The 72,089-nt window shown below is 44.4% G+C and overlaps 2 long non-coding RNA genes across 7 annotated transcripts; both read left to right on the forward strand.

Annotated features, from left to right (window-relative positions):
- Positions 1 to 1,476: 1,476 nt before the first annotated feature.
- On the forward strand, positions 1,477 to 43,548 carry LOC135374274 (uncharacterized). 6 transcript variants are annotated; one of them, XR_010416834.1, is made up of 6 exons: positions 1,600 to 1,787; positions 19,858 to 19,921; positions 19,984 to 20,052; positions 24,526 to 24,670; positions 41,100 to 41,201; positions 43,371 to 43,548. It is a non-coding gene; the product is annotated as an uncharacterized LOC135374274 (long non-coding RNA). The 6 variants fall into 6 exon arrangements; XR_010416835.1 differs by having other exon boundaries at positions 41,112 to 41,201; XR_010416833.1 differs by lacking the exons at positions 1,600 to 1,787; positions 41,100 to 41,201; positions 43,371 to 43,548 and adding an exon at positions 1,477 to 1,593 and having other exon boundaries at positions 19,861 to 19,921; positions 24,526 to 24,713.
- Positions 12,533 to 13,688, forward strand: LOC135374268 (uncharacterized). Its single transcript, XR_010416816.1, has 3 exons — positions 12,533 to 12,631; positions 12,744 to 12,962; positions 13,465 to 13,688. It is a non-coding gene; the product is annotated as an uncharacterized LOC135374268 (long non-coding RNA).
- Positions 43,549 to 72,089: the final 28,541 nt, after the last annotated feature.

Here is a 72,089-nt window from a genome sequence, read left to right on the forward strand (position 1 = left end):
GTAAGGTGGGACAAGATGAGACATTTTTTGCTCGACGTCGCCTGTCTCAGAGAGGTGGCTCTGCATGTCAGCTTTATTGCATGTGAGAGTTGCCCGGATTCGTGTTTGCGTTCAACAGCAAAAAAGAAAGAATCGGTTACTTCTGCCTGGAATGTAAAGACCCGCAAAACAGTTGCGTTTCTCTGTATCCCTTTTTCTTTTCAGCTGTGCAGCAGCGTGTCGCAGGTTTATTCTCTCAATGTAAGTGCACGTCATATATCTTTATTCATTCACCTAGACATATGCAAAATATGGGAATTCTTGGTTGTACGCTGTTTAACTGAATAATTAATGCATCCAATGATATGTACGGGGCAAGACGCCGCAACTTAATGCAATTTAAATTTAATATATTATAGAAACTAATAAGTCATATATTAGGTGGCTTTATGCTTGTTCCTCAGATATTCCTTTTTCTTCTTTTTTTTGTACATTGCCTAGAATTTTCCAGCAAGGCAGAAGCGCAGTCAAAGCGCCTGCGACTAGCGACACATCAGACTGGCGGTATGTTTGCAAATGACGGTGGAGAGTAAAAGCACAGGGTTTTGTGTGGTTTTATTGCACATCGTGTAGGCGGTGGGCTCAAGGGGCTGTGTAGGTGCTTGAATAGCAAAAACTAATTTGTATGGTTCATTACCACGGTGTGTCTCATCTAGCCCCACGCAATGTCTCGTCTTGCCCCGAGGGTTGGGGCAAAATGAGACAATTTGGATTTTTGAATTTCGTGTTCTGTGTTCATTTTAGAACCGGCTACGTCCATTCTGATTTACAGATCAGAAGCTCTGTACCTTTGAAAACATGCCTATGGCTAGTTTTTTTTTTACACGAAAAATAAAAATTCCATATTCAATTGCAAATTTATGTCTCATCTTGCACCACCTTCCCCTACTTCAAAGCTAATATACGACCCCGTTCTAATGATACCTTTCTTCAAATGTGTGTGTTGGCGTGCATGTTATGGGTTAGAAGGGTCTCTTCGTGACTTGGTGCGTATGTAGTGTATTCCATTGAAGCAGTATTCGATTCTTATTTTTGCTTCCGGAATTTGCTAATGCATCCGCATCCGTTCTGAAAACCCACCGTGCGATTACTTCTTCTGGAGCGTTTTCTTTTTTCGTTTCTTTTTCTAAGATCACGGTTAGCGTTATCTTAGACATATTGTTCGCACTGACCACGACGACTTGTTATACGTTTTCCTTCAAGCATGCCTCTTCTACGGTTAGTGGATAACCGCACATTCAGATGCTCAAAAGAGTGTGTTTCCTGTTGCCTACATCTCTCTCTTTCTCTCTCCAGCTGTCTGTTCCGTCATCGCAGGGACTCCTCCTCTCCATGTCGCTTCAGAGTAGATTCCGAACCCTGAGAAATAATCTCACTCTCTCCCTTCGTCGTGACCCTCTCTACAGTCTCGCAATACCGTCTTTTCGGATTTGCAGTTGAGCAGCCAATTAGGACGACGCGCATGTCGTGCGCTTGACGGGCGGAAGTCACGAGAGACGCCCTTATAAAAGCCACGAACGCTGTTCGATATTAGTTCTTCAGCATTGACGTCTGGTAAGATTATGCTCCTGTTTGCACTAGTGCTGACCAAAGCTTCCTTTACAAAAAAAATAAAACAAAGGAAAAAGCCAATTGTATAACATCATAGTGATGATCCTCATAACGTGACGTTGTTGGAAATCCAGTTTCTCCAACTCCCTTCTTACCCGAACGACGGACACTTTTCGGAAGATTCACGGATCTTAAAGGTCAGATATGACGATTTTGAAGTGTCGTAGAACTGAGCGATACTCGCGCTGTGTGTTCATTAGCGAACACTGAATAGGTGTGCGAAATATCTTGGTCCAACTGTTTGTAGTTTTTTAGAAAACATTTTTTTTAGTTTCCCCGCCCGCCCGTCAGACTGTCGGCAAACCCTGCGCACGGGCGTACCGACATCACTGCTCTAGGTTTATCTGTCTTTGGCTTTGTATGGACTCTTGGCTTGGCTTCTTTCGTTTCGTCTACTGTGCGTCGTACATAAGCGAACAGCTGTTATGTTATTGCTAAGAAGGAAACAAAGCATGTGAACATTTCTTTGGCACGTCCTCGTTTGGAAAGCGGACTTCCTTGTGCTGACCTTGCCTTTTATCGGCTGAAGCGATATGATACGTGATATGCCACGGCGAAGTTCAATTCATCTGAGCATTCAAGTGTTACCTATTATAAGTTGCCAAAAGAGCAAGCAGTGCGAAGCTCTTGGCTGACAGCAACAGCTGTGCGGACTGAGTCGAGCTCCACTCCAAAGATTTCGTCCACGAATGGTATCACAGGTTACGTGCGACTCCAGAGGCAATTTGGAATCTCGGCACGAAATCGTCTGAAGTGAGATGCCCGACACAGAGATTTTGAACATGCCACGGATGATCAAGGCAAAAAACGAGAGCAAAAGGTAAGTCGAGGTTCAGATATAAACATAGTAAGCCTCATGAATCGATTGTGCAGCTGTCCTACTGCGCTTCTTCTGATATAGTCACGATTAACAACGCAACAGTATTTATAATCTAACTTGTGAATTAACACAGGTGCACGCTGAAGGCGGAAATGCATAGCAGGGTCTGGCTTGCATCTGGTGCATGGATGAATTGCTGACACGTTAGTTGCAGTCTAGCTGCCACCAACAGGTATGACAATGTGGTGTTATACTTTGAGTATTCACCTATATTCCACTACTCATGGGCGCTCTCATGCAGACATCTTGGCACCACTCTTAAATCTGCCCTCAAGATACCGAACAGTCCAATTTTTAATCATTTTCGATGTTCTACCCTCAACATTACAGCCTCTGCTTTCAGGGTGCAAAACAAAGGTCGCCATTTCGATTAACTGCTATTGGAGCACTTTTGCTGTCGGAACACTGGTTCCTGTGGATGTGGGGGGGAGGGAGGGAGGGGGGTAGAAGCTTCACTGTCTGATATAGAAGGTACGTCGTTACATTAGTTCATTTGATTTGTCGTTTGTACATTTTTGTTACTGTTAGCTGGATTACCGTTGGACATACAATCCTCTCTGACACGCAGAAGCTGATGTCGTCTCTGATAACGTTTTAGAATTTTCACTGTCATCAACATCTATTGAGGAAGGTACCTTTACTAGCTGTGAATGTTTGATTGAAGAATAGCCCCCAATTCATGTGAACATTGTCTACTCATATTAATTCACTGTCGGCATTTTGAGAGCTAAGAAAAATTGGAACTATGTATTTGGTCACTACTTCACCCTGGATAGTGGTACTGGATTGGCACGTAAGCTAACATATCTGCATTCTACAATACTTGTGTTGCACTTGGTGCAATACTGTGGGCAATGCCACATACATTACATTCTAATGGGTTTACTGCACAAATACTGTGTGCATACTGCATGCATGCTGTTCACTAGGCAAAAATACCAGAGCAGTGCTGTGTAGCCTTTTTATCCAAAATCCATAATCTTACTGCAAAATGATGGTACCTAGAAGAGCAATGTGCAAGTATCCCGTGATAGATATGATTGACAACAGAAAGCAGACGGCTGAGAGCATCTGAATTTTAATGAGACGAGACTTTCATACACGTAACATGAAAAACGGTTAAAAGCAACTAAGATTTATTTGAACAAGAACTTTCGTGCAAGAGACTGCACTTCTTCATAGTGCACTTCTTCAAAATAAATATACAAACATATATAATAAAATACAACTCCATCTATTTCAAGCCGGCAAGGGATGAGTTGACAAGACACTGCAGCACTGTTTAACCCGAACGTGTCGCCCGTGAATGACTTTTGTGCCAAATACTGACCTAGCCACCGTGGCCATTCATGTATTGTTCCATACAACTCATCCCTTGTCTATTTGAGACTGATGGAGTCGTACCCCATTTTTATTTTATTATATATGTTTGTATTCTTATTTGCATGTTTGTACCAAGCCCCACTCTCAACCTTACAACATGTCTTATATATTCTGGAATTTTGTAACTTGATGTTAGACCTGAAGAAGTGCAGCCTTCTGCGCGAAAGTCTCGTCTGATTAAAATTTAGATGCTCTCAACCGTCTGCTTTCTGTTGTGCAAAATAATTATAAGGTAAACATGACTGTTCATTTCTTGTCATTAAATTTTTTTTTTCTGCATCGGTGAGCAACTGTAAGGATACTTGCAAGAGAGGGAGTCTCTTTGGGATGACGAACCCTCATCACCTCATAAGGATTCAGTGGTTGATGAATGGTCCATGTTCGCAGGCACATGGAAACTTTAACAGATAATTCATGAAAAAGCCAGTCGGTGCTAGCACCAGGGATTGAACATGGACCCTCCTGCTACCATTCAGGGTTGTTACATTTCAGGCACTCATTGCCTTTTCATGCATTACTTGTTGACTTTGTCCCGAGGCGGAGCTCGCCAGACCTCCTCTGCCTATCTGTTAATGTTGCGGCTTGTGTTGTGTTTTTCTGTATGTGTATTCCAGACTCAGAACAGTTACTTTGGATCAGGTCAGGTACATTTCATTTAGACATGGCAACCAGGAAGCGGTGTTTCTCAACACAACTTAGCAGTGGCCTTCATGCATTGCTGCTGCGGCCATTAAGCGTGAATGGAAAGCTTCACATTATGTTCACTGTATTTTTATCTTGTGCTATGTAATCTTGTTCAAGTTCTGTCAAACGAGCGTGTAATGCCACACAATGCAGTAATATAGTTCTGTACTCCCTTAAAATGGAAGGAATGGCTGTGCATGAATGCATGAAGGAAACTGTCATGTTATGACAAGTGTTTACGTATTGTACAGTTAACTACATGTTTTATTCCCTAGCTTTCACCAGCGTATCGTGTCGAGAAATGTAGTGTAAATTTAGAACATGTTCATTTTAGTGGCCAGAGCAGCTGTTACAGAGTGAGAACATAGCCCATGTGTGTTTGTCTATTCCCCTGTGCCACTTGGTTTTCCTCCCTGATGCTACACATTTTAGGGATAGGTTTTAGAACCGGTTGTTCCAGCCAAGTGAGGATTGCTTTTCAGGGGATTATCATGCTGTGAGATGAAACATAAGGTTTAAATTATTGGTGGACAGGAATTGCGTAGCTTCACACAAAAACTACTACTACTACAAAGTAAGACTGGTTACAAATCTAGTTTTCTTGTGTTACTGACATTGTCACACAAGATGTAATATCCACTATGATCCTTTATACGGGGGGAGGGGGGTACGTACAGTGCAATCAACAGATGCTATTTACAAATCTGTGTTTCCTACTGTGTTGAAATAGGGTAGTTTGTATCTGAGAGCCATAGTGGAACACAGGCAACCGAGGACAGACTTTCGATACCATCGAGAAATTTGGCAATACATTGTAGGGGCTCCCTAAATTTCCAGAACACAGAGATCGAGGCTGCGTTTAAACAACAAGTGGTTAGAGAAATCCAAGACAGATGAATGTGTAAGCAGTCCGCGGTTGGATCTGCTTCTGTCCGAGATACGTTACCTCAAACGGGACGCACGGGCATACTCAGTGTGATACAACGGCTGCCTATGAAATGAGGAGAGGGGGAATATATGTAACCCTTTTTGTCTTGTCTGTGATTCTGTTCGTTAAATTGCCATTTGTTTAGCAGCATGTGTGTGCATATTCCAGAGTATGCTAATAAATATAGCAGTTGAGAAATAGCAGTTGTGTTGTAGCTGTCTCATCCTGTCCTTGGCTGCTTGTGTTTCACTATGGTCATGTTTGCTATTGAAAAAAAAAAAAAAGACATTAGAAAAACACGAAAAGGGCGACCTGGAAAGCTGCCTGTTCTAGAGCTCACACGGAGGCAAAGCAATGAGGTACCATGTTCCATTCATGAACTGTACATAGTAGTACACATCACCATGGCAACCAATTATTCAGATTTTTCTGGAACTATTTTGTATTTGGGAACTTTGATTGTCCAGCCTATTATTGGAGCTTTATGTGATTCCCCTCTTGAGATATTTTAAGATTTCTGATCCTGTGCAGTTCGTTAATGTCGAAGCTTAGTGTGCTGAGGTACAAAAAGAGAATGAATTGTCATATCTGCATTTGAATATATAGGAATAGTTTGAAAGTACTTTCCTTGTTGACATTTATATTTGCACCAGGTCCCAGCATTGCTGATTGATGGAAAATGTAAATAAAGAGATTTGCTTGCCAAACAATACACAAGTGTCATCTTTTCTAGTGAGATATTCCGTGTTCACAAGACATAAGTTGCAAGGCAAGGGGTTGTAGGGGGACAATGATGGTAGAGTCTAGCATTGTTTTTTGCCACTTCACATATATATCACTGTTATTCGTGTGCACATGTATGACTAGGAATGTACAGCACCTGCATCAAAAATAATTTTGTGTGCAGCCACACATATGGCTCAGAAGATTAGATAATGCACTACACAATAGATGTCCAAGCATATATAATTGTACTTCCTGTCTAATGGTTATGCTAAAGCATAACTTCCATGAACATTCTAGTTACACAAGCCCTGTAAGACTGGCTTTTACGGATCGTTTGGTAGCGTGTCTCTAACTGTAAAGGTAAGAGGCAGTCGAGAAAGCTGCAGACATGGTAGCATCTTACAAATTGCTCATCATGTCCTACCAGTGGCGGATCCAAGGAGGGGGGGGGGGGGGAGTCGCCTCCAAAGACATCAGTTTATACACTGGATTTCCATCTACCCCTCCCCCACTACGCGCTCCGACAAAGAAACCGTCCCCCCCCCCCCCAAAACCGAGGGTCTGGATCCGCCCAGTCTCCTACATGATAAATATTAAATACAAAATGAACTGTGCAATAATTCCTGAGTACGGAATTAATTCAGAGGCTGGCCAGTGATGTCACCCATGACGACAGTCACATAAATTGCCTCTAATACTTTTACACCCCATGGGCTGAGTTGTGAGTTGAAATAGCAATGTGCACCCAGTGATTTGATTTCTAGGACCTATGCTATGCCCTAACTCTTCAGACCCCCGAAACAACATTTCTAAGTGGCAATATGTGCTCTCGTATTTCTTTTGCGTCTGATTGGTGTGCAACCACATGGCTTCTTGAGCTTTCGTGTGCATGTTTTTGTGCTACGGTGCGCATTAAAACAAAATCCAGACGTTAGACATGAAATACAGTAGTTTGTAGCGTGCTACATGACGCAGCATGACATGGAGTATGTGATTCAAAGAAAGCTTCCGGAAAATGCACAGAATCAAAAAGCTTAAAATGTAATTTGTATTGCGTTTTACGTCGCTCGTCGTTCCATAACATCATCGCAGGTGTTACACATTCATAAATTGTACGTAAAACTTGTCCCATGGCATTATGCGGTTTCTCAAATACCTAGCACACTTTTTTTTCGTGCAAAAATAAAACGTTGTCGGCATTTTTAATACTAAAACGGCTGTCGTTTGACTGACATTCCGTCAGTGAAGTTCCTAAGGTAACTAACCTTACACAATGCAAGTGCTGTAAAGGGGCTAACACAGACATGACTTTATATAAATTTTTGGAGGTCACAAAACACAAACAACGAATTCCAGTCACAACATCGCACAGAGCTTGGTGCACGAATGAGTTCGCAGCAGCTGTATTGTTTACTCTGCGCGGAACCATTGGAACCCGGCTGTCCGCATTCTTCAAGCACAATACGTGAAGCCACGAAAAGCCGTAGCTGGAATCCACTGACAAGTACGAAGGCGCGTATGTGTCACAATGCCCGTTCCTATGCACCTACGTCATAGACATGGCTGCGCCATGTACGTTTCGGAATGAATTATCTTTTTTTTTAAACATGGTACTCTACCAAACTGAGAGATTGAAGCTGCACCTTTGGTTGAGTTGGATGTGGACTTTCCGAATATCACGACAGTTTCGACTATTTAGGATATCGGCATAGCTGACCTTTAACGTTGGTTGATTGTACTATTGTACCGTCGAAAGATCAACCCTGTGGCTAGCCCTCCCCTGTGGCTATAAATGCGGTTTCTCTGACTCCGTGCCTGCTTGCAAGCACGCGGACCTTTCGGTAAATTTTGGGACGGACGATAAGATTTTTCGATTCTGTTCCTGCACGATGACGATCCGAACATCTATTAGTGTTTCCTTTTTGCGTCGTTGTTCAACCAGTGTCATTTCAGTACAGTTGATTTCAGTTTCAGTTTCAAACAGTATCATAATCATACTGCAAAATTGTTTCATAGCCGTCGTTCTTACGAGGTACCTTTCGCGCTTGCTAGACGTGGAGGATCGTGGCCTACCTGGATGATCCCAAAAACGTAGGAAGTTGGGGCTGTTGGCACTGCATGCGAACTTGCGAGAAAAGAAGGAAAATATATTGAGTAGGCGAGAGTCAAAACTGCCGAGGTATGCTCCAAAGTAGAAAAACAAAACGAAGGCCAGGTGATCTATCGGAAAACTTTCAAGTTGAAAGATTTGCGATCCATCACCCGGACTTCGTTTCAACATAGAAGGGTGGGATGGGGGTTCGTTGGCGAGGCATCGTAGGAACATGCCTGTTGCCTGAACAGTATGATGTGTCACACCACTAGAAGTACAGGGTAAAATATGAAGTAGTTGTAACCAGCGGTGACCTAACTACTGTGGTGAACCTCAGAAAAATTTCCCTTAACTACTAGTTTTAATTACATTCCCCTAGCTCGTTTCTAACAACATTTCAGCTACTATACAAATGTTTAACTAGTAGTCTAACTACATGTAGTTAACTACTCCCCATCGGTGGTTCTACGTACGTTCCACAGTACAGTACCGAACGTGCGTAGAGTGCGTTCCACGAGAGAATTGGTGTGGTATACAGTGCGTTCTACGTAAATTCCACAATACAGTTCAGTACGTACGGACAGTACCGTGCTATACAGCACTGTGCACTACTCTAAGAGTACTGTACACCACTGTACTGTGTTGTACATTACCCTACGTACTCAACAGTACAAAACTCAGTACAGTGTTGTACAGTACAGTACAGTTGTACAGTAACACAGTACTATACATACAGTACAGTATATCGTGTGTTTCCTAATGAACAAAGATCACCTTTGCTCGAGGTATACAAGCAAGGAACTTTGTTGCCGTTGCTCCATTTTTCTTCCAACCATTCCAATATGATAACAAGTGCACTTGCCAAAACATGCATGACTGCAGCTCTAAAAAGAGTCTGCCAGCACCAGATTTGGACCAGGTGAAGCCAATAGCTTGGCAGAGTCAGCAAGACCGGCTACCCAGAGGACCTCATAGTTGCCATTGCGAGTAGTTTGCTAAGTGAGAGGTTGGGAGCCACCCGTCGGACAAGAGACCATGAATGAAACTGTCACAGGGGAGCGGTTATTCCCTACGAACACCAGCTATCCCATGGGTTAAAGAAGATGGGGTCCCCGTACGGGTGCCGGTTGGTTTCTCCTCAGACGGCATACTGAACTGAAGCAGAGATCAAGAGGGTAAACAAAGAGACACTGGCAGAAGAGTGCTGCGTCGTAAACAAGGCCAAGTTTTGTCCATACTCGGATGTGTGGGGAATGATTGAATTAGGGTAGCTGTGGAAGCGAAGGGTTTTTCTAGACACCATTGGACTTCGATCATTCGTGTGATAGGGCTCGCTATTGTATTCCCCACATCCCCATCAGCAATGGGGTAGAGTATCGCCTCTGGCGATGAACCTCCCCACCCTCCAAAGTCAAATGAAGTTGTTGTTGGGTTTCTTGTAGCGAAAGTTCAGCATTTAATAATTTTTTCCCCTTCTCTATCTCACCCATGTACACCACACTGATTAGTTCAGTCGTTTGAGGCCGTTATAAAGCATGCTTTATTATTATGATGATTATCGGAAACGGAGCTGGAGAATACGCAAAAAGAAAAAAAAGTTTCCTGATATTCAGAAGTGTTGAACCCCGCGTGTTGACTCTCGAAGACGTACGACGCGCACTGAGAACAGCATCGGCATTATCTGAAGAAAACACCAAAGTGTTTCAAGTTAACGTCATAGATGGGAGTTTACAGGAGCTGATCGTCTGCAGCCAGGTGACCCTAAACTCTGCTATCTCGCGACACATCAAACATATGAGGGAACCTGTCCTGCACCGCGATGCCACAAGCGATTCCGAGCGCTTTTCGACTTCAATGCATGAACAGTAATACACGAAATTGGTGCTGAAATTTGATTTCACGCTGGACATGGTCAGAGGGAACCAGCCGTGCAAGAAACCTTCGCAAAAAGCATGTAACAAATCGCATGGCAGCAAAAATTGATGTTCCTATATTCACCAAACTGAACTTTTTTTTTAAATACGTTGTTAGCGCCACGAAGTAACTGTTGCTATGAGCGCGGTACAGACGAGGACAGATGGAGAGCGGACAGTAGGAAGGAGTGGGGGACAGAGGGGTTCATATGCGTCCTGGGCCGACTTCAGTGGGAACTGTGCCGATATTCGTCTGGGAAGTCTTCGGAAAACCCACGGTAAACCTCAGACAACACAGCCGGCGACAGGGTTCGAACCCGTGTCACCTCCAAGTCTGGGCGAGGAAAGCGGCCACCATAAGCACTATGCCACAGGAGCTGGTCAAACTGAGCTTGATTTCTATATATCGGTGTCTGCTACCATGAGCTTCCTTCAGACGGAGAACAGTCGGAGCGCATCACTTGCCTAAGGATATAGTTTGCTGTCCAGTTTTTCAAGTTCCCGAACCGTTTCTGACCCACACTCTGGGAAACACTGCGGTATCTGTACTGGTCTGCAGTACTAATTATGCAAATTATGACGGACCAGGTTCTTATTACCTCTGAAACAGACGCATTTCTTGCTAATGGATGACTCATCTCCTGTACAGTTTCATTTATGTTGATGCCCGGGCTTTTTATCTGGGAATGGGGGGGGGGACCACGGGATAAACGTGGATAGACCGTATACACTTAGATAATTGTAACTACAATAATAACATATTAATAACGAAGAGCTTGCTGAACTAAGAAACTTTGCCAAGAAGCTCGTTACGCTCAAGGAAATGATGAGCCGATCATTAAAATGCAAGCAGGGCCGGTGTATCGATGTGGGTGGTGCCAGTTCCTTGAGGTTGAGGAGTGTCGTAGGGGGGTCATTCCACGGAGAATGGTCCAAGGTTGTCAATCGACCATCACCAATATTTTTTTAAAAAATAGGGTGTGTGGGGACACTGTCAGATTAATCGTACCGAATGCCCCAACTCGAAATATTGATTCCATGTGTTTTTAGAGCACCTCAGAGTTTGCGCCAGGCGAGAAAACCATACCACAGATTTTCGTCCTCTTTTCGCGCGTGCTTGCTTCTGTATACGAACCAATGTGGTTTTATGTCATCCAAGGATTATGCAGCATAAGTTAAGCAGGGCATGCGAAATAACTATCTCCCTCGCCCTCTAAAGTCGGGCCCAAATGTCGCCGTTTGTGCAACTTTTGTGATTTTATTCCGCGTTCCCTGCTTACCTTGTTGGAAAAGTAGGTATGGCTCCCTGTTTACTGGCACATGGGGAACGCTAACAAAAATTTTCGCATGTCTGTGATATACACTTGTTCTGTGAGAACCGTTGGAAAGTGACACACATCAAAACGTTGCATTTTACAGAAGAAGATTTCGGAATGTGGCAGACCACTTAGAAATCGCCGACCTATGTCATTCGATAGCACAATGCTTCAGCTACACCATATCAAAAATCTGGAGAATTACTTTTTGACAAACGCGAGAAATGAATTTTTTTCTCGGCCATGGTTTGCCTGGCGTTGGGCGCGGAGAAGCACCCTTCCATGCACATTCTGGTCTGACGCGTTGTTAAAGGGACTCTGACCAGAAACTGTGGGAGCTCTTTCGTACTTGTAGTCGATAAAGCACCCAACAACGACTCTCCATGCGAAAATTCACGCATTAAAACCCCACGGTTTCTCTAAACTCGAATTTTAAACATTCGACTTCATCCGAGTGCAGCACGCCTAGCGTCAAACCGAGAAAACATACGTTTATATAGAATATCCACCCCGGCCCACCATCAAGATGACGTCAACACGGGGGCCACTCGCAACACCCACAATTGGCTCAAACGCGTCACGTGGTCACGCAATATCTGTCAATTTTCTTCGTGAAATGTCATTTCTACGTTAATATGTTTTTGTTACAGAGCCTCAAGAAGAAAAATATACCCTGCATTTATCACCTGCAACAGTTTCTACGATTTTCTTTTCAATCTGTACACGGCGTTCGATATATGCTTCCGTATCCGGTCAGCTGTAATGGATGCCGTATGCCGAGCTCTCTAACTGCGAACTTGTGTGACTCCCGGTTCATCCTCTTTGTTCGGGTCATTGGGTTGGTGTTGGAGTTGGTCACCATATTCTGAACGTTTCACCTATCGTTGCGGTGTACTGTTCTTGATCTGCTGCGAAGCGACGAACCGCAACGGCAGTCACTCGCCTCAGCGAACATCTGTCTGCTGCATCTCAAAGGAGCATGGGGACCTGATGATACCTTCAACTAAAAAAACCAAATGTGCTCTCGTGTGGTCCTGACGGAAAAGTAGTATCAACAAGGTTAGCACATTTATTTTTCAGTTCCAAGTCTACGTACTGAAAACCATGCAGGTGCAGTCGATCATTCTCGTAGCTGTTGTGTAACGCGTATGCTTTCTTACATATCCCGCAGAACCCTCCACTTTTTCGACCAAGTTATCGTTATGAGATCCTTCTGATGGCTTCTTACTAGGCTATGCCGCTCCGAAGCATTGAGATGACGAAGCGTCGTGGTAGCTGCACCTCTGCCTTCGAAAGATGAATCAGTCATTCCACACTGTGCTTACTGGCTTTGTATAGAGTCTGGCAAATCCGACAGACTTGGACTGCCTTTTTCAAGAAAGTTTGAAATGTAAGTATGTGTATATTGGTTTCACATATCCACCACATATTGAGCGTGTGTATGATTGTACTTTATATGCTACAGCGTATCAGCGTACATTATTATTCAACACGTAGTGTGGCAAACTCGACATCAGTCACACAAAGCCAACAATTGCCTTTTCTTCAATTGCTTATTTTTATCATATCATGTTTTTGTCTATATCTCAATTTACCAACCAACAAAGTATATTATTTTAGTATAATCATCGGATATTTAACAAGTCACAGTTTTACCATGGTTTTGGCACACTATAGCCCGAGTTGCTTATGCGTCATTAAATTGAATCATCGTCATCTTCAACTGCCATTATTCAATTGAAGTGCCAGGTGGATATAATGATATGGCAAGATATTTTTTTTTTTTTTGCTGTCATCCTGGAATTGCTAATTTCAGAAGAGTAGTCACCGTGAAGTTTGTTTTCGTTTTCAGAAACATTAAGAGGACTAAAACCAAACACTTTTTCTTTCAGAGCATCCCTTATGCACCTGCATTTCGATTCCAATCTGTATTACAAGAATGACAGACCACTCAACAGAGATGAACATCTGAAAGTGAAAGAGCTGGAATGAAGATACGTTAATCTGTGTCAAAGGTTCTTAGTATGTGTGCGAGTCGAGGACATAGGTCTCAAGCTTATTCCTGTCTCCAGAAGAGGTGACAACTATGCTCCTTCTATCTATTAACCAGCTCCACTCTTTAGGGTTCCCTGTAAACTAATGGAGCACATCATGTACTACCACGTTGTCAACCAAGTTGACTCTGTCAATTTCTTTTTTTAAATTCCAGCATGGCTTTAGAAAAGGGTATTCAGGCAAAACTAACGTAGTGGAATTCGTTCACAGCATTTCAAACTGTCTTGATTTCTGGGTCCATGTAGATGTAGTATTCTTTTTATTTTGTAAGGGCTTTTGACACTGTGCTCTACGCTTGCGTGTTGGCCAAAGTAGCCTAATTAAAATTTGATCCTGCTACCTGGATATGCAGTTTCTCAACTAACCGTAACTGTGGCGACAACTCGTGAGGAGAACCTATCATATCGCCACCATGCAGCATTTGTTATATTACAATCGCTTCACATTTTAATCTAGTCAAAAGCAAGGCCTTTTGGTGATCGGTCTTGTATAATTACGTGCCCCTCCGTTATGTAACACCACACTGGGTTCTTCAACCTATGAGAGAGAAATAAATATATTGCCAAGTAAATTGTCTACAAGGCTCGTTATTCCATTTCGCCACACTACCACAAGCAATTGTTAGAGTAGTGGCCCAGGGTATGAAGCTCGCCACTAATCATCATTCAAACAAAGTTCATAATGTAAAATGCTTTACTCAGAACACTGGCTTAACACAACAATTAAGAATAAAGAGAGTAAACGTTTCATTGCCTATCCAGGTGGCATCATCCCTCCAACAGAGAACAATCTAAAACAACATCAAAGGAGTCAAATCGGTGGTCCGCATTCCTTTCATCCAATGTATTTCATACGCTATTTGGAGGGCACTGTGCCCATCAGGCATTTTGACTGTGCGTATCAAGTTGAGTGCATAGAATCTGATACAACCTACATTGGCGAGATAGACAAAAGACGTGGGACAAGACTAAAAGAGCCAGGGCTACTAATGCTTAGCTTAACTAAACAGGACCGAATCAGTCTACCACTGCTGTCCTAAGGGACATATATTTTGATGGTGCAGTAACCTTTGCTCATGACTAGCGATGGGACCCTAGAAAGTTCTTAGAATCCTGCTTTATCAGGCGTGATGCTTCAGCCTGTAATACATACCGTGGCCCCCTATCGGATGTGTAAGATTCCCTCTTAGATAGGCTGATGTGCTCATCTTTGGCCTCTGTTGTACTGATGATGCCACCCGGATAGGCGACAAAACGTTTACGCTCTGTTTTTATTCGTTGTGTTGAGCGGTGTTTGCAGTAAAGGACGCTACATTATGAGGTTGTCACCCGGCTTCTGGAATATATTTTCAAATAAAGTTGTTGTTTTACAAAGCTCAATACATTGCAGAAATCATTCTTGTTGCCTATTGTTTTGGGGGTGCCATTCTTGCAGTCACATGAAGCACTGAAGGGCCAATTTAAAAAGTAAAGGCAGTCTGATTTATGTTCTTGCCGACATGGCACAGCGTATGTACGAGGTAGCTCCATTCCAGAAGCCTGAGAACACTCAAAGCAATTAGTGTGCTAGCATCAGATATGGTGCACAGCATTACATATTTGCTTTTGCTAGGGCATCTAAGAAGGGTGGATAGAAAGGCAGTTACGACCTGTTTCCACAAAAGACACTCAGATTCATTAGCAATTTTCTCCAAGAGAGCCAAGGCTTTTTCTAGATTACTAGAACATGGGTACCTGGTTATAAATAACAAGAATTCATCTACCAGAAGTCAGTGTTTCACACACCCTGCTTTCCATCAACACTATTAAAAGGTGTGACCCCCAAACCTGCACAAAATTCCTGGAGAGTCTTTACTGGACACTGTTGCTATCCCTCTCACCAGGTGCTCTCTATGAACCCGATTCACAGTTCTGGATGCACTGGCTGAGCTAACTTCAGCATGCTTTCCCAACACGAAGGGTAACTGCTATGAGGAGTGTTGTACTTACTGAAAGCAACATGAAATGCTGTACCTTGACAGGTACCGTTGATATCCTTCTTAAGACCGTAGAGAGATGTTCCTTGCTCCCTTTCTTCCAAATCTTACTATCAGACGCAAGCCCACTTGCCACCAAGCCAATGAGATGTGCCTCACAGTCAGTGCAATCAAGGGAATCTATCACTGAGGCTCAGAAAAGCTGTTTTCCATCGGGATCTGATCCAGCACTGAGCCGTGAGTAGCCCCGTGAAAGTACCAGGGTTTCTTCGAATTTTAGATGTGCCAGCATTTGTTTTCCTCCCCTCCTTCTTTTTATGAAGTAACTGATTACTTTAGCCTTGTACTGCTTTGGAGATTGAAGATGCGGAGATGATATAAGAGGTGGAACTAGGCTTTATGCAAAATGAGGCAAAGTGTGACTATGTACAAATCTTCTGAGAATGTCTATGTATCATTCACACAAAGAGAGGATACGTGTTACATCTTTTTCCGGTTTTGATATTTATTTATTTATGAATATATCTCAAAGGCCATTGCAGGCATTACATGAGGGGGGACATCAACATGGGTCACTTAACAAACACGGAAGTTACAAGGAACATACATATTTGGAAGACAAGACTCTATTTTTTGTTCGTTCATCAGTCTTGCTCAAGAAATCGTTCACTGTAGCAATGGTACACAATGTCACGAAAGGAGTGCTCATCTATCATTCCGCAAGACTCATTAAAAAGGACTAGTGTTGTGTTTCAACACGACATGTTGAACTCATGAACCATGCATCATCCTGAGAGCTATAGATAATCCTAAATACAGATGCTGAATTATTTTAAATGTGATAGACGAGCTGTGCGAAGAGGTACCCCCAGTTAGGATCTTGGGTACTTGAAGCCTGTGGCATTTTCTGTGGGAAAGGCTTGCCAGACCCTCTTCACTGCACAGGCTGGGATGACCATGATCTTGTTTTTCCCAAGCTTGTGCCATACTCACCTTGCAAACTGGCGGTGTGTAGTGTATCTGCATCGTCTACACAGATGTACATAAAATATAGTTTAGGCAAATAGGTAACCGGTTACAGTACAGTGTGTGTGCAATGTCATTTCTACATGTACCTGAGAGTAACTGCAGTTTACCTGCCCACACCTTGTACATTACTACACATGCTGTGTTCTTTTAGAACCCAAAGTTGTTTTACTTTTCACTGAATCGACAATCAAGAACACTCAATATCGCTAAAAACCTACGCTAAAACCTTATGCACAGGGCAATACATAAAAACGTGACTCAGGACACAGCACACTGACAATTACAAAGTTGCCTATATTGGTTTTCTCCAGTTCAGAGTCGTGTACTGTATATCCTTTTTATGTGCTGCGCCCTGTACTGGAGTTTTTAACGACTCTATTGCAGGACCAAACCAGTTTTGGGCGCCCAAATTTTAACATCGTTCGACAAGGACACATGTGACTTACTTGTGAATACAGTCGCTCATAGGTTCGCGTGCCCACGGAGTTCAATATGCGACCTTCAGGACAGTCATATTGAAGAATAGAAGTTGGAAATCTTTGTGGGTTGTAATGCACTCATACTGCAGTCATTCGGCAGTGTTTTCGAGCACCTTGCAGCACAAGCATTCGATCTCCTTCGGCATTATGACACACCAGCCACACCGGCACCATGGACAGCAAGTGCGCATTAGATATCAGAACACGAAATTTCTGCGAACGTTTACATGTTCGATCACAGTGTGCGTTAAAAAGCTCATCGCTTTCCTGAAGACAGGCGACTCATGCTGTTTGCTTCATCTGTAACTGATGTTCGTAGAGCTCTAACTTCGTCTCGCATTCGCGGCATCGGCGACGTTTCGAAAGCCTACCGAGCTGTTCAGCACGCAGAATTTTCTTCTCGATGTCTCGATCGCAGAAAGGTCAGAAAGAAGTTCCGGGCTCGAAGTCTCCGCATTTCTGCCTTCGACGTCCATATTGCCCGATCGGGCATTCCGGACGGATGCCGGCGCTCTCACAGACTCACTAACAACAGAACTTCCGGTCCGGGCGCCCAATGAAACGTGGCCCTCGTGACTTCGTCACGCACACGGAAATTGGCGGATGTCCACTGCAAAGAGGCTAGATTTCGGCCCCGATTGCGCGAGTTGAGGGGGAAAAGCGAAGCCGGTTTTCAGCTCCCTGTTTGGCAAACTTTGCCTCCGCGCACAGCCAAAATATTTCGCGTGTGACTTGGAAGCATATTATACCTTCGTAATAGATGCAAACGAAATATTTGTCGAACTTCTGGTCAGAGTCCCTTTAAGCAGAGACCCTGTAGCAGGTTCGTTTTATATGCTTGGTACTACTGTCTTCCTGGGTTTTTCGACGGTTCGTCTTTTATTTACACTTGTGACGTGTATACTTCCGCGTCACACTAAAAGAGCAAAAAAGTAAAACCACAAGGTGTCCTGCCCAAAACACGCCCTGTGGAAAATTAACGCTCAGTACCGCTATTGTTGTTCTTAGGCCCCTTGCATACCGGGAAAGCTTTCCTCTCAGAAGAAAGCGCGATTCTGCCCTCAGAAATTGGTTCAGAGTGGTGAAACTTCCTTGTCCCAGGCAATGCAATGCAGCGGCTGTGTCTTTCGGCAAGGATGGTACTTTCTGCTGCAACTGCGTCCTTTGATACCCACAGGCAATTTATGCTCAGCGCGTCCTTTGCCCACATATACAAGTCCCTTGGTGTTAGGACCTGCCCCTCCTGTGGCCGCTGGAGACTGGCTTTGGCAGCGAGCCTTTTAACAGTTCCTCCTACTCCGTCGCACGGCCCCTTGCCGTGTGATGTTGCGTAGAAGTTCCAGCAAGCGCTAAGCGAAAGGACAATCCTTGCCGAAAGACACAGCCGCTGCATTGCATTGCCTGGGACAAGGAAGTTTCACCACTTCGAACCAATTTCCGAGGGCACAATCGCATTTTCTTCTGAGAGGAAAGCTTTCCCGGTATGCAAGGGGCCCAAGAACAATAATAGCTGTGCTGAGCGTTAATTTTCAATAGAGCGTGTTTTGGGCACGAGACCTTGTGGTTTTACTTTTTTCCTCTTTTAGTGTGACGCCGAAGTATACACGTCACAAGTGTAAGCAAAAGACAAACCGCCGAAAAACCCAGGAAGACAGTAGTACCAAGCATAAAAAACGAACCTGTTAAAGGGTCTCTGCTGAACGACGCGTCAGACCAGAATGTGCCTGGAAGGGTGCTTCTTCGCGCCCAATGCCAAGCAAACCACGGCCGAGAAAAAAAATCATTTCTTGCGTTTGTCAAAAAGTAATTCTCCAGATTTTTGATATGTTGTAGCTGAAGCATTGTGCTATCGAATGACGTAGGTCGGCGATTTTTAAGTGGTCTGCCACATTTCGAAATCTTCTTCTGTAAAATGCAAAGTTTTGATGTGTGTCACTTCTCCAACGGTTCTCACAGAACAAGTGTATATCGCAGACATGCGAAAATTTTTGTGAGCGTTCCCCATGTGCTAGTAAACAGGGAGCCGTACCTACTTTTCCAGCAAGGTAAGCAGGGAACGCAGAATAAAATCACAAAAGTTGCACAAACGGCGACATTTGGGCAGACTTTAGAGGGCGAGGGAGAGAGTTATTTCGCATGCCCTGCTTAACTTATGCTGCATAATCCTCGGATGACATAAAAACCACATTCGTTCGTATATAGAAGCAAGCACGCGCGAAAAGAGGACGAAAACCTGTGGTATGGTTTTCTCGCCTGGCGCAAACTCTGAGGTGCTCTAAAAACACATGGAATCAATATTTCGAGTTGGGAGATTCGGTACGATTAACCTGACAGTGTCCCTCACGCACCCTATTTTTTAAAAACATATTGGTGATGGTCGATTGACAACCTTGGACCATTCCCCGTGGCATGACTCAGGGACATTCTAGTCATTTCTGCTTCCTGTCTACTGCCTCTGTTCCTATTACCTCCTCAAGCTCAAAGATTCCCCATTCCCCCTGAAGTCGGCCCAGGACTCACACAAACGCCCTGTCCCCCACTCCTTCCTATTGTCGTCTCTCCATCTGTACACATATGTACACCACTCAGAGCCACAGTTGCTTCGCGGCGCTAACACGGAACAAAAAAATACTCAAGGAAACGGTGCAGTCCACAAAAAAAGAAAGGTTCGCTGCCCCAGAAACTTAGAAATCGGAGATAGAGACAATGGGAAAGGTTGTAATATCACCTCTTTCCATCTCTCACAGCAGGCTCTGAAGACAATCATCATGAAGACGACCATCATTATTCTGTTCGTTCTGGTCGCTTGGTGTGAGTATTCATGTCAGCTTTCGTGCTCGATGAGCTGGGTTGTCTAACGACCTTCTACGCAGGCGCTGTTTCCGAGGTGGAAGCGCTGCATCATCGTGCCTTACAGCGTTCAATCAGGGCTGCTGCCCAAGGTAAGGGCCAAGAGACACATAGAGAGTATGAAAGTGATTGGGCTCACAAAAGTGATATGGGTGCTGAAACGCTGCATCACAAAAGGCTAGATATTAAAAGTGTGATTGAATTCGCACCGTCAGGAGCGCCCAGGGCGGCAGGTTTTTACCTTGGCGGGGGGGGGGGGGGCATTTATTTGTCCAAGCGGGAGAGGGGAATCACTGTGGTTAAAAACTGGAGGTGCTTATATCGAATCCGGGAAATTTTCCACGGCCTTCACTGCACAGGGTTCCTAGGTAGATATCGGCTGAGTTGGTGATGATACATTTTAAGAAAATGAGAAAAGCAGTAGTCTAGTTATTTTATTTATTTGCTATTATCAATCACCAGAGCTCAGAGACTCGGTACTGAAAATATGAAACCCTCCAGTAAAGACTTTTTCAAATAACCCATAAAAGGTCATACTTTCGTGATATCAAAGAGTACGCGTCCTCAATGCGAACCCTGGGCGTATGTCTGTTAGCAACATCGGGCTCCATCCTCTCGGCACAACGTGGGAAGACTGCCAGTAGTGCACGGCAGCCGATGTTGGAAAAGTAATGTTGCCAGACCAATGGCAGATTGCCCACACTGTGACGTCATGCAATGGTATAATCGAGCTGGGCGTATGTTTCAATGGCCATTGCTCATATGATCAGTGGAGACTGCCCGTGTGAGTGGGATAGAAAGTAATCTTTCGATGCTCTCAGAGAGAAAAATATTTCGGGAGAGTACAGTATGAGACACGTAGACTGCCATGACATAAATGAAGTAGGATATTGAACGTAGGCGGAGGGATGTTTAAGGTACTTTGATGGTGCAGCCAGTACTATAGGAGGGGGATAGAGGACCACCCTAAAGTAGCTTAGAGCTCGTACCAATCACCTTGGTCCCTGTCCCCGTCCGAAGTCCAGACGTTGACGTGTGTTCTATTGGTTAACGAGACAACAACTTTATTTCAATGATTACGAGTGGGAGCTTCACAGCGCCACACTCTACCCTATTGCTGGCGGTGACATGGAAGTGAAACGGAATAACGCGTCGTCTCACAGTGAGGACTTGGTCTCTAAAAATGTTCCAAGTGATTTAAGGGGAGAGCGCTGGTGGGCTGGATTTTGCCATTGACAAAGAAATTTTGATATGGCGAGAGGGCGAGTCAGCTGATTTAGAAACACTGAAAGTGTGGATCTGAAACAGTTTGTAGATCGGGTAATCAAGAAGGATGAGTGCGAGATCTTCCAGATCATTCCAGTGATGGCATCTAGGGGCGAGACATTTCAAAACGTCATCAATACTGTATGTAGTCTACTATTTTTCCTCGCTGCGGACCTTGCTAATGTCAATTTAAACATATCTAAAAAGTCGTTAGTCACATTTTCCAGGTCCACAATGAGAAAGAACAATAGAGTATATAAAGTACACTAAACTATATAGAGAAAATTATATATTTACCCTTTTCATTCAGAAATGGGGCCGCGACACTGTCAATTAAAAACGTGTACAATATTTGAATTATGTTCACTAATGATTTAACTCACGCAATAAAATACGTGAGTTATATTGTAATACGTCCCCGACTAGACATATGGTTTGAGCATGGAAGACGTAGAGTACAAGGTGTTCCTCGGCCTAAATAAACTGTTTAGAATTCCCCATGGACCAGAAGAGAGATCCTCTAGTGCGGTGGTTGGATGAGCTGCATGGGACACCAATTTCTAATAAACTGTATAATTACCATGAACTCCACTAAAGTACCAATAGTGCACCATTAATGCCGTATGGATATGTTATTCTTGAAAATAAGGAACCCCGTCTCGCGTTTTTATAATGGAATCCATGCGGCATCCCTGTGTCAATGGGGTGGGTTCGACCATAGAGCTACCAAGGGTCATTCAAGGTTCACCGATACTTTTGTTCGAGGAAAATCTGTGAGTCCCTGTGATTGAATAAAACTTTGAGGGCAATCCTTCTCGGGTCTGTCGCATGTGGAGCACGTGCAGCAGCGCACGAGCAGTAGCCGCAGCTATCATCATGGCTGTCATGGCTGCGAGCAGTGTGTCTTTACAGCTGTGGGACTGCAATGCGTAATCAAGTGCTTTGTGAAGGAGAGCGAGAAAAAAAACAGCTGAGATTTTGAAATATTGATTCACAGTATGGGGAAGAAACGATGTGAAGGGGAATAATATCATTTCACCGCAGAGAAAAGTAAGAAGCAACCTCAAGTGGCAACATCAGGCTTCCGCCTCCCCAAGGAAAACCAATATGCAGCCGCCTCAAGGGAAGCCCATGTAAACTGCTTTCTGGGACATGTTGGGTGTCATCCATGTAGACTTCTTGGGGCAAGGGGTTACGATTAATGCCCAGTACCGCTCCACGTACTTCTTCGCCCAGTACTTCTCCAAAGGTGCCGTGCGAAACGCAGCTCGCCATAAAAGCCGATGACGTTGTCCAGAAAGGCCGTTCTTCATCATGAGAATGCCCGCCCTCACACGACGAATTTGACAGTAGCAACCCTGGTCGAAATGCGCTTGAGACGTTTTGACCCGTGCCCCTTACATTCCAGATTTAGCCGCAAGCGATTATCGATTGTGTGAACACTTTAAATTGGATCCTGTGGGAAAGACGTTCCGCCGCAGCTAAAGCCCTCCAGAACGATATCGTGCAGTGGCTGCGACAGCAGCCACGTCTTTTTCTCGCCAAAAGCATCAAAGAGTTCGTTAAAACATCCCTTTGGGCTTGTTGGTGATAGACTTCCATAACGTAAAAGCGCTAAAACCAGGACGAACACAGACACACACGACATCGAGCGCTCACTTTCAACAACTTTACTGACATGTCACAATGACATGACATGACATGAATTTGTGACATGTCACTAAAGTTGTTGAAAGTGAGCGCTCGATGTTGTGTGTGTCTGTGTTCGTCCTGGTTTTAGCGCTTTTACGTTATGGACATCAAAGAGTTGGCACCGCGATTGCAGCGGTGTCTTGATACGCACAATAAATACGTTGGTTGAGGAAGAGCCGTAGTTTGGTCCTTCCCGAAATTTATGTTGTATTTAAAGAAACAAAAGTATCAGTAAACCTTGAACGACCCTTGCAGTAAGGAAGACTCTAGAGAACGGACTTGGGGCGCCGCCAATGCGAACCTCCAATACCCGTATGTGACCCTCCGGACGCACTTATGCATTGCTCATGGACAGCGTTAGAAGACGCGTTTCATTCGGCTAGGCTACAGCGAAGCTGCTCCGTTTGCGAGCAACCCTGCGAAGTCACGTGTCACAACAGAAGCGAAACGGGCCGATGGAGGTACGGAAGGCGGGAACGATTGTCAGCGAAGGAAGCGAGGCAAGCCCTGTAAATCGCGTTGCGTACGTGCGGCCGTTCTGGGTGCGTGTAGAGTTAGTAGCGCTATCGGTATCACAGAGTAAATGTTGTCAATTAGATCTTATCCGTGAGATCGTGCTCGGCATCGCCAACCCTTTGCTTGCCAACGGCGCGGATGTAGCTGTTTACCGCCTATGACGTGTTGAAGCAGGGATGTGAAGCAGGGTTTATTTGATCTGCTTGCGAAATAAATTAATCGTAAGGAATGTAACAAGCATTTCTGAGGGCAATAGCAATCAGAATATAACGGGAGACAGTTAGCTGTCGCGTTCATTCTGCTCTGTGAACCAACGGGAAGCGGATGTATGCAAAACCGAAACGGTCCGGCATTTTTTTTCGGTCTGTTGAAGTTCTCTAATAACAAAGTGATCTGCAAACGGCAGCACACTAGAAAGTGATGTAGCCGAAAATAATCATTGCCTATTTGTTTAACAAACGCATGTGAGATGCGCACATAGTGTGCTGAATTTAAGATAACATGCGATGAACTTAGGGAAAAAAACTAAGTTAAGCAACCAACGCAAGGCAACGTCTTCCATGACCAACCGATGATGTCTCCCTTATGGTAACGGTTCTTCGGCCAAGTCCCTCCCCTATGGGTTTGACCGAATGTCACTGCTCTGCATTGAGGATTCCTTTTGGAATGCTTAGGGTTTTGTGAAACAGGGTTCCCCGCTCTCGTGCGAAGGGGTCACTGTGGTGTACTCTGTTGGGGAGAAGGAAACGCAATAGCGCGCCAGAAGAATACTGCAGCGTCACCATGCGCCATCAGCCGCCAAAACGCACTTTATGCAGCAGAGTAGTGTCATGCGACCAGTGTTAACAGCCAATACGCAAGCACAGTGAGTGCGATGGATTATGTTATCTAGCGCAGGAGGGAGCGTGACCGCTCTGTGTCAAGTCATCTTATCTGCGGTGCACTAATATTTTGACAGCTGACGGAATAGATTTCTTTTCCTTCTTAAGTTGGACGATACCATAAAAATTAGAAAAGGAGATGAGTACAGATGAGTACATGTATGCGCAACGTATTTTGCGTAATTTTCTCCCACTCTGTTCCTCCAACAGCCTTCGCTCCTTCGCCGCTGAGGTCTCCTCGCAGTGATCGGTGCTATAGGAACATCTGCTACAAATCAACTGTTTTCTGATGCTGATGGCACCTGGATGTCGCACGTCAAGCGGTCACGGATACGAGTGGTCCTTACACTTGACGGTAAAATAAAAACATTCCACGAGATCCGTTGGACAAAACTTCCCGTATGCACACTGTATTCGTTGGTGTCGTTATCCCATGGCTTTGCAATTACCGTGCAGCATTATTAAGTCGCACGTTACGCATTACACATTCAATGTAGGATTTTTTTTCATTGCTCGTGACATATAAGTTGCGTGGCTAAGTAACCAGCCCGCCCTCCCGCTGTACTTCTTCGGACCGCAACAGGAGATGTTTTTACACAAATACAATACAAACACGTTCAGTGAACCCTCGATTTATGAATCGCCGGCGTTCCTCGGAAAATCGTTCATAAAAGGAAGGATTCATAAATCGGTGTTCACAGTGAGTGGGGGAAACTGAGCGTCTTGGAATTAGAGGACTGCATTGTAACATTTTACAACTTTATTTACTTTACGGTTTGTGATGTTCATTATTTGTTTCTGAAAATAGTTTGAAATTACGCTGTGGGTCACTGACTCTCCACGTTAGCAGTCTGTCGCTGCTTTCGCCGCTCCTATCCTCATCGTACTGTATCTCATTCTACAGGTGGTTCCACACTTATCCAGCTGTGGCACGCCTGCTTCCAACCGTAGATATCCCGGTTGCGTATTTCCAAACCCGCTCCCGTACAACAGATTGCCGCCGCCTCCTCCATTTAGCGTGGCGGCGGCATCTAGCGGCGGCAGCAGAAAACGCTGAACTGTCAGGGCGGCCGCAATGTTTGCGTTTCGGATCGTGGTTGGACGGCCGGTCAGTGAAAAGTAAAAGATACATCTGTTTAGGTGTCTTTGGATGACGATAAGCAATGTACAAGTTCCTCGAACATTTACGTACTTGCTTTTGAGAATGTGAGACCACGGATAGTAGAAGTTTTTAGTGATAGTGACGTTTTGCGGCTGCTTCGTGTCTCCGGTTTGCGATGGCATGAATACACTGCAGGATCGTTCAAAATATTTTGAAAACGAAAGTGTGAACCGTGAAAAACCAAATAAAGGGTAAAGCTCTGTTGTATGTAAGCACCTTCGATGGAGTGTAGCAGTAAGAGAAATAACGCTTGTTAGTCCTGTCGTAACCTTCTTTCTTGAATTCTTCATAGCGACCACTCTCTGTGAAGATATTTACGAGGAACTTCTGATTAAATTATTAGAGAAATAAACCGTCGTTTAGTTATGACGTGGTCATGACGTATCTGCAAAACAGCAAGACCGAGTGCATATCAGTACATATCGTGCGTTCACAAAAGACAACACTTCAATGTGTATGGATACCTGTGCGTCCGACCTTTTCGGGTTCGGGAGGAGGGGAGATTCGGGTTGCATTTTCCAAGTTATAATTAGATGAAATCGAGTCCTGCTAAAACATTCAGATGATGTTCTTTATCTTTCTGTGTAGACTTTTTTGGTGACACTGCTTGGCCTGTATTATTTCATGTCGACATGAAAGTCAGACACAGTAGTTATAAGTGGCGACTCTGCACTATCTTAACATAACTAAATGTTTTGAACAACTGTACGGGGTACTACGACAAATAATCTACTGAGCTTTTCAACTGATCGTTTTTTTTATTCAGTACTTCGGACTGCAAGCAGGTAATTGTGGGAATGAACAGGAGAAACATCATGCGCAATACACACCATGATACACACAAACATAGGCATCTTGAAATACAGCAAGTGTAAGTAGTAAAAGGGGGTGTCGTAGGAGACCGGGGATGAGTTAGCAACATGGACTCCTGACCCCTGGGCCGACTTCACTCGCGTATTTTTCTCGCGCGCGGTGGGCGGCGCGTGTGCGGAGGGTTGCCTGCGCGCTTACCGGAAGGGGGAGGGCTGCGCTTGCGCTTATCGTAGCGTATTTCTCAGCCCCTGCCGACTTCTTTCGCCATTTTTTCGCTTGGGCCGACTTCCTTCACATTTTTTTCCGCTACAACAGGTGTGCGGTGGGCGGTTTACATGCAAGTATAGACATGCAAAGGATAGCCATACACAAAAGTACAAGTGAAAATATATTTATTAATGCCAATAGTGCCAGGAATTATGCTCTGACTCTATGTGGAGAAGAAAAACCGAGACAAAAAATCTGAAGCAGAAGAAACACAATACTATACACGTAACAAACAATATACTTATTACAGGTACGATACACTAGCATTGAATAGGTATCAGAGATCAAACACAATATTTTTTTATTAATGGTAATCATACACACAAGATTTCAATGAATCACAATTAAAATGGAGTAGCACATTTAATCAAAGAAGATATTCTTCAAAATTACATCATACAAAACATACATAAATCAAAATTACAAGTTGTATTATAAAAAGTAATATTCCTCTTCGTGACCACCATCATTGCTGATAGATTTAAGTCATCAAGTTCTGATAGATTTAAGTAATTTCAGGCACAATATGGAAGCTAAATTTAATATTCCAACATGACACAAATTTAACTAATCAGTTGCTTATGAAGTGAAAATCGCAGACATAAAAAAACAATTCGAATCCACACGATCAACAGATAGCATTAATATAGAACCGAACTGACATATCATCCAACTTGTAGGGAAATAATAGCTACACATATGATATCAAAACGAGAAACGGACACCACATTTAACCAATTTAAATCAATATGATTACAATCCAAATTACAAGTTGTATTATAACAAGTGTAATATTCCTATATGTGACCACCATCATTGCAATAGCGGGATTTTAATTACAAGTGCCGATAGATGTGTGCAATTAATTGTGAACAGCAGAGACCCTGAAAGACCATGGAACACGAACGACAAGAACAACACGAACACAAGAGGAAATAAAATCTATAACACTACATTAAATCAAAGAAGATGTTCTTAATCAATACGACTACAATCAAAATTTACAACTTGTATTATAAAAAGTAAAATATTCCTATACGTGACCACCATGATTGCAATAGCGGGCTTTTAATTACAAGTGCCGATAGATGTATGTAATTCATTGTGAACAGAAGTGACCCTGGAACACGAACGACAAGAACGACACCAACACAAGAGGAAATAAAATCTATAACACTACATTTAATCAAAGAAGGTATTCTTAAGCGAAACAACAGAGGAAAATAATCTATTATTTTAACTATCATAAAATCATCCTCGTGACTTAATCTAATCGAACTCTATACAATTTTCATTCTAGGAGACACTACAAACCTTACTTTGTCTTATGAATCCAACACAGAAAATAGATATGTTAAAAATGAATTTCACCGCATAGCACGCTCCTAGCGAACAACCTGCTCTAATGATATCTGCCCTGATTTGCTGAAGACAGGAGGCGTACGCCTGTTTTGTGACAGTTATGAACATTTCGGGCACAATAGGGAATCTAAGTTTCATATGTTGTTCCAACATTACACAACTTTTAATTAATCAATTTCTTATTAAGTGAATAGCATAGATAAAAAGAAATAATGAGAAACAACACAATCAACAGCTAGCATTAATAGAGAACCAAACCTGCACACCATCCAACATCCAGGAAAATAACATGGAAACAATCTATCAAAACAAGGAACATTACAAATTTAATACTGTGGCTACAAGAGACTTAAAGGGACCATGAAATTATTTTTTTCTCGTTTTCATCAGAAAGAAAACCTTTTTCCGAGTCTAGAACCAAAATTTTACCTTCATCATGCGAGGAGTATTCTCGGGAGCGAATTTAAACGGAGCGGCGAAGGGAGGACAGCTGGCGCCGCGCTGTGGCGAGCTGCCGAGCGGAGACACAGCGAGCAACTTGACGGGACCGCGGCCGGCTCGGCTACACGTCATCGTGACGTGTCGTGGTCCCGCCAGGAGCATGCGCCGTAGGATCCCGCGTATGCGTTCATCGGGAGTGGAAATCTCCATGACGGCAGCTTCCGCGCGATGGTCGCAGTCTATCGCAGTCGCATAGGCGCATCCTGTGCTTTTCGTCGACATGCCGGGACGATGTTGGATAGTTGGTTGCCCTAATTTATGTCAATATTCGCCTGGCATCCAATGTCATATGCTTCCCAGTGACAAGACGGACAGCTTTTGATGCCAAGAAGCAATTCGACCGCCGCAGTGGTCGCAACTGCTCGCAACCTGCATTTGCATGATCGAATTTACGAAGGGTACGCTGAATCTCTTCAACGTACTGAATAACGAGCTCAGTGTCGTCTGAATCAAGGTGTAGCACCATCACAATACCTGTCCACACCGGGGAAAGAATAACCACCTAAACGGCGCAAAGGTATGAGTATTTTTCGTTATTGGGGCTAACAAAGGTCTCTCAGTCCGTATGGTTCAACTGCTATCATAGATTTCAGGATTGCGTAAATGGGTTAGTTCTCATCTGCGTGACCCTGAACCTTGCCGCCGCTTACGGCACAGAGAGAATAAAAAAAAGAAAATAGAAGTTACCGAGTCTAGCCCCTAAACTCAGGTGGTGCACTGTTGATAAAAGTACATTTCGTTTAGCATGATCTTAGAAACCATACTTCAACAGAATATTTATGTAATTTGTTGAACATACGTATCCGTTCTTTTCTCTTCACTCATCTGCTTTCATGTTTACGGGTGACTTCCTAAGCGGAGCCTGAAACCCCTTAAAACCCTGTGCTCTATTAAAAATAAAAATTATGCATGTATAGCATATAATGTGTATATGTAGATGTTAGGTCTTAGTTATTGTACTATTTGAGCTAAACGTCGACATTTCAGCTGTTTGAGCCTGATGCCCTGGTCTTTGACGCACATACAAGTGTGCCCACACCCTCGGAGGAGCCTGCACAGCTGAGGACTCTGTCCTGGTGGCAAATGAAACAGATCTTTCACAGAGAAAGCAGATTTCTGCCAGAAGACCAACAAGCAGTTTACTTGAACTAGTACCAAATACTTGTCTTTTTTTAATTGCAAAATATAGGGCATGCTACGTGACTACTGGTAGTTTTTGCTTTTTCCAGTTACCTGAACTGGTGACTTCAAGCTTATGGAACACAATAATATAAGATGGCAATGAAGCAGGCGAACTGGTGTCGTGAGATTGTCTCCCCCAGTCTTAGGGTTATGGTAGTATTACACAGTATTGGAAACCTGGTTGAACAATAAATTTGTTAAATGACAAACAATTATCAGAAATAAATACGATGTGCAGAATACTCTTACACAATACGCTGCAGCTGAGTTTCTGTAGGCATTGTGGTTGGCAATGCTAAATGTTCAGATTTACGACGTGCTCAACATCGACTACAGAATACGTGACGTGCTCATAAAGAAATTCTTGCGTGAAACATATTCTTAGGCAAACAACAAGTCATTTGACGGAAAGAAATAGAGCCATCTGTAGAACAATAAATGCATAGTAAATCAGAATCGCCTGAAGGCGGGAAGCTGCTTTGAATAATAACAGTAATGATGTCGAAGAAAACGAGTTGAAACAAAGTAAAACAAAACATTAGACCACCCAGACTTTTAGGATAATTCGTGCAAACAAATCGAGCAACGAAGGGGGCATCTTCCAAATATCACATTCGCACTTCACAACGCACTTCCTTTGTTGTCAGATTGCCAACATGTAAACATAGCTGCAACTGACGTAAATATAACTGCAACGCCAAGCAACCACCAGACACTTTCCATTGATGACGGCGATACAACCAATACACGTTGCGGTGAATCGCGAGAGGCCCACGTAACTCGTCCGCAAAACTCTCAAAACCACGGAGGTACTTGAGTTCCTTGTTGTGAACGGCCGCAGAGCGGAGGACGAATACATGCGATGAAAAAGTACAGCTCACATGTCATACTTGCCAGCTCAAATGTAGCAAACGATTCACAGGCAAAAAGCTGTTCATTATAGTGTGTGATCCGAACGCCTCCAACCAAGAAAACGTAATGCTTCAACTTCAACCCTCAGACGCGACCAGAGACCTTGTGACCTTCTATGTGCGACTGGACGGCGACAGCCACAGCGGGCTCGCAGCATTACTTGCCATTGTGCAACACCGGTGCCGTAACGGGGCACAGAAGTGCGGTTCGTACAGTTACACCATCGACGGGAGAATGTGCCCGGGAGAGGAGGAATGCGGAAGAGACATCTCGAGCGCGCGCTTCTCATGCAGTGGAGCGATTTCGTCCGGAAAAATGTGTGGCATATTAGTTGCTCGTCGGGAAGAACAGTTTCCAGCGAAAAAAAGTATGGGGGTTCGAGAAATTTCATAGTCCCTTTAATGCTGTATAACTGAGAAACATTCTAAACGGAGCATCCTCCAATACATAAACAAGAGATACACGTAGGAAAATAATAGCGAGACACTCTACCAAAACCAGAAACATTACAAATCCAATACTGTGACTAGCACAATTTAACGCTGAAGACCAGAGGAACACTCTAAGCGGCGCCACGAAAACAACAATAGAGGAAAATAATCTATCATTGAACCATCATAAAATCATCTTCGTGAGCTAATCTAGTCGAACACTATACAATTTTCTTTCTAACGAACGCTACAAACCTTACATTAATGGAGGCATCCAACACACAGGCACCGTACAATATGAGGGGAACTCGGTTTTTCTTCAAAGTCCGGAGACAATATCTCTCTATCTATACAACCACAGCGCTATTTTCCTATACAACCATCCAACCATTTCATATCCAACAGCCTATATTCCTTCTTCCAGCAAACAGGATCCGTCAGATAAGATAGTACAAAGGCAATATATTTTATTGTACATCGCAAATAGAGGTTGGCGTTATTCCCTGGGATCACTATCTTTTCACATTCTTTCCTTGAAATGAAAGTCTCTATTCAAAGTGGAGTACAAGTCGGCTACGTTTGTACAGATACAATATTTTTTATTGAATATGTAGAGAAAGTCGAAGTTATTCAATGATAGAAACAATACTCAATCAAAAATGAGAAACAAATTTAATTTCATCAATTTGTTGTAATATCTTGCAGCAGAAAGTTCGATATAGATGAACCACACAGAAACATCATATGTGAAAGGCAACTCAGAAATATGAGGCATTCCCAACTCAGAGATTATTTTTACTGATGCCAATCGAGTGAACAATTGAAACAAATACAAGACAATAATTGAACCTCTGTATGCAATAAGGGGATCAGTCGAATTATCCCCTTTTTAGTATTTTTATTGCAATGACATCTACATACCAGTATGTACCTGTCAAAGAAAATTTAGGACCGTATTGCAATTTACTGACTCGCTATAGGAGGATAAGAAACGGAAATAAAGGAAAACATTAGAAATGCATGTGTGTCAATGGGATGGACAGCCAGATCAGACCCCTTTTCTACACATACATACAAATGGTGTAGCTTAAATTTTGCTACGATGCGGCAATGAACTTCGACTTCCACTCGAAAAACATGTTCTCCCTACCTCACATGACCGTGTCAGCAGTGCTACTGAGCGTTGTAGTCTGAAAAACGTGCGCACTATGCTAATAAGTCATATTTTGCTAGCCATACAGAACATTATTTTCAAGATTGTGCTCGTTTAGCAGCACGATAATCACGATCCATGCTGCTCCACTACACAAAGGTAACTTCGCCCATCCTGGCGTCACCATGAAAGTCCGACTCGTGAAATCGGTTTCTTCCTGCACGAAATCCCTGTGCGTGTGGTGTTATATAGAAAAAGGAGATGTCTCATGCTCCTGGGTTTTGTTGAATTTCTGCTACGTCACACAACCAGAAACGATGGCAACGGAACATGCATGTAGAGTAGACACATGCATGTATGTTACACGTTTTGCGTTTGCGCTATTCGAGGAAACTCATCTGCAATTACTTTACCAAATATTCACTTGCAGTTTTCTCGGTTTGGGATTTTTCTACTTATCCCCTTATTGCATACAGAGGCTCAGTTATGTCAGGCAGTAACTTTCTGAGCGAGCGAGACATATTTAAAAGTTTTCTTATAGAGGAAATCAACAGACACAATTAATACATCATGCATACATAATTCCCAACTCAGAGAATATTAATCGAGTGAACACCTGAAACAAAGTCAAAACAATAATTATTTCACACAAATCATTTCTGAGCAAGCAGCGTGAATACACCACAGAACCTGTACAGAAACTTGACTTTTTCAATGAATAAACAGAACATACAGAACAAACAGAATAAACAGAATCAACTAGTGGATTCAAACGATAAAGTGAGTGATGAAAGCCGATGACATCAACTCAACACCAACATCAAGTTAGGGAAGGGAGGACTCTAGCGCGGTCTTGCACTTGGAATCCTTGAAAGCACACGTTTTTTTTTTTACTCATCACATCTATTTGTAATTCAATTTCCATAATTCTCACGGCAGGTGGATATTAATAACATTCTAAACCAGACAGCATAATACATTTTTAAACAATAAAATGAGCGTAGATATGCTTTTAATTAAGAGTAGACGCGCACTTGAAAACAGAACAGACAATTGCTCTACATTGAAGAGATGGACAGATTTTGTATTCGTTACCATAAGTCATGCGAAGATGTGATAAAAAACTGCTTCGAAAAAGAAGAGCCGCGAAATGATTCCATTATCACCGCATTTCAATACGTCCTAGACATGGTCGACATGGTACAAACTGCAGAATTTAAGGTGCAAGAATTTGTATGCCGAATCTACAATAGTTATAAAAATATCTGCGTATCAACAACGGAAGGATCACTGGGAATCATGGCGGAGTTTTTTAGGTTTGCTAACGAATAATTGAAATACATTAGACCCGATCTAATTGTAATAATTGCAATGGGCATTGCATTCATCAAGAAAGCAGTGATATCAAATTATCATATACAATCGGTCTATATCGCACGATTCATTACGGATTTGTTGAAATTACACCTAACTATTGAGATGGAAAGTACATAAAAATATTATCACATGATATGTTCCACTACCACGACTACGCAATTATTTTCTTCTACCAGATCTTGCAACGATGTCGAATGAGCAGAAGTTCAATATTGCTGTGCAAGGTCTGATGTATCATCACTTATTAGAACTCAACGAACATATCAACTGCGGTGGACCACCGGACGATTTTCATCTAATACTGTCTTGTACACCATTCAAGAATCTTCATACAAAGAAAGGAAACATCAATAAGAGATTGTGCAAGCTCGTCGCAACAAAGTGCAAGTTGCTGAATCGATACACATACGGCGACAACGTATCGATTGCATTAATCAACGCTGGATTCAAGCGACCAATAATAAGACATCATTATATAATACATTGCGAACTCATCAATCAAGACAACAAACGAAAACTTCGAGTTTGGAATAGGACAATTGTAATTTATCGAAATAAACAAACTGAAATAATAAATGTAACCTCTGTCATCAATATAATGAATTCTACGCATCACAGTGAAAACAGTTTGTATTTAGCATGGTTAGATTGAGAACAATGATCGCTATGGAAACGAATATTCTACACTATGTGCAAGAATTGTCATATGGAATCAGAGCTGACCATCAAATAGGTTTTACCCGGCTACACTCTGTACAACTTCAACACTCGAACGATAGAATTGCCGGAGAAGGATCGGTCATTGAAATTTAGAGGCATGATACATCAGTGTTTGATTACAAAGGAGGATCACTAATCTTTTGTGAAAACTTATCATATTTCATGAATTAAATTCCACAGTGCATGTATATTTCTCAAACAGTTGGACTAGCACTCTTATGCATGAGCAAACGACAAATGTATAATTCAAAGTATCTCTATAGCATCTTTTGACAATATATGTTGAAAGGAATCTATTATCAGATGCCACGATGCAAATGGAGGATTTTACAAGCGTGACGTGCAGGCGGAGTCTACAGTTCTAATCACGTAATCTTCATAACACACGGCACACAAACGTACACGAGATAAATTCTAAGTGGCAATCAGATTTTGGGAGAAGCAAATCACACAACTGTCATCAGAATTGTTTAAGCAATATACCTTGAGGATGGGCACTATGCATAAACACAATATGTAATCTTAATTATAATAAGCAAATCAGCACAGCTCACACATAAACGTAAATCCAATTCACAAAATGTACTCGAGGTTTCCCGTAGCCATACTGAAAAACTACTACCCCCTTATCTCAGTGTCACCCTATTCTTAGTGTCATAGCATCCGTGCACTACAAATGGAAATGTCATACTTAAATTTTATAAGTTTTTAGCTCAAAATGAGGTAAAACGCAAACTCCACACGAAAGATAATTTTCTTGCTGAAATTTTCAAAGTCGAATCTATACACTCTTTCTTGCATTGTTAAAGCTATAGATTAAAAAGATGTGCATATAGTCACACATACTCTACAAGATATTTGATTCCTGAACAGTTCGTGAACTGTTGGCTGCCATACTTTTAATACACCGAATGCAGAAGAACATCAAAATTGTATAACGGTTAACTGTGGCACATTAGTGGCACTGTTCCCTGTAGTATGTTACCTCACTGGAAGAAAAGTAAGCGGGCATGTGAATGATGTGTTGTTTCACTGAAACTTACGCATCCTTCATACAGCATGTCCTAATACACAAGGACAGTTCAAGACAATATAACGTTTGAGTGTAGTCTGTAACAGGATGCAAATGCCGCACACAAATGCGATTGAACAGCAAGCTGACCAACTATACAGCGTTGTGCAGTTAAGCGGCATACCGACTAGGAAGAGCTCAAATATGTGTGTATAAAAACGAACAGCTCATTATGAGAATCGGAGTGTCGCAGCTGTGGCAGAACTGAATTTGTTCGCACAAGGGTTTTGACGGCAGTCTAAAAGGTGAATATAAAACATAAGCTTCCACAGTAAACAGTACCAATTGGACACCAGGAGCGCCACGGACACCCAAACATACAGGAATCAGGCTTCTTATGACATGCCAGCTGGCGTACAGTGTCTCTCCGTGGGACGCAGTCCACGCTCCACGGAGATGTGCTCATGTTCGTCATGACAGCGCAGGCGGAGCAGAGGCTTCGGTCACTGGATCCGACAACTTAGATTAGATGTTGACAGCCCAATTGGGGTCAACTGCAAGCAGAGCAAAGGAGAGCTGTGTGACGAAAAGGGAATTGTAGTACAGGAACCACTGCATTATGAATACATAGTCTGACGAAAGGGTTACACACGAAGACCTCTCCTGCGTGTTGTATTTCTTCTTGTAGTCAGGGTCCCTGATCGGCATGCTGCGTGGTATGCGTGGGTCGACCAGCTCTGGATGGAGGTAGTCATTATAGAACCGCTGAAGGTGGACAAACATCTTCTCGTTGCAAAAGTCGTCATCTCTTTCAGCTCTCTCGAAGGAGATGTTCCCACTGCATGTCCAAACCATAAAGAGGCAAAACTTTCAGCGGCTTATGTGAAGCTGACCCTGCACTTGGTACCAGTAGACATCTGTGTGCTTGAGCCTCAGGTTGCTGTCAAGTTACGTGCAATATGTGACTTTCTTCGATCGTACGGCCTCAAGGTGGTCATACCGTATGCCGAAGAAGGGCATTTGACTTCAACAAGCCCATCATCTCCAATCAACCCATCTGGGCTAGCTGGAAGAAAGCTATGCGTTCAGTCCACAAAAAGACCGCCTCGCTTCACTGATATCCCTTCGTGTTTTTCTAGGTCAGTTATGGCAAGGGGCTCGTAGGTTCTTCCATTTCGCAGTGACGGGGCATATATGGCTTTGTACAGTATGCTTTTGACAACACCAGCACGGCTTGTAGACGGAAGCATCCAACCCACCCGGCCGAAGAATGACGCAGGGAGCCTTTTGCGTCTGTCCTGTTCCCATCGGAAGCTCAATGACTGCTGTACAATGTCCTCCTGGAGCTGGGAATGCTCTTCCTGGCTGAGATGAAGGCACCTTTTGTGCTGCGTACACGTCATTTCAAAACAATCTGCATCCATGTCTGGCCTCTGTGCCTCCTCACCGTAATCTTGGTTCATGCCCTTCGAAGTCTGCGTCGGAGCTGTAGGATTGCATTCGTGTGTCTTTGGCAAGGCCACAAGACGTCGATGAACTTTCGTTGCCCCTCATGAGGTACGGCTTTTTTGAAGCTGCTCACTGTACATTCCAGGGCTTGCGTGGTACAGCACCTTGTGCACAGTAGTATGAAAGCCTTCGGGTGAGTTCATGGACACGACTGCAGCGAGCAAGCGCGATTCATAGGACCGTTTGTGGCAGAAATTGATACGTTTGCTTCCAACAAACTTAGCGATTATAGAACTAAAATGCTCTGCTGCATTATTGTCCACGTTCACCAGCAAGCTACGCGCATTTGCTGCAACACGGCTGAGTATTCCAAGGATCTCGGTGTAGAGACCGCACCTTCAAGTTACGAACGTGTTTTTTTTTTTTTTCGTGCATGTACATCCGTCGCAGAAGTGTGCAGCGCATGCACTGTGCTCACCAACGTGGCTGGGGCTATTCCGGATGTCACTCTCAAGAAGCCTCAGACGCTGGTTGGACGGCAATTCCACCTGCTGCTATCTGTATTGTATGGCCGCTGTTATGCCGTACCTAAGGCGCCTCAAGTCAGTATTCAGTATGCTTCGCATCGCTGAAGGCACAGTAGACACGCATTTGCCTACGAGGAGCTTCCTGAGATTCGTTATATGGTTCCGCAATATGTGGTTTCTGCACTCAATCCAGAGTCTCCGTCAGCAATCACACAGTTGTACTTGACGCATTACATCGAAACCCTGCAGCGGATGCCTTCCGCAGCAGCTGCTCTTTCCGTGCTGCAAGATTTCTCTGACCAGTTGCTGTAACACACGTGCTTGCTTGGTGGCTTACCAAGATTTTTTGCCGAGTTCAGATGGCGCAGAACTTGTTCTTGACAGCGGGGTACAGAACCTTCTTCGTCCGGAAGCCGACGATGACACTTTACAGGAGACAAAAGAGGAATCGCTACATAAAGGAAACAGAAGCGCACAAAAGAACTTACCACGCCCGAAAGCGAATCGTATTTTGTCTTATATGATCGCTTGGCCCATGCCCCGTTCGCAACGACAGGGATACGTGGGTACCCGTCCTTGTCAACGTCGCCTTGCTGCCGTGCAATCTCTGCTTCTTCCTTCGCAGCCTGTTCCATCATCATCCACGCTGCCTGTTCAATACCATTTGCCAGCTGGCCTTGATACGTGGCGAACATTCCGTTCTTCATGTACGGCATGTTCGGGGCTGCACAAAGCTCAGTATGGGCGGCATACCCAGCCCCAATGGATAGCACCCCGGAAACAGCTGCCGTGTCCATACGATCTCACGTACTATCTGGTGAGCACTCAGTATCTACAACGACGTTCAGCAAGCACATTTTGCATTGCACCGTAATTTCGCTCCGCAATCCATTTCTGCTCTCTTATGTTAGCTCCATGTATGCAAGTGTGCAGTTGAAAGGACTATGGATTGCTAGCGATTGAAACCTGTTGAACAATTGCACGAAGTCCACAATTCTTCGCCCTTCAACAACACAGAGTCCGTTTCCGGACGTTCCTACACACACGTCTTCCGTACTGTCGCATGAGCTGGCTCTCGATGAAAGGTTGCTTCATTTGTGAGAGTCAAGTATTGCTAAAAGATTATCCAGATGGCTTCTCTTGTAGAAGTTCAGGGCTTGTTCTTTGCGTCTCTTCCGTTTTCCGCAGGCAGGTTCGCTGCTACCCATTTCGAAAAACCGTGACTGTTGAGGCACAGCACACCCACGGAAGCGAGATAACGAGCGGCAGGCGTGTCCACCCTCCGTTTATTATCACATGCCGAAAGACAAAGTGTGGACAAATTATCCGGTTTTTCCCACTTGCGCAAATTTCTGTGGCATGAAGACTGGTGGCACCACCGCGCACAGCCAAAATCCTAGCTGGTCAGCATCCGCTGAAAACTGCTCACAAGAATACGTGTAGCAACTCTAGGCTTCGACGTAAACAAAATCAGGGCATATCGGTTTTAGACACATTTTTCTAGTACGTAATGGGATTAAAATTCTCACCCCAGGTCTGTTTATTTTGTCACCGCCAACAAGGAAGCGCGAAACGTAATTTCTGACGTCTAAAAAAAATTCCAAAATAAAAGATAAATTTCTGGCACCATTAAGTACTAGAACCCCCAGAGATCTTCCATTCAAGTCTGATTTTATCGAAATTTAGCAATTCCTTGCGGAGTTATGAGGTTTGAAAAATGCAAGAGGAATGCCATTGGGGTGTTGCACGCCCTTAAAATTCTACTTAGGGGTGTCACTGGCGCTTGTCATCGACAAACTTTTGGTGTGACGTGCGCGCACTTGATCGATTTTCAGTCACGCGAAATATTCTGACTAGAACTCTGAAATGTGCCAAGTTACCGCAACTTTTCTTTTATTTCGTTGATTTCTTGTTGTCTTTCTTTGCGTTTTTTCTTTTCCAAAACAGAAAGGGCATTTCGCTTTCTCAACCAATTTCAACACAAAACACATTACCCTACTACAGTAAAAATAGCTGCGACAATTTTTCTTTGTGCAAAATCTCGACCGCGTTAATTACTCAGTCACGTAATGTAGTCTTCGCTTCAGTTCCCTATTCCATGCTTCTGCTGATAGCGGCAGCAAGGCTGAAATGACGCAGCTGTCTGAAGCAACAGTGAGGAGGTTACAAGAAAAGCCGTGTCACGGGGTGCTTCGTCTTCGCGTTTGCATAACTTGACGGAGGACTGCCCGGTCCACAATTTCCGTGAATCGTACAACAGTTTTTCCTTTTCCTTTTTACCATTACCCAGTTGCGTGGGTGTTTTGTGACGCCATGGGATCAGGCCCCGAGTCATGCTGTTTCTGTATGTATTCAGTTTGGCAGAAGTATTGATTCGATTCAAAATTGAACATAAAATTCTGTATTCGATTCGGAACACGGTTATGCGCCTCGAGACCCGAAATATTCTAATGGTCGCGCAGCCCAAATATATTTGACAATGTATGATTTGACCTTAAGTCTTCCAAGGATGTATCACTCTGCATTTCACTCTTCGCCGGAGCGGACGGAAGCGGTGCGCTTTCTCGTTCGTCATTCTATCACGCTCGTGCCAGTGGGCGGGCCTCTCGCACACTGATTTTGACCGGCACTGAGGTAGACCCAACTTCAGCTGCCGGGAAAGGGCAACATTTTCTTTAACTTCGGAAGTTCAAAACTCCTTCCTGCGCGACGTCATCTTCTGAACTTAGTTATGCTTTAACGAGTCTAGCACCCCAGGCTGGACAAAAATAGGAAATTGAAACCAGTTAATTACTGCAACAAATAACCCGCTTTGGTGGCAGATGTTTCTCTAATAGGTGTCTACTGAAGGTCCCAAAAGGGGTAGTACTCATTTTAGAATAAAGTAGAAAATTCTTTTGAAGGGAATTTACCCATTTTAATGACGACAGCGGCTTGCTTTAGAAGTTGCGTTTTCATGAAACTCATTTGAATTTTAGTTAACTAATGAGCGCCTCCCACTCATTCACATGGTGTGCAGGTTGTAGGTGGTATTGAACAGATACTTGTAAAAAAGAAAGTTTTTCGATTGGTGCACCCGTTCACGAATTATTTAGCCCAGGGGTTTAACAACGGCAAGTCCTTTCACCACCACCACCACCACCACCACCACCACCACCAGGGGTTTAACTGAAATACCCTGTATGTATTCACGTATATGTCGTAGCCATTAGTAGTCATAACAGCTTTGCGTTACCATCTTTGTTGTCGTTATTTCGCGACTCCAGCAAATCCAGAGCATTCCTGTAGGGCACCACATTTCTGGCAAGGAACAGCAAGGCTACGAAGCTAATAAAAGAAGAAAAAAGACGAATAAGTTATTTTTATGTTCATGCAAAGTTCTGCCCCTAGTTCCATATGAACTGGAATTTTAACTGGCTACCAGTACTTGTTAACGGTTCATCCAAAATAACGGTTTTCGGTTCGGGTTTGGTTCGACTCTCTGTCTGGGACAATTCAGCAGTTTAGAGACTAATTGAACATCCCGGAATGGGACATGGCAGCAAGGGACCAAATACAATGATTAAACACGCAGTGGGACGAACTAAAGCGACTCGTCCTTTTTGTCTAAGTGCAATGCTTCTTCTAGCGCAATCTGTCTCGGTGCAGCTGTGATGTACAAAATGAGGTGCGTGAGCTGTCGTGCTTGTTTGACTGGATCAACCTTGTTGAGAAAACTGCGCACATAGAAAACGAAAGAAAAAATCAGACCAGTGTTGGCAGCACATGATGTATTTTTGCCTGTGCCTGTCTTTTCATACAATATGTAAAGCATCGTCATTTCAGCCTTCTATGTCATGCTGTGTGTAATGGACACGCCATTGAACAGTGAACCACTGTATCCTGCATGCTTATTTATATGATGCACCATTGTTAGTTTCGTGTTCAGAGGCAACGTGAGGAGGACGACGAAGCGAGCATGCCTTCTGGCTTCTGGCAAAGCGTCCATCAGTGTAGGCGATGCATACCAGATTGTAAAGTAAGTAGACATATATTTAGTGCTCCGTTATGTGGTACCTGGGCTTGGACTTTCCTTACTAAGCCTTCTGTTCATGTTCTGTTTGCGGCTGTGCTTTCCTGTACTTCTTTCACACTGAACAGCGGCGATCCAGATGACGACCACGGGGTCAATTATTCATTTCCCGACCTTGGTGCACTTGGTTCTTTGCTAAGACCTCATGTACCACTAACAAAGAAAGTTCACTGCCAAATAGTGGAAACTCTTTGCCAGTCCATGCTCAAGTGTTCACTGTGAGTTGCATGCAAAAATTCCTATGCATGCTTGGATGTGAGTGCAGCATGCTGCACATTGATACTAGGGTGGAGTATGTACATTGCATGTGACGGCTTCCTTAAGGCCTGTTTGTCATTCTGACCACATGATCGACGCAACAGTGCCGTCCTATTTGTTGGTGTTTCAAATCGCTGTACTTGTGAATGCCCAATAGACCATGTGTTCCACATGTTAAATGTGCATTTTGTATTGCAAGTAGACTGAACATGTGCATATGGTGTTGTACGAATATGTGCCAACTTGGTCTATACTGACACTGAAGCTGTACCCCTAATAGCCACTGGTCAAGGGAAATGTCCCTTGGAAAACGTTTTGGCAGTCTGCTGACCAAAACGATTACGAAGGGACTATGGCAGCTGTCAGCACATACGTATCCCTGTTGACGCCCAGTCTCTGCAACTGCTATTAGGCTCGCATCATTCTTTAATAGTATTATTTTATTTTCCTTTGCCTTTCGTTGCATTATCAGATGTTTCTCTTACTGCATTTTTTTAGAACACGTTCTCTCGCAGATTTCCCAGTAGGGCATTGTATGCAAAGGTAGTGTCAATGCTTCTGGAGCGATACCCATTCTTAAGCGATGTAATGGGAACTGGCGATGTAAGTACATTGCTAAGGACTTGCAAAAAGCTTCTGAAGTGTAGCTACAGGCAGTGCAAGTGAGGCGGTTTTGTGGGGTAAGGCAAGATTGTGACCTGAGTAGCGCGCATCGTAACTGGTGAGAATAAAAGCGATGCCACACCTGTTCGCATGACCTTGTCAGATGACCTGTTCGCATCACATTGTCAGGTTTTTTCAGGTGTCCACCAGATTCATTACCTGTGTGCTTTATTTTATACCTCGCATGACCACTGCGTGGGCACAGCTTTGTAATACTGGCTTCAGATGCTGCATGCTGTCAATATATTTTGCTTTTATGAAGCGCTACAGCTTACCGCAAATGAATTGGTGGGTGCAACCGTGGCATGGGTCAAGTATCCGCTTTCTAAATGCTGTAGGTGTTACAAATAATGTTGCTGGTTGCGAAAACGCTAACTTGCGTATTCATCATCATCAAAACCATCCCCGTATAAAGAAGCCCTGTGCCTTTCTAGAGCAACACGTCAGCGAGATTGACAGAATTCTTGAATATTGAACGATGAACAGGGAGACTGCAAAAGCAGTGCTACAACGCAGAAAAAAAGAAACTGTTTCTCACTCTAAATGGCCACCGAATGGTATTTTGGTGCATAACTTGGGTCAAAGGTGATGAGCACAGGAGACGTTCGTTCCCCACACGCGCTGTGCCTTTAACCTGTTTTTCTTTTCTTTTGGCATATGAAAATACCTCCTTAATGGTCATTTAAAGCCTTCAAGTCATACTTTTTATTACTTGATTGTCTGTGTATCCGTACATTCGTTGTGTTGCCCTTCCGTCTAAAAACTTCACCGAAACAGTTCACAAAGGTTTATTAATAGTAAATGAGCAGGTGGGAAATAATGCCTAATGCAGACAGCACACAGTATGAGGACCACTTTGCAAAGCGCGCACATGCGAAGCACCAGTCACCTGATGCAAGCTCAGCTGGGATAGCCTTTGGAAGTCACTGTCCTCTTTCTGTCAAGTTTGGTATTTTGTACTTATCCCTCTCTTGCACTCACAGGTTTGATGTATGTAGCTTTAAATTGTCCTCTGATGACAGTAGCTAGTTATTAGCTAGTTTTTACTTGTCTGCTAGCTTAGAGAGGAACAAACTTCCTTCTTGTGCATGATGTTTGTGTGTTCCTTCTCCCAGTCCTTTGCTCAGCCACATTGATGCCGTTGTCAGCTCCATTGTGCTATCTGTGCCAGTCGATCACTTCCTCTATCTGCAGGAATCCTGGGTAACCTCCCTCACAACAAAGTTCAAAAATGTGCGGCTCAAGATACACGGTAAGAGGAGAGTTGACGAGAACAGAATCAAGTATGGCAAACAGTTGAAGAAGAAGGCGCAAGACAGCACCATTAACATTTTTTTTTTTGCATTTTGAAACGTCGCCCTATCAAAAAAATTAAGTAAATAAAAATACTGGTGGGCAACAAGACCTGATGTTTGGGTGTGTTTTTGGACCCTGGTGGGCTGATGGACCACCAGCCGTGATTTGGTTGAATGGCCACCAGCCCTGATTAGTTAGTAAATGCTCCACCAACCTTGGTGGGCTGAATGTCCACCAGCAGTGGCTGGTTAAATGCTACACAATGTCGGATTTGTGCAAGCTTCTTGCACACTGTCAAGTCACAAGCTTCTTGTGATTTGACATTCTGTAGATCTGTCATGGCTGGCATATGGGAGAGGAGGAGATTCTTATACCAACCATCAAACACAGAGGTACACACAAAGACTCAGAACATTTTCAAACTGATATTTTACACATTCATTCGCCTTGGACGGCGCAAATCACTTTTTTTTTGCTGAGGTATACCCTCATTTTCGCAGTCCTCTTTTTGATTTCTTCACTATCCGTGATATTCTTTCTGGTGCAAAGGAAGTTCACAAAGGCACCTACAAAGAAACAAGATGTGGCACAGGAATTAATTGCAAGAGAAGTTCAAAGTGCGCAGTGCATGGACAGATAAAAATGAAAACCAACATATGTACACAAAAATAATGAGCTCATAACCAGCAGGGATGTTGCATATTATAGTAAATCTCTTCTATGTAAGGAATTCAACCAACGAGCACAGTGTGCTGTTATGAAGTCATGTTGAGTAAGTTATGTACTGTATTTGCCAGTGTATATGATTATCGCACATAACTTCCCGTGCAATCTTCCGCTCATGATAGTGGCTTCCGCTTTCGGCATCCCACCCTGTTCACTGAGCGATATCCCAAAACACCACTTCGCTTCTTATCATGGCACGAGCTGGTACAAGGAGGAGCTATGCTGTGAACTTTAAGGTTCAAGATATGCATTTTTGTCTGGAATCGGGCTGCCGGGACGCACGCGGATGTTAGCGAATAGTTAGTTCAAGGCTGGCGGATGGCTGTGACCCCACTGCATGCATGAGGCAGTCTAAGAAAGTACCGGATATACACTGACGGCGATGCCAGGCTAGCTGCAATCTGATGCTGCCGAAAGTATGAACAAAGATGTTTCAAGCGAGATTGTAGCAGATTGGGAGCCGGAAGACTGCATTTTGTGACGCACCCAATATTCCCAAGATCTCGCCAATATTGGTTCATCAGTGGCCATATTGGCATTGCCCAATATTGATGATATACAGGGAATATTGGCATTTATTAGAAATCTGGGAAATCAGATATAATAATTTCGTCGGATTAAACCAGAATCAGACAGGTATGTCCAATTTTAGCAAAGCTAAAAACTTTACGCTGCGGAACCGTGGTCCCCAAACTGAGGGTCTGGATCCACCCCAGGTTCTAATGAACTTCCAAATCCAAACCTGTCTGACAAACCGTCACGCTTGGCGCTTCGCTGTGACAGGCCTGGCAACAATGTGCTCTTTGTCTCTCTCTGCTGTGGCAGTTCTGAATGTGGTGGTTGTGGGGTTACTTGCGGAATGTTTCAACAGTTATCTAGGTATTGGAACAGGTCGTTTGTAGCTCTACAAGCCATTGTAGTGTGATATCTGCAAGGATAACCATTCTCGGTTCCAAATGCAAGTAATGTGGCGTATTGAAGTGGTCGGAGCGGCGCGTCTCAAACTAAAAGTTGATACACAACATTCTGCTAGTGGTAAGTGTTGTCTCTACATTTTGTTTCCTACTGCTTATTTGGAGTACCATTGTAACGGGTTGTCCAGACTATACTTTAACTCTAAGTGGAATGCACAGATTCGGGCAGCGAACATTACGCTTTGCGATTGTCAGTTATATCCCGTACAGTTTCTTCCCGAAACATGCTAATAGAGGAACTACATATAGTGTGCTTTGTGTCTTTTTGAAGGGCCCGACGTCCTCTGTCCGACTACTTTACTGTGGTGCCGTCAGTGCGCGACGTTTCGTTCTTCAGAAATTCGCTTGAGTGCGTCGGGTATCCGCGCCGGTGCGTCTGGTAGCGGCTCCTCACCGTCTGGGGACGGAACTCGCTTCCCCCTCGTCCGATCGCGTTGAATTTTTAGGTTTGTATATTGCGGGTTTTCCCCAACAACTTTCTACCCCACATCTATGTTGTAGTCTATGTTGTATGTTCAGAGCGGTTACGAAGTTATTCAGCAAATTCCCGTGCCTACCCACTGTTCCGGCATCTTAATCGTGTTTTTCGGTTCGAAGTTCGAACCCAATGGCGTATCTGTATCATTCTTCCGTACGGCTTTTGAATTGTCTTTTAGCGTCACGATCTATTACAGTGCAATGTTTGGCAGAGCGTTCCATCCTTGTAGCCTTTCATGGTACAAGTTTCTGCATTGTGTTGAATGCTTTGAGTCTGTCGCATTGCAGCTTTTCGCAGTATCTCATGTCCGTGGTTTTTCATTGTACTAGCATTTGTTTTGAGTGAAATGCTCAGTCTTACATAGTACAAGTTATTTTCTCTGCTACATCTTTGTTGTCATTCTACATAGGGGGCGGCACAGAATGTACGCAGTGGCACACAGCAATCATGCAGCGAGCCAACTTGGGGCAGCTAGATGCTGAGAAAGCGCTAGGGATGTTATTTGCTGGGGCAGCGGACAAGACGGTGACCGTCAGAAGCGGGGTACAGAGCATCCACAAACAGGCACTGTGTCCCTCCAAAATGAGAATCAAGACCCACAGTTGAGTTTCATAAGAGATGTAAGAGTAAGTGAAATAAACTTGTGTCGCGTTTAACAAAAGTTTGTGTGTGTGTCTGTTGTTCATTGAACAACTAGAAAGAACTCCATGAGGGTATGACAGCACAGTGGGGCAAAATATGGGCGCAACAACGAGGTTAGAAATGGGGCTACCAATATTGGACCAAGGACTGGTATACCGACACAAGAGTGGCAAAACCGCATAACCAATATTGGACCAACATCGGGTATAGTGGCACAATATCGGCAAAACTGATTCGCCAATATTGGACCAAGATTGGGAATACCGGCGTGGCACTGGCAAAGCTGGCGTGCCAATATTGGCTGCCATTATTAGACCAATATTGGGGCATGTTGCAGTTGCCATATTGGGCCAGTATTGGCAATCTACATTATCAATATTGGTCCAATATCGGTCCAATCTTGGGGGTGCTTCCTCGGAACTGTACACTCTTTCTTACAATTTTTTAAGATATAGATTAAAGAGCTGTCTATAGTCACACATTGTATACAAGATATTTGTTTGTACATTAATTGCTAAAGTTTATCAGATCACATTCCGGAGCAGTGGTGACTATCACACATCAGTAAGTGTTTAATTAAAATTTGAACCGGTGTCGCAATTTACGAACTGAGTTGTAGAAAGTAATTTCACAGCTTTAGCTGGCTCACTTTGATAATCGAAGGTTTTAAGAACTCTTCCACGATGACAGAGAATTTAATCGAATGTATTGATATTTTCTATGTACTCTATAACGTAATATGAATTCTCCATGTCGCGGATAGTGAAAGTTACGGATATCTTTCGAACGAAATTTACTTAAATATCGAAGAAATGGTCATCCGCATCGTCGGATGCGTTTCGGCAGCACGCCGTGCAGCGTTTCCCGGACACCCTTCCGAAACCGAACGCGATTCGGCGCCCAACGCGTTAACGCGGCACCCCACGCGAGCCTGTTGCTTTCTTCCGGAAACGGGTTCGGCGACGCGGGTGACCATTTTTTGAAATTGAAACATTGAAATATTTTTATAACTATTGTAGATTCGGCATACACGTTATTGCACCTTGAATTCTATAATTTGCACCATATCTCAGAATACGACCATGGCTAGGACGTATTGAAATGCTGTGATAATAGAGTCATTTCGCAACTATTCTTTTTTTCGAAGCAGCGTTTTATAACGTCCTCCCATGACCTATGGTAACGAGTACAAAATTCGTCCATCTCTTCAATGTATAGCAAATGTCTGTTCTGTTGTGTAGAGTGCCTCGACACTTAATTAGCTCATATCGGTGCTCATTTTATTTATTAAAAAAGTATTATGTTATCGTGCTTAGAATGTTATTAATATCCACCTGTCGCGATAATTATGAAAGTCAATTTACAAAATGATGTGATGAGTAAGAAAAGCGCGTGCTTTAAACGCGCTAGAACCCTCAATTCCCAGCTTGAGTTGTTGGAGTCAGTTTATGACTTTCACCACGACAATTGTGGGATCCCCCTACACCCTGAGGGCGTAACCTTGGCGAAAAGTGCATGGGAGCTCAGCGTCCCTCTCTCACTCGTTTTTTCTTCTTATTTTCTTTTTTTATTAGTGGGCTCTGAATGAAAAAGATGTGTTCCTGTGATGTATCGCCCTGCTTGTTCAGAAAGTGTTTGCCTAAATTAATTACTGCTTTGAGTTTGCTTCAGATGATCGCTCGATTGATATTAATAAAAATATTCTACTAGTTGGGAAAGTATTTTTAAGTTGTGTGCGTTGTTTTTCACTGTAGCAAACTTTTATATTAATTTGCATTTCAGATGAGGTGCTTGTTTGTGGCTTCTGCGTGTAGAAATTGCTGTTGCAAAGTTATCATAAAACGATGTAATAAATTTGATTCTCGTTTTCGAATGACTATTGTTTGTGTCATTGAATAAATTTGACTTTCTCTCTTTCCTTCAGATATTCACTAGATTGATATTTTGTGAGTTGAGAATAATGTATGCATAATAGTTGTGTCAGATCTGAAATACATTAAATGCAGCGTTTCTCGTTTTGGTTGAGTACTGTTTGCGCCGATAATATTTCTTGTTTGCTCATATAATGTTTCTCTAAAACCAGTTTGCACTGACAAAATTCTATTCTTAGATTTTTTCTTTTTGCGTGCTATTGTTTGTTTGTTGATAGAATTCTTATTGTGCTCTTGGAAATCAAATAATTCCAATGTCTATTTGCGATAGTTGATCAATAGAAAATTGCGCCTTTGTACACCGGTCCTAAGAATATTTCCTTTTGGAGGAAAGAATGTCAAAAAGAGAGAGGATTTCCCCACCCCATAGATTGACAAAGGATGTGCGGTTTCTTTGTTTTTGGGGTCTATAGAAGGAGAGAGTGACCCAACCGGGCTCAAGTAGCATAGATTGGCTGTACTGTGTAAAGCTTAGCTGTACTGCGTGTTTGGATACCTCTGTCAAGGTAATGTTTATAGTGCCTGAGTAGGATGAAAATTCTATATTGTTAGGTCGCAAGGATGATTTTATGATAGTTCAAAAGATAGATTACTTTCATTTCAATTTATTAAATTTGTAATGTTTGATCCTTTGTTTCAATAATATTTTCCTGTCTGTTGTTACACGTTGGCAGATGCGCCGTTTAGAGTGTTTCTCTGCTATTCATCCGTGCATGTTTCTTGTGTTAGATTGTTTTCCAATTATTTATCCTTTGTGTACCTCTTGTTTTGATTGTGCATTATGTTGGCTCTCTATTAGCAGTTGATCGTGTTTCGCATTATTTCCTTGCATGTGTGCAATTCACATCATAATAAATTGCATAATTGTGTCGTGTTGGAATAATCAACTTAGCTTTCCATATTCTTTATTACATTTATTACATTCCTTCTGTTTTCTTTTTTGGATGAATTTTTCTCTCAACTTAGCTTTCCCAAAGACAAATTATTTCCATTTCAATTTATTAAATTTGTAATGATTCTTGTTTGATAGTTTGTTTCGATATTAATTTCCTTCGTGTGTCTGTTGTTTACACGTTGGCAGATGTGCCGTTTAGATTGTTTCTCTGCTATTCAGTGTTAAGTGCGTGCATATTTCTCGTTTTGATGGATTGTTTTTCAATTACTTATCGTTTGGGTACCTCTTGTTTACGTGATGGGGTTTGGTTCTGTATTAGCTGTTGGTCGTGTTCCTCATTATTTCCTTGCGTGTGTGCTATTCACATCATAAGAAATTTATTAATTGTGTCGTGTTGGAATATTCAACTTAGCTTCCCATATTCTTTATTATGTGAATTGCGTTCCTTCTGCTTCCTTTTTTTGGATGAATCTTTCGCCTTCACGCAGAGTTACAACATAATTCCTGCCACTATTTAGCTTTACTATACTTGCATGTAAACCATCCACCGCACAGCTGTTATAGTGGGAAAAAATTATGAAAGAAGTCGGCCCAGGGCGAAAATCGCGAATGAAGTCGGCCCAGGTGTGACGGTATCATCGCCTGGCTGGAATGAGAGTGTGCATGTCCCTACTTACATGTAAACCACTCACGCACCGCCTGAAAAAAATTTCGAACGAAGTCGGCCCGGGGTAAAAAATCGCCAAAGAAGTCGGCCCGGTGTTGTCAGTGTGCATGCCCCTACTTGCATGTAAAGTGCCCAGGCGACACCTGAAAAAGAATGCGAACGAAGTCGGCCTAGGGTGCACAACCATAGGTGTACGCTCAGCTCTTCGGCCCGCTGGTAAGCACACGGACAGCCCCTCACCTGCGCGCCACCCACCGTGCGCTGGAAAAAAATTGAAGAAATCGCTAGAGAAGTAGGCCCGGGCGCCAAAGAAGTCGGCCTAGGGTGTACAACGACATGGGCGCACCGAACCCGTCGGCCCGCTGGTAAGCATTCGGACAGCCCCTCACCTGCGCACCAGCCATCGCGTGCTGGAAAAAATAATAAAAATCGCTAGAGAAGTCGGCCCAGGCTGAAAAATGCCCGACGGTAAACGAAGGCCCTCCGCAAACTCCACCGATCACTTCATAAGAATCTGATTAATTGTCCCATATTGGAATATTAGCTGTTGTGTGTTGAAGTTACGTACATCTGTCAGAACTTTGTAATTAAAACTCTGCTACGGTGCTCACGTATAATAATGTTAGACTTTTTATAATAAATTTTTATAATAAAACTTTTAATTTTGATTGTAGTCGTATTGATTAAAAATATCTTCTTTGATTAAACTGTGCTACTCCTTCTGCTTAATTGAAAACTTGCGTGATTATCACTAATAAGAAATATTGTGTATGATGTATGATACCCCTTCAATGCTATTGCGTCATGCCTGTAATAAGTATAACTTTTGTTACGTGTATTGTGTTTCTTCTGCGTCGGATTTTTAGCTAAGTTTTTCTCCTTCACACAGAGTCATAACATAATTCCCGATACTAATGACTTTAATCAATATATTTTCACTTGTACTTTTGTGTATGGCTATCCTTTGCATGTAAACCGCTTACTGCACACCTGTTGTAGTGGGAAAAAAATTGCGATTCAAGTCAGCCCAGGCTGAAAAATGATGAAAGAAGTCGGCCAAGGCTGAACAATGTGTGAGGGTAAGCGCGCACACAGCCCTCCCCCGCTAATAAGCGCGCGGACAACCCTCCGCACACGCGGAGAGAAAAATACGCGAACGAACCACATTCGATGGTGGCGGGGGGCCGTAGTTTCTCATCCCCGCTCCTACGACAGGACTGAATACTACTCATCAGGTCACCAGCTAACGTTTGTACAATAGGACTCGAGTGTTAACTTGAAGTTTTTGCAACCCTTGATCTCGGTTTAGGATAACCAACGTTGGTGAAAATTGGCCGTATTCATGGTGAGCGAGGGATGTCAGTTTTGCCGTTTGCAGCATTCGTCTGTCGTGTTTGGCAACATTGGTGTAATTCCACACTTTATTTCTTAGCTTGCGTGTTATTCCTAATAAATCTAATTTTCAATGGCGTATAACACATTGGGAACTGTAAGTTCGGTTTTATATCGTATCGCTGTTTGCTCTCATTGAGATGGCTGTGTGAAGTAGTGTGTGAAGATTTGGGGATACGATAGACCACAACTCTCCGCTGTGGAAAAAGTTAATTTCGTAGCCAAGTTTAAACATTTTGCATATTTATGCACATTTTTTATCCATAAAATGTTGGAATTGCATGCGGAGACCGGGTGCATTTCATATTTATGCGTTTTTTAATTAGTTTGTCTTCCAAGCAGCCTTCCGGATCGCTACACGGTGTCCGGCCAATCAATTCATTGTCTGTAGATGAAGATGAGGACGGCAGAACACTCACGTCCTATTTCGAAACGGACTGTCCCATTTGCAACAGCTTCAACCTTGCATTGTTAGTTCTTCGAGTACAGCCACAATACTTGCAGGGACTTTTCCCGGAAGTCATCAACAAGTCGCATTACTCAGGGGCCACCTCCACCCACGCATGCACTGGAAGATTCGTTTGCACGGGTCAGAACAGGCGATAAATTTTCGCCGGCCGACGAAAGCGGCGGAGCAGGCGCCCCTACGCATCCTCGCCCCCCAGCCATGAAGGGGAAGAATGCTCGTAGCTATATTAATTAAAAAAGAAGCAACGGGTAAAAATGAACATCATATAAGACGCCATGAAACACACGTGTGCATGACGACGGCATTTTGGCCTTTCCATTTCGTCTCAAATAGCCCGCCCGTATTACAGTCAATTTCACAACTATTCCGGAACGTTCATCTGACAACATTTCGCATTGCTCGCGCGCAGTTGCGACGAGATCAATAAGCGTGTGAAGGTCAATGGCAAGGCAAGCCATCTGGCTTGTGTACAGGAAAGCGTTTCTATTCCTACTCTATAGGGATTCATGAAACTGAGATGATCAGTGAGCAATTGGCGCTCCGTGCCCAGAAGCAGGACAGGGAACCAAATGCGTAGCTTCTGCGCCAAACGAACGCGCTTGAACGCTTGTGATTCTTGTTAATAAAACACATTTTAACTTGGGACCTACTTAGCAGGTCCGAACCTTGTGCGCGCAATAAACAAGGGAACGGAACTACACAACCCAAGCTCCAACTGTCAACACTTTACTCGACACAAGTGCACAGGTGCGTATACGCAAGTCAGGTCAGCTGAACATGAATGACAGTCACGTGCCACACATTAAGGCTGGGAAAGACAGGGCGAGGTGTAATTTGAGTAGATTTGCACCAAAGGTGAGTGAGACTATTCTGGCGACATGCTGCACGTGCAAGAGGGTATGACTGCTGATAATTTTGACCACCTGGGGTTGTTTTAACGTGGGAATTAAACCTCCGATGCATGGTGCTGGAAGCAATTTTACCTCCCCGGCATTGCTATTTCAGAACGTGTCGTGTTGACTTATTTTCTGTTCCGTGTCTCAGGTTTTATTGTCGTTTTTTACAATGTACCAGCTCGCTGGCGCCCTTGCACTTTTACCATTGCTACCGTTCTCGGGAGGAATAGGCGATATGCAAAATGCGACGCGCCATCTCACGGTAACGGTTGTAACTAGGGCGGCCATATTGGTAGAGTCGAGAAATGCGCACGTTAGGCTGCTGCTGTACTGCATGTATCGTCCCGTACGTGCACATACACTGCGGGATCGTACCTTTTTTTTTTACTCAAGAATGCCCACGCACTGCTGCGTTCCATTGTGTAAACAACGTGGAACCAAAGACAGCGACGGGAACAAGGTGGGCATCACTCACTTTGCTCTGTTCAGTGTGCCTGGCAGTGACCCTAGAAGCGGCCGTGAAGTGCGGTGATTGGTACGCACGCAGTATACCACGGACTCTTTTTTTAGTGATGAGGGTGTTGTACGTTGATAATACCGAACATAATGAAACAGGGCTAGCAAGAAAAACAGCTAGTACTTGTGTTACGTGCAGTCTCGTATGCCAGTTAGCTTGTGTCTGTCCTTCAACTGCGCTTGAGCTTCTCCCCAGAACGTCCGCAGCTCTCATCGAGCCTTAGCCTCCTTTATACTAAGTATATAGGAGGCTATGATTGAGCGATCGCGCATAACGGTTACGTATCGCGTGACGCACGCGAATGAAAAGATAGGTGTTGCATAGGAGGGGAATTTTCCGATCGCGCAATGTTGCGATGCTGTGCTAGCTAAGACATTCATGTGCGGACCTCGTTGTGGATGGATCTCGCATGACCTGAGCAAACAGGGCTTCCACAAGGGTGAGCTTATTCAGAATGAAATAATAAATGAAATTGTTCTCCTCGAGCCTTGCTGGCACGCAAAACATGTTACATGCTAACAGTGTTGTGTCTTTCCTAGGTGTCCTTTCACCGTTTTCCAAATGATAAGACACTAACAAGAAGTCGATGATTGCCATCAGGCGAGACGTAACTTAGTCACATGAGGTTCATAGCATACATGTGGCGATGACAGAAGAAGACAGACGGACACGGGCTATCCGTGCCCACGTCTGTCTTTTTCGTTAATAGTCATGTGTAGCTTCATCCAGCACACTCTTCACATCCTTGCGTTGATAGCAGTGTGTTTATTTTGCTTTTCTCTTCTTTTTTTAAACTCAGAACGTCATAAAAAGAGCGCTTACGTATAGCGTGACCAGTATATAGTGTATATAGGGCTGTTGCAGTGAAGTTTGCACACCGCCATTTCGGGCCCAAACAGCCGCGGATCCCAACAGCAAGGAGTTCCATCAGCGGGTTTTGCATGGTGTGTCAAACGGTATGGTGCCAAGGAAGCTACAAAACCTGTAGGAAATCAACAGAAAAAGCGGTGCTTCTTGAAAAGCGCGAACAACTCGAAGCCGTGTACTTGAAACTGCCGCGTCGTCTGCTAAACTGAGGAGCGTTGCATGATTTGGGGCGCTGATGTTGCTGCTCACTCGCGCCACCTAGCCCAGAGCAACAGGCCCATAGTGTGACCAGAAACTTCGGCGGACGCACATTTTACCGTATAGTGGTGAACAAGGAAAAGTGCCGTCACTTCGAATGCACGTGAACGGCGCATGCACTAAACACCGAACGCCGTGCGGCTGCTCGAACTCGATTGCGCGTTCTAATCAATATTGTGGACAAGTTGTCCCACTACAAAACAGCAGTTCACGTACCTCGAGTCACAGTTGTTTGTGAGCAGTAAAGAAGGCAGTGTGTACGGTTCCACGGCGAAAGCGTAGGACTTCTGTTGCTGCCGTGACGACGGTGCCGAAAGAGCACAAAAACTCTGTAACGTATCATCTGACAGCTGTGGTACAGCGCCTAAGTCGTTTTTCCACATGTTGTCATCATACGTACAGAAAAATGTCGCAGTTCAGTCATTTCGGCCGCCAGCTGAACCGAACGGCTTCCCATTCACAACTCCCGAATCCTGACCCCACCAAGATGGCCGGCCAAAAAGTCCTAACCAGTGTTGCCCGACGTGAAAGTAATTTTGCATATTACCTATTGGACGAAGAGTGTGCTAGAAATATGGAAGTCGTCAAAAAAGCCAGGCAACGGCTTTATTTATACTGACCTGTTCTGAGATGGCATGTGTTGTGCTTGTCGATTTGTGTTCCAACCTCAGAACAGTTGCGCCGTATTCACAGGTCGTCGTTGTGCCAAAATGTTGCACCGGCTCGAACTTACAGCGCGCATCAGGGTTAACTTGAACGCCATTCTGGCATGCGGACCGCGGTGGCGCATTGTAGAAATAACGGTGGAGAGTGTTTTGAACCCCATGAAAGGTAAATTAGAGGAGCGTCTCAGGATATAGGAGCCGCCAGTATTTGCAACACTTTTTTCTGTTAGATTTTTATGGTAATTGATCGGTGAAAGTGACCGAGGATTTGATGTATTTCATTGTTACTGTAGGTACCGGATTTCTAGGCAAATACCTTTTTTTGTTGTGGCTCTGGTAGAGCCTATTCGATACAGGGTGCTTGGGAACCTCTTGTATCCATTTGACAGTGCCTATAAATGCCTGTCCCGGAGTTGGGGCCCATTTTGAAGTAGACACCAAAAAAATCCGATTAAACATCGGTGCGAACAAAAAGCGGCGGCGACACACAGTTGTCCGTGCAGAATTGTAAGTTGAGAATTGAAAATCGATTTACTCGGTACAGAGCTTACACGTTCTTTCACTCCATTCTAGAATTGCGTTGTCTCGTGGGTAGTTATGAAAAAGTATAGACACGTTTCGTAACGGTTTCGTCGCAATCTAGGACACACAGCGCTATCGCAGGGTTACATCTACAGGGTGTCCCAGAAAATGTGTCATTGAATTATAATAAAAAAACTACGCCACCTAGAATCATGCGGTCAACAGCATTTTTTCTTATTAGGTTTTTGCCACCTCCTAATGCGAATGTCATGTACTCCAAGTTTAATTATGTAAATATATGCGAACTGAACTCGGAAATTTGCCAAGTAAAGGTCACTTTTTTACCCCACCAATCTGAAGAGCGAGCCGAATTCACTCAAATTCATGATAATTCACAGTGATATTCACGAGCTATCCCATCGGGAAAAATAGCCGATTATCATGCTTTTCGGAGCACAGGACCATAGCGTGCGATGACTTTTTGAGCGCAATCGCTCTCAGTGCGACGAAAGGAGGTTCCGAAGCCAGCCCACAGAGTGATAGTAGAAAAAGTAACAGTTCCTAAAATTGGGAAAGGGAAAGCATTATCCCAGTGAAAGTCGGACGTGATAAGCCGTGCCTGTTTTATCTCTTTCTGCGATGTCGGGGAGGGCTGGGTTTCCAACCTCCTTTCGTCGGACTGACAAAGGTTGCGCTGCAAAATTCATCGTGCGCTTTTCTGTGCGACCTCCGTAGAGCATGATGTTCGGCTATTTGTTCTCAATTATCATTAATTTAGGGTGAAAACTTCCCCGTTTTAGAGAAAATGAACTAAATCCTACGGTCCGGCTCCCGTGCCATAGTGGTTAGGATGATCGCTTTCCACGCCAAGACTAGGAGGTGACACGGGTTCGAATCCTGTCACCCGCTGTGCTGTCTGAGGTTTTTCTTGGGTTTTCCGAAGACTTTCCAAACCAAAGTCGCCCCAGAACACATACTAAACCTACCAGCGGCATGGTCGCGTGGGCTAAGGCGTCTGCTCGTTGCTGGTAGCCAAGGTCGTGCTGAAGACTGGGGGGTGGTGGGTTCGAATCCTACCGTCGGCTGTGCTGTCTGAGGTTTTCCCTGGGTTTTCCGAAGACTTTCCAGCCGAATGTCGGCACAGTTCCCCCTGAAGTCGGCCCAGGACGCATACTAACCCCCCTGTTCCCCATTCCTTCCTGCAGTCCTCGCTCCATCTGTCCACGTCTGTACGCCGCTCATAGCCACAGTTGCTTCGCGGCACTAACACGGAATTAGAAAAGAATCCTACGGTTAACTCATATCCGGTTTCTCGGTGACGTCACTGTTGTTCCCGACGTCACAATTATACAAGACGACACAACAACAATCGGCGCTTGGTTGAGGCGCAAGTTGAGATTTTCAAGTGAGACTTGACCCAGTTGGGATTGGCGATTCGGTTTAATGACTTACGTTATTCTGAACTATGCAGCGTATGTGATTTGTGATGCAAGTGTTGCTACCCTAACTCAGAGAGACACGTCTCACAAATGTTTATGCTGTGTAGGCCAAATCTGTGACGAGAACGAACACTTATCTCTTCAAAGTCCTTTAGTGCTACACCGAGCTTTCATCCAAGACGAAGAATACTGGCTATGCGCAACTGTTTTAGGGGTTCGGCCTCCGCAAACCCCCCCAAAACGACACCCACGTTGTATTTTCGTTCTTGTCCTCACGATGCACTAAACAACACATATGCCTCATCATTCAACACCGTCACATATGCAGTAACCAGTCACTGCTAATAAAAAGCAGGAATGCGTTTTGAGAGTACGGGAAGGAGCAACGCATAAAGCACAACACACAGCCCGCCGAGAGGATCAGAGCCAGACAAGCAGACGCCAGAAAGACCGGAAGAGAACAGTCCTGGCGCCCCGACTTTTCTTCGAAGTGTGTCTTCCAGTCGGGGGCGAAAGATTCAAGTCGAAAAATGCATTCTAAATTCTCGGAGCCGAATACCAACGAGATATTTTGCATTGTGGTTCGGAAAGATGTAAGGAATTATCTGATAAGGCCTATTTAGTTGATATCTGGAGTCCAGATTGTCCGTTTAAGAAGTTCGAAGACTAAGAAACTTCGCGCATATCGCTCGTATGTTGCCGCATCAATGTTCTCTTGAGAAGTGCCGTGGAACCGGTGGCAATGGCTAGAAGCCTTGTGACCATAGTGGGATCAATAACGACGACAACAACTTTATTGCGAGATGATGATTCATGAATTTGGAGTTTCATCGCCATGGGCGATACTCTATCCAATTGCTGGTGGTGATGCGGAGAATGAAATAATGAGCCCCTTCAGAATAAGGATCCAAGTCCTGTGGTATCCAGAAAGTTGAAGAGAGCTTTGAGGCCAGAGCGTTGGTAGGATCAATAAGTTCTGTATTTCGTGCAGCAAAAAATGGGGAAAGTCCCATTTAAAGTTACTGTGGTGGCGCGGCTACCAAGAAGAAGATGCGCGAGAGCACGATATTCTACTCTGGTGTGTGCCAGTTATTCTTTGAGTTCTTGGGCTGTTGAAGCCATGTCCGTTTCCTGTTCAGTCTTCTATTAAAGAGGTTTGTTGAACCCACCCTACGGTTATCTCAACTGGCGACGAGCGAAGGACTTCTCAGAAGATGCAGGGGGATGAGTCTCAAGTTATTTCAACCGGAGCAGGTTCGGACGATGGTGTTCGGCGGTTTCGCAGCCCTGGAACGTTTGATCCTGACAAGGAAGATTGGAACCTCTATGAGATCAGGTTTCTAGCGGCTATACGTGTGGCAAGAGTCACGGACGATGCGGACAAGAGTGGACTTCTAATTTCGTCGCTGAGTCCGGCAGTCTTCAAGCGGCTCTATAACCTGCTGCAACCGAGGAACATCATGGAGGTACCTTTCAAGGATCTTACTGCAACGTTATCTGACCATTTCACTCCGAAACGGTTCAAGGAGTTTGAGAGATACAAGCTTTTCTCAAATCGTCAAGAGGACGGTGAGTCAGTGAAGGATTTCGTTGAGCGGTTGTCGGCAATCATTTCCCGCTGTGAATATGAAGGAGAGTCTGACGTCCGAGCATGTTCCCTGATGACAGCGTTCATCGTAGGCCTCCGGGATCAGCGCATCCGCGCGCGACTTGTTCTGGAAAAGACCTTGACAATGGACACAGCGATCCGGCTCGCTGAAAGTTTTCTGGCCGCGGAGGCAGAGTCGAAGCAGTTGCATGCAGAACCCTCTGTGCACAAGGTGACAGTCAAGCCGGAGAGCAAGGAACGATGTTTCCGGTGTGGAAATTCAAACCACTCGCATGAAACGTGCAGATTCCGCAACGAGGACTGTCACGCCTGTGGCAAAGCCGGACACATCTCGAAAATGTACGACGTGTTTCTTGCGGACGACCAAGACGGGAAGTTCATTGCTTGTAGTATCAAAGACAAGGACGTCATCCTGCAGGTCGATACGGGATCGCGGGCAACACTTCTGGATGAAAGGACGTTCAAGAGGTTGGGTGAGCCAGAGCTATACCAATCTCCGTACCGTCTTCGTGCTTTCAACAAGGACGAGATACCACTTCGTGGAGCAGCAGATCTCGATGTTTCCATAGGTGGAAGGGTAGAAAAGCTTCAGGCACTCTTTACCCGGATGGAACATACCAATCTGCTTGGAAGGGATTGGATACGTGAGCTTGGCATCGACCTCAACACATTATTCGTGGGCAAGATATTGACAGCTCCGAAGTTGGAAGGCGTCTTACGAACGTACCCGGATCTTTTTCGAAGCCAACTAGGAAGGTGCACCAAGGCTTTAGTCCACCTTCATCTCAAGAAAGACGCTGAGCCGAAATTCTTCAAGCCCCGGCCGATTCCTTTTGCGTCTCGGGAAGCGGTTGAAGCTGACCTGCAACGGCAAGTACAGAATAGGGTGCTGGAACCTATCGAGGTGTCGGAATGGGCCACTCCCATTGTAGTGGTGCCCAAGCCAAATGGAGCCGTACGAGTCTGCGGAGACTTCAGCGTCACTGTGAATCCGCAGATCGAAATCGCACAGTACCCGTTACCTAGACCTGAAGAATTTCTGGCGACATTAAATGGCGGTGAAAAGTTCACGAAATTAGACTTGTCCGAAGCATACCTACAGATGGAGCTGGACGAAGAAGCTAAGAAAATCTTGGTGATCAATACTCACAAGGGCCTTTTTCAATTCAATCGAATGCCCTTCGGCATCGCATCTGCCCCAGCCGTTTTCCAGCGTACCATGGAACAGGTGATCGCAGGGATTCCTTCTGTAGCCTGTTATCTCGACGACATCATCGTGACTGGCCGAAACGACAAAGAGCATCTGGAAACCTTAGAGCAAGTTTTGTCACGTCTCCGCGAGTTCGGCTTCACTCTCAAGAGGGAGAAATGTGCCTTCCTGCAGCGGCAGGTTGAGTATTTGGGACACGTGGTTACTGCGGAAGGTTTCCGACCATCACCCAAAAAAGTATCAGCGATTCTGAACATGCCACCGCCAACACAAGTTTCAGAACTGCGCTCATTTTTGGGGCTGGTACAGCACTACGGAAAGTATCTGCCGTCCTTGTCCGATATTTGTGCTCCACTCAACAGCCTACTCAAGAAGTCGACATCTTGGCAATGGTCTGCGTCTTGCGTAGATGCGTTTGAAACAATCAAGAGGAAGCTCGCCTCCACTGAAGTACTCACCCATTATGATCCACGGAAGGACATATTTCTGGCGGTGGATGCTTCTTCGAAAGGTATTGGGGCCGTCATCTATCATCGCATCAACGGCGAAGACCGACCGATTGCGCACGCTTCGAAGACACTGACACCAGCCCAGACAAAATATGCTCAAATAGAACGGGAAGCCCTTGCTATTATTTTTGGCGTCCGAAAATTTCATCAGTATTTGTGGGGACGGAAGTTTACACTCTTCACCGACCACAAGCCGTTAACTGTAATTTTTGGACCCTCAAAGGGCATTCCCGCGACAACGGCGAGTCGTCTGCAACGGTGGGCCATCATTCTAATGAGCTACGCGTTCGACATACAGTTTAAATCGACGACGAACATCGCAAATGCAGATGTCCTGTCTAGGTTGCCCGAAGGCGCCGATCTGGAGTTCGATCAGCAAATGGAAGAAGGTATTTTCAACGTTGTGGACGAGGAGATTAATGCGGTGCAGGATTTTCGCATGCACACTCTTCCAGTCAGAGCTAAGCAGATTGCTGAGGCGACTCTTCAGGATCGATACTTGAAGCAAGTAAAAGAGTACATTGCAAGTGGCTGGCCCGAACGCGTAGAACAGGAGTTGGTTCCGTACTGGCAACGACGAGCTGAACTTACAACACACCGTGAGTGCGTTCTTTGGGGCCTACGCACCGTTATACCTCAAAAGTATCGCGCAGCCCTTCTGGATACGCTCCACGAGTGTCATGTAGGACAAAATAAAATGAAGATGTTGGCTCGCTCATATCTGTGGTGGCCAGGGCTGGACAAAGACATTGAATCCAGAGTGAGAGGTTGCGATCAATGTGCGTCCGTTGCAGCGCAAGAGGTTCCTGTGCCACTTCACCAATGGGAGCCGCCGGATAAGCCGTGGTATCGTCTGCACGCAGATTTTGCGGAGCTTCATGGGAAGCATTATCTCATAGTCATCGACAGCTTTAGCAAGTGGCCAGACGTGAGGACTATGACAACAACGACTGCAGACAAAACGATAGACACGCTCAGAGACATCTTCACTCAAAATGGGCTCCCTGAAGTTTTCGTGACGGACAACGGACCTCCGTTCACAAGTCAACAGTTTCGGAAATTTCTCGAAGACCAGGGAATTCACCATGTGCTAACGCCCCCTTACCATCCAAATCAAACGGATTGGCAGAGAATTTTGTGCGGACATTTAAGACTGCTCTGCGCCGTTCAAACGGAGGGGGAAGGGAAAGCATAGGGGAATTCCTCTTCAAGTACCGAGTCACTCCCCATGTGACCACAGGGCGTCCACCCTGTGAGCTTCTCAATGGCAGACACTACCGCTCTGTTTTGGATCTTGTGCGACCACCGGGACCAATCCCTTTGGTGATGTTTTCAGGTGCCAGGGAACGTCAAAAGAGATGTCATGACAGGCGAGCGCGCGACAGGTCGTTTGGAAGCAACGCGAAGGTGTGGATGCTGGACCCTCATCAGAAAGGTCATTGGAAATGTGGCACTGTTGTGGACAAAGAAGGATCAGTCATTTTCAAGGTTCGGGATCTTTCTGGGAAGGTACAACGGGTACACAAAGACCATCTCAAGGCAAGAGAGTCTTCCGATACCTGGGATACTGAATCACTTCCCAAACCCCCGACAGAACATGAGCCACCGGAAGAACCAACATTTCCTCTACCCTTCCCGGAAGTTGAGGACACTTGCAGTGAGGACGGCCACCACTGTACGACGCAAGATGCCCAGCCGTCTCAAGTGGCAGGAGCTGCTCCTTCAGGAGAAAAGTCTCCTCCTTTGAGTACAACCACACGTAGGTATCCGGTCAGGAGGCGTCGGCCGGTAGATCGGTTCCAACCGACTTAAAGGGGGAGGTATTGTGGTGGCGCGGCTACCAAGAAGAAGATGCGCGAGAGCACGATATTCTACTCTGGTGTGTGCCAGTTATTCTTTGAGTTCTTGGGCTGTTGAAGCCATGTCCGTTTCCTGTTCAGTCTTCTATTAAAGAGGTTTGTTGAACCCACCCTACGGTTATCTCAGTTACAAGTCCCATTTACGGTATGGTTCCGGCTTACGAAACTGATTTATTCGCTTTCATTTTCCGCTTTTAGTGTTACAGATCAAACAGATATACGTATGTAGTGCCTATAATGCCACTTTTAGTGCCTAAATCGGCATTTTTAGCGCCTTTTAAGGGCGCCTAAAACAAGGTTTTTCCGTCCCTACAAATCTGGGCTCTAATTATTACATTTGATTAATCTTGATTAGTCTAGCTTAGCGAGACAGGTTCGCGATCGGAGGCGTCGTTTCTGGTCCGTTGCCTTGAAGGTTAATATTCCTGTTCATTAGATCGTTGCCGTGCCGCGAATGTGGGTATTAACGGTGCACAGTCATCAACAGTTACGTAGAGAGCCCAGTATGCAAGAATACGAAACTGCGGAGTAAGATTGCATCGTCTGCTGTCCTCAAGGGATGCGCATAAATACGTTTCTCACACACTTCAACATAAATACACCACATACATAAAACACAAACATTGCACTTTCGTCCACATTCGCATTTTCGGTCCACTCCTGCCTTGGCCCCAGCTGGCAGCGTGTCTAATTAATGAAAACAAACACACGAAATAATGGATCTGAAAATACATTTTAATATTCAGTATAAACATTCTAAGCCTCCTTTAATTACAAAATACAGGCATGGTGCTTTACTGCATGGAGTACTACCAGAGTATCTTGAACACCACCTAATTAGTGCACCGTAATCTCCGGGCAACAATTTGCACGTCGAAAAATCATCTAAGTACAAGTGTCCCTAAGCAGCACCGACGTGTAACGTCCAAAACCTCATGAGGTCATAGGTTAAGTTCGGGCCTCAAGGAAGCACCACGCTGAGGTGGACTATCCAATATTAGTCAGATATTTTTTCCACTCCATACACTACATTCACTTGTTATTATATTACACTTTCATTCATTCCCATCTCTCTTACTGCATCACATCATGGGGATCCACATATATCTCTCATCTCTAAACCGCTTACAAAGAAGAGCTATTCGCATCATTGCATTCACTGCCACAATATGCAGCTGTCGTCACCTCTTCATATCACTGCGTATTTTGCCACTCATACAGCTGTTTCATTTCCGCGTTCTACTGCTACTGTCCAAGCATTTGTTAGGTGTCTTCGACAATCAGTGTCTTGCAGTAGTCATTCCATCTAGATCACCTCGCTCGGGTAATTTTCTTCTGCCACGCGCAACAACCAACTACGGGAAGCAAACATTCACCTTCGTGGCTGCAAAACTACGGAACGCCTTGCCTGCTTATCTACAGTCAGTACGCTCATTCCATCGCTTTCGGATCGTCTTAAGGAACCACCTCATGAATTAGTTCCTCATTTTCATGCACATTAGCTTCTTCACCTATGTGTCGTGTTTTCCCCCATGGGCTTTTGCGCTTACGCTATTCACCCTCATAAGCGCCACATTTTTACTGGTTCTCAGTTGTTTTTGTTTCTTTATTTATTTATTTTCTTTGTTTTTCTTTCTTTTCCTTCTTATGCTTTCTTCCTTGCCGCGATAGTATATTCCATTCAGCTTTCATATAATGTACATCCGTTTATTTCATGACTTGTTCTGATGGCGCCACGTATGATATTCAGATTGTTTCCGGGAGGCCCCACCTCTAGCTATGCTACGGGACCCCCACCGTATACTGTGTATGGCATAACTCGTAATAAAATTGAATTGAATTGAACTGAAATGATAGTTCGCGATAATTCGTTAATTTGCCTTACACGACCGGGACATCTCTTAAAACTACTGCCATCATGAATGGCGCTGCAGTGGTCGGTCTGTCAGACTGTGGATCAATCTAGCTCAGTTGAGTGCTCTTGCGTTGTATTAAACTTGTCTCACAAAAGACTGCATGTCTAACGACCTTGTGCCCTGTCAGCAAGCTGCTTAGACATGTTCAAAATATTCCTGTCAGTTCAATAATGGGCACTAGGCCTTCAAACGAGGCGAATAATCTCTAGGCAATGCTTCAGCGTCTGCCACCGACGTGCACACGGTGTATATACATGCAATTAAGATGTATTTACGCACATAATACAATAAAGATTCAGCGCAAAACGCAGAGCAGCGGACGACACAAGCGCTTTTACCGCGTTTTTGGCACCCTGTATATCGATGGATGCATTCTACGAATGTGCCCACAGCAACACGCTTGCCTAGCCATTTTTTCATTGTCATACGCTTGTCAAGTATCAATACTACACATTTCATTCTACAGCGCTAGCTGTTAACAAGAAGGTCGCTAGAAATCGATGCTGCAGTAGCTGAGGTGCGTTTTTTAGTTGGTTCCTTTTGACTCCGAAAGCAACAAAACATTGGTATTTTCTAACGAAATTGAACTTCGCGTGGTGCAGAGCCCTCAGAGATGTAGCGCTTGGCGAAAGTCTGTTGTTTTGAGCAGACGTTACAGCGCACATAAGGCGCGCCGCATGTTAGAAAGCTGTTATTTTTTAAGGGAAGTTCATTGTATCGTATTTAAGCAATTTTTACCATCGCCACTCGACGGGCACGACGATTGTGGCATAAACCAAACTTGCAAAGTTTGTGCAAGTTTACGAATATATCTGCAACATAAAATGTTGCATTATTGTGTGTGTCTTTGATTAATTTTCAGTTTAATTTATAAGCCGGCGAGAGTCCACAGTGGGCATTCATCTGAAGCGTTTAAGGCTATATATCTTCCGCAAGGCTATATATAGCCGCAATGCGAGATGAAAGCATCTAAATATCATCTGGTGACTAGAGGATGCACATGTGGTTAGTCCCTATTGAAGCGCACTGTTCTGATTTAAGGCTCCCTCATAATTGTCCAGAATGCGTCTGCCAGAAGGCCTCGTACAATGGCTAACCTTCCAGAATGTTTCACAAGCTTCGCGAAAGCTGCATTTATTTCTCCTGTTTTACCGAAACCTGCGCTTCCGGTAATAGGTCACGTTCCCCGATGGCCATGCTTCACGAGACTGGTTCGAGGCTAGCGAATCATCCACTGATCACCGGAGCTGACGTTGCATTCGGTCAGTGACGTCGGAACTAATTTTTCACTGGGGGAGCGAAAAAAAGTGCTACCTTAAACATCATCATCATCATCATCACTTATTTTCCTTGAGGGCTCATGGTGGCGTTATACATGGTTGCTCCACGAACTGTAAACGTGCACCTAGCAAATGACATGTGCATATTTGTACAGTAGATCTAAAGTAACATTGCAGAAGTACTGTAATTAAATAGCGCTTGGTGGTGGATTAGTTGGTAAAAGTTCAGTGCGTCCGGCTTTTTCTACTTCTGCGCAGTGCCTAGACCTCTATGGCAAGTAAGGTGTTGGGAACTTCAGGTGCTTGTCCCCTGGAATCGCCGTCGCGGCATGTACATGGGCCGGGACTGGAAGCGAATATCGTCTGATCCGCAAGCCTTCTGCGAATAAACCAGACTCTCCTGGGCCGGTCTGGAGCTCTGCAAGAATGTGTCCCTTTGACACCCAGCTTTTTGACTGGGTGTCACGCTGTCGCTATAACTCCCGGGATAAATGAAAACAGCGGGTAAATTTTGGACATCGGTACGATGGAAGGCGAGGGGCCACCAATCAGGTTAACAGTTAGAATATTGTACTATGACGGGTGAAGATATACACAATATATATAAGACAACAAACAAGCTGCGATACATATCTCTTTCCAGAGGTGTTGCCTTCTCCGACGTCTATGGCATTTAATAATCCTGTAACGCTGCTGCAGTCGAGGACTTGGTGGCGCTCCCTCGACGTTGCCACTGCCGACACATGAACACAACACCGGTGCGACGTTTCGTCTCAGTTCATCGCACTTGTCGTACTACAGGTCTTACACACCAGCTCGAAATGGGCACCCTGTCCACAACCGACTGAAATCTGTGGCTGCGCCTCGCAAACTGCCATTATAACAACCCTCTGTCTTCAACCGGGCGGTTTCTTGGTATCCTTATTTCCCCCAGATGTCTGGTGTCTTGCGTGCCTTCTGCGATTCGCGTTTGCGCCTTTGTCCCCCCCCCACCCCCACACCACCCTGTGGATTGAGTCTGGGAATGCTCGCGCCCCCCGTTACACCCTTTCTGACTGATTTATTGCACTCCGTACCACAAACCTTGCCATGGTCAACTCCAGAACCGTGTGAACCTGACACCATTGGTATGTAGCTGTTCTCAAACGGTCTCCGCACACAGTGACAGTGGTAGGATCTCTGTTCATTGTTCTCTAAATTTATGGTCACCGAAAGAACACATGCACGCACGAGCCATTCCGTTAGACCGTAGAAGATTAAGACGCTTGGCTGACACTGGGGGAGCCGTCGCTCCCTCTGCTCCCCCCGTTCCGGCGCCCCTGCATTCGGTACTGTTCAGCGAAGCATTCATTCGGGGCGAACGAACCATTCAAGGTTCATTCCTGGAAACTAACGGCCTGCTTAGTAGCTTTCAACGTGGTTTTCGCCAAAAGGTTTCTACTGTCACGCAACTTGTTGTCACAATCCACGACTTCGCTGCTGCGATCGATCAGAAAGGACGAACAGATGCCATTTTCATAGACCTGGCAAAGGCATTTGACACCGTCGCTCACTCAAACCTTATTTATAAACTTAAAAGAATCGGGTTATCAAACAAGATTACGAACTGGGTGTCTGCCTACTTGAGAAACCGCTGTCAATGCGTTGATATATCTAAGGCAAAATCCGGTGAATTGAGTGTGCTATCAGGCGTGCCGCAGGGTTCGGTATTATGGCCTTCTTTATCTATCTTAATTACATTACAGAAGTCATAGATACCAACGTACAGATAAGATTGTTTCCATATGACTGCGTAATTTACCGCGCGATTTCATCCCCCAGTGACGCATTACTGTTAAATGACAACCTTGCAAGGGTTGCAGACTGGTGCGACATGTGGGGAATGAGGATTAACTATAATAAGACAGTGTTCATGACTATATGTAATAAGAGACAGGTCACTTGTCACAGACTTCACTTGTCACAGTACAACGGGATGCTTCAAAAGGTTGACGAAGTTAAATATCTGGGAGTAACGATAATGTCAAATTTAAGTTGGAATAACCACACTGAGAACATCTGCAGTTCTGCATTTAGAAATCTCTGTTCACTGAGAAGGAGCCTAAGACGTGATTCGACGGATGTTAAGTTAACGGCCTATAGAACATACATACGCCCCATACCAGAGTACGCCGCAGTTGTATGAGATCCGTCCGCTAATAGACACGTTGACATGCTCGAACGTGTTCAAAGATTATCCGCTAGGTTCATTTACTCAAAATACAAATATTCAGACTCTGTTTCGGCATTGTTGCAACGGGCGCACCTAGAGTCATTGCAGGTCAAAAGAAAAGTACAGAGGTTGAAATTTTTTTACCTAATTTGTAATAACCGTCTCGGTATCGATCCCAATACGTACCTTTTCCCACCTGCCCGCCAGTCAGCAAGACACAACCACAACGCATCATTCCTTCCTTATTGTGTATCTCATGATACGTTTAAATGTTCTTTCTTTTGCCGAACAATAGAAGAGTAGAACAGGTTGCCGTCCAATATTGTATCCGTTGATTCTGTAATAGAATTTGTTAATGCCGTTCACACGCTGCTCACATAGGTCTCGTTTGACGTCTCTTGTAATATGTTTAATCTTTCTCTCTTTTTTTTTCTTTTTAATGGCATTGCTAGTTGTGTATTGTTGTGCTTACTTTTAATTATTGTGATGACACCTGCTTGGGTCCGAGAGAGGCTCGCAGTATTGCTAAATAAATAAATAAATACATTCAGAGCGAGCGGTTTGAAGCATCGCGTTCATGAACGAATGAATGACATAGGCGAACCAACCGCTCAGAGCGAACGTTGTGGAGCATCTCGTTCATGAGCAATCTACCAGAAGGAGGTCATTCATTCTCCTTCTCGACCTCACACGCAAGCGATCAGGGGGCCCGGCAGAGGTAACCGTGGCCCTCTGCCGGAGGTTTACAATATCTTGGTGGATAAGTAGGCCGATCTGTACCTTGGGACACGTTGTGTACTGAATAGAATGTCTCATGACACTGAGTCTCATGTCTCTTGTCAGATGTCTCATGAGAACATCTCTTCCTATCGTTCACCTGATATAGTAGCCGTTTTCAGAACAATAGTCTGTTCGGTAGATCGTCCGCAAAAAATTCGTGAAGGAACACCGTTTTTCTTTATTAGGTTAAGTTAAAGCTCAGCTTCGACGGATGAGGCGGCACTGTGCTCCTTCACCCTCTCACACTGGGAATGAAGCAAATACGCGTCTCAGAAGATGCGCAATTGACAAAATGAAAAAAAAAAAAGAACAGGTGTTCCTTCACGATTTTTTTGCGGACGATCTGTCGAACAAATTTTTGTTCTGAAAACGGCTACGATAACAGATGACCGAAAGGAACAGATGTTCTCATTGGGACAACTTCGCAGCTTTTATAATTCAAAAGTTAATTATTGACAGTTAACTAAGACATTGTCTTAGGAGTTTGCTAATCCCCCCTAAGGAGTGCCCTTCAGCATATGCTATATTGCAATTGATTTCATCTCGGAAAAAGTTATATATATATACCCCCTCCACCAAGTATATATATATATTCTTGAAGGTCTTGAAGATTCAGACGGCGCCGTATTAATACACAGAAGAAATAAGTTCGCACAGAGCACCACCAAAGGAATATTTTCAGATGACTTCTTTTAATTCATTTTGAAATTACACAGACACGACGTTTCGAACGGTGGACCGTTCTTTTTCAAGTGAAAAGATATAATGAGTTGGTCAAACAGAAAACACTCACTTTCGTGTGCTTCGACAGTGGTGGGGGAAGGGAAATCGCAGTGCGTTGAGGTTGCCGAAGGGAGGTCATAAATTCTGTGTGCGGGGTCCTGTCGAGTGTGTTTCGCACGTGGGTGGGTTTTTTCTTTTTTTTTTTGGGGGGGGTCTTTCCCTAAGACGCAGTTGTGTGGGAAGGACTCGTTTGCGTCGCGTAAACGGGTGTAGCTTCTTGTTGTGTTGTAGGCGTTATTATTTCTTCATGTTTTTCACAGTGGACAGCGATCCCGGGTGTTCGTTTAGTGCCGGATTGAATTTATGTATTAAAAATGATTCCTTCATTTCACGATCCCTATCGCTCTTGAATCCGCATTGTAATATGGCAATAGAGAGTTTCTCAATCGCATGTTCTGGAAGGGCCATATGCCTAGACAGCGGGAGTTCCGGTTTTGTTTTGGTGTGGGACTTGTGGTTGTTGAAGCGAATTCTGAATGATGTGCAGGTTTGTCCAATGTATTGAGCTTGGCATATGGTGCAATGAATTAAATGAAGTCATCTGAAAATATTCCTTTGGTGGTGCTCTGTGAGAAACTTATTTCTTCTGTATATATATATACTATTATTTTATATATACTATTATTTTTAATGGATTTTTCCCCCTCTTTATAATCCACTGGCTTGCACTGTGGCATTGAGGAGTGCTCAGTCACCCTCCCAGGTGTATATCGCTCGCTGAGTGACCCCTGGTTTGCCAATCCCGAACGATGCGCAGCTACCCAGGGCTGACGAGCCGCAAACACGACGAAACACGTGTCCTCTGGTGCTGTCGCATCGTTCCATGAGTATCTGTTTCTCTACGTGCAGCCATAGAAGCCATCTTAATCTGTAAGTTTGAATTTCAAACACGTCTAGCGTCATTTACTTATTTTTAATGGCTTTCCCCGTCTTTATACTATATATATATATATTCATGGAACGATGCGACAGCACCAGAGGACACGTGTTTCGACGTGCTCGTCAGCTCTGGGTAGCTGCGCATCGTTCGGAATATGGAAACCAGGGGTCACTCAGCGAGCGATATACACCTGAAAGGGTGACTGAGCACTCCTCAATGCCACAGTGCAAGCCAATGAATAATAGGGAGGGAAAAAAGCCATTAAAGAAGCAAGTAAATGACGCTAGACTTGTTTGAAATTTAAAATTACAGATTAAAATGGCTTCTATAGCTGCACGCAGAGGCTGCCAATGCTGGATGCCAATTCCGAACGATGCGCAGCCACCCAGAGCTGACGAGCCGCAAACACGGCGAAACACGTGTCCTCTGGTGCTGTCGCATCGTTCCATGAGTATATATATATACAGTCGACCCCCGTTTATCCGGACGGCTCCGTTCCCGGCGAAATCGTCCGGATACCGGAGCATCCGGATAAATGAAACGACCGAATAGAAACGTCCTACAGAGCAAGGTTTAATTAAAACACAGAAATCTCGACGACAGCTGTTACATAGTAGTGTAGGCACTCGATTCCTGCAAACTTTTGCCAAGTGCATAGAGTTGAGCCACGCTCTTGCGCTGCTCGAAGAATGTCAGTGCGGTCGCAAAGTGTCAATGTCGGAGCACTGGCGTCATCGGCACCGTCTTGCTGCACATCATCGGAGGCAACAGCAGCAATCACATCGTCATCAGTCATAGCTGCACACGCGTCATCATCCTTATCAACGTCAACGTAGTCAAAGTCAGAAACCACAGCATCATCTACGGCAGTCGCAGTGAGCCTCTGCATCAGGGATCGCACCTCAGCTAGGGGAATGTCTTCATCGGCCAACGGGCCGTAAGCAGCAGGCCCTCGGGTTGGAGTTCTCCCCTCTAGAACCGGACAGTAGCTCGAGATATTTCAAAATGACTCGACTGGTCAACGTGACCCAACGCACACAAACAGAAAAGGGGGTCATCATGCACGGTTGTCTCCCCTACGGAGGAATGTAGGTCCCTGACGTGTGACGGGAATAACCCCAACACAGCGAAAAGGGTGACGAAGCGGGGTCAGCGTCTCCTCTTACTCACGGTAGTCCGGATAACTGAAGCTGGATTACAAGAATTTTCGACTTTCGTTCCCTGGAATTCTTGTCCGAGTCCGGAAGCTGAAGTCCGGATAAACGAGAACAAAATACATGGAGGAAAATCCGTTCCCGTGCCTTTTGTCCGGATACCACGGGATCCGGATAAATGAAGTCCGGATAAACGGGGGTCGACTATATATGCCAATTCGGAACGATGCGCAGCTACCCAGGGCCGACGAGCCGCAAACACGGCGAAACACGTGTCCTCTGGTGCTGCCGCATCGTTCCATGAGTATCTGTTTCTCTGCGTGCAGCCATAGAAGCCATGTTAATCTGTAAGTTTGAATTACCAACACGTCCAGTATCACTTATTTGTTCCTTTGATGGCTTTTTTTCCTGCATTATAATTCACTTGCTCGCACTGTGGCATTGAGGAGTGCTCAGTCACCCTCCCAGGTGTATATCGCTCGCTGAGTGACCCCTGGTTTGCCAAATCGGAACGATGCGCAGCTACCCAGGGTCGACGAGCCGCAAACACGGCGAAACACGTGTCCTCTGGTGCTGCCGCATCGTTCCAAGAGTATCGTTTCTCTGCGTGCAGCCATAGAAGCCATGTTAATCTGTAAGTTTGATTTACAAACACGTCTAGTATCATTTATTTGTTCCTTTGATGTCTTTTTTTCCTGCATTATAATTCACTTGCTCGCACTGTGGCATTGAGGAGTGCTCAGTCACCCTCCCAGGTGTATATCGCTCGCTCAGTGACCCCTGGTTTGCCAATTCGGAACGATGCGCAGCTACACAGGGCCGACGAGCCGCAAACACGGCGAAACACGTGTCCTCTGGTGCTGCCGCATCGTTCCATGAGTATCTGTTTCTCTGCGTGCAGCCATAGAAGCCATGTTAATCTGTAAGTTTGAATTACAAACACGTCTAGTATCATTTATTTGTTCCTTTGATGGCTTTTTTTCCTGCATTATAATTCACTTGCTCGCACTGTGGCATTGAGGAGTGCTCAGTCACCCTCCCAGATGTATATCGCTCGCTGAGTGACCCCTGGTTTGCCAAATCGGAA

This window comes from Ornithodoros turicata, chromosome 1, assembly GCF_037126465.1.
Source record: "Ornithodoros turicata isolate Travis chromosome 1, ASM3712646v1, whole genome shotgun sequence".
Taxonomy (NCBI): Eukaryota; Metazoa; Arthropoda; class Arachnida; order Ixodida; family Argasidae; genus Ornithodoros; species Ornithodoros turicata.